Consider the following 72,089-nt stretch of genomic DNA (forward strand, 5'->3'; position numbering starts at 1 on the left):
AGAGGGTGAAAAAGAAACGACATGTAGTTCGCCCACTAGCAGTGCTTCCGGCGGGGAACGGCAATTATGCTCCCCGTCCGCGTGTTTTAGCTATAAGTTTGAGAAGAGGATTTTGAGTGGCGATCGACTAAACTGTTGAACGAATAATAAAAAATTAACAGAGACTTTTGGTCTTCATCTGGAAGTGAGAGGTGGGTGCGACGTCTTTAGGATGCAGTTTTTTCTTGTTTTTGATCTGCTAAGGCCAGGACAACGCCCTTTGAACTTCAACTTAAAACCGAAGGAAGGAATTATGTTACCGTAGACTAACGAAATACTGCGCCAGCCCTTATCTTAAATACCTAGCTTTCCCTTGTTGAGGACCTTGTTGTTGTCCCTTGTTTTTGTCTACGTTTTCCCTTGTTGAGGTGAGATTCTATTCCGACAGCCGTGCGGCGCAAGTTCTTCTGCTGCTTTCCAGTGGGAAAAATTTTCTTCCATGGAAACCAGTTGCAGGTGTTCTCCTCTGTTGAAATTGCTGAAGCGTCGCTTAAGGATGCTGAGTCTTCTAACTTTCAGTCGGAGTATCTGGAAGTGGAGTTTCAGAGCCCTCTTCAAGTTGTCTACGTTACAGATAAGTTTTTTCCTGTGTTTTCATTTTTTCCTATGAACTTTAAAGAAATTCCAGAAGTTTCTTTAGGACTTCATATTGAAGCTCCAACTCCAATTCAATTCTAAATGCCTGAAAATTCGCTCCCTTTCGATTTCTTTCTTTACAGAGACTAAAATGGAAAATCTTAATAAGTTAATTATGGTATAAAAATATAGTTTATTTTTGTGAAATTATCCTAAGTACAGATGTTGAATTTCAGAGGTGTACCTGAAGAAAGTAATGTATTTTTGACCATTCTAGAATTTACTGATGTAATTCTGGTTAAAGTTAAATTAAATAATTCATAAAGGGAATTCTGAGATTAAATTCATTAATTAAAAAAATGAAATTTGTAAATCCTTAATTTAAATGTGTAAATGATATAAATTGATTAGTTCACATGTGTAACTGAAATAAGGACTTGGCCAGTACTAATTACCAATGATGTGAAATGTAATTAAAAATTTTGATTAATCTGAATAAACTTGTATTTTAATTTGGAAACCTACTGTTTGTTTTCTTTATATCTATTGTTTTCCTTTATATTTTGTATTTACCTCTTGTTATCCGATCCTCTCACGGCACGGTCCCGGATGCATAAAAAACACAAAGCAAAGTCATTTTTCCCACCCAAGGACGATGACTAAAAATGTTGAAATTAACTAGCCCTTAAGAGTTTATTTTCTACTTCGTAGTTATTTAGTTACGGTTTCACCTGTCTGTTCCTGGTCGGTATTGTCCTTTAGATAACGATATAGAAACAGAGCACCGTGAACATGACATGCTCCATGTATTTCTCTTGGGATTTTCTTTATTTAAAACCAGGATGGTACACTAACTTCTGTAACATATTCGGCTAGTAGATTCAAGTCGATTCGGCGGTTGCTACATAAAGGAGAAAAATCCTGATGACTGTAGTGAGCCATCTTAAGTGGATTTTCTCATAATTCCTGTCTGCTAGGTCTGAAGGGCAGCCATCCAAGGATACTGCATTAGAAATATCAAGGATGTATTTTTGGTCAGTACTGAGGTCTTTTTTGTCAATTTCGGATAGATCAATGGGAATAAGAACATAGCCTGTCACGAGAAGATTTTTCACATGTTTTCAGGGATTTTCCTATTATTCCAGAAAACTGTTGTGGCCTGGATGTACTTCCATAAATCTTCCGAAAAAAACGGTGAAGAGGCAGATCATTGGTGTGCAACAAGCATATGAACCAATGCAGTTATGACAAACAAAGATCTCAAGACATCTAATTATTGCATTTTCTTCCCAGTGTTGACGCTCGTTTTATCAGACCCAACAGCAACCAGTTTGGAAAGTTCAATTCGTGTGTAATAATATTGGTGATTCTTTGTGTAATATGTGCGCTGAACTCCAAATCCGAAGTTACGTTTTCTGTATAAACAGACCCCGATTCTGACAAGAGAACATTCTGCTCTTCCCAAGCTGTAGTCCCGTAGAAAGAATTTTTCTTCTTCTCATATACTATAGCTTTGTCCTTCCTTTCGCATTGCCCTGTTTTGGAGGCTAAGGGACATTGAGAAACAGTTGCTTTGAGACGTTTTGTTTCTTGACTAACGTAATCGTCGTTATCATTTTCAGGCATATCTTCAGAACCAGACACTAAAACGGCGTTCCCTTCTGAGAGTGCAATCGTCATAGACAAACGCGCATTATCTTTATATGCCCTTGCTTTAGATTCTTGATTTTCCCTTCTTTGTTGCCTTTCTCTAAGTTGCAATTTTCAGCTTTCAGAAACGTCGATCGTCCCAATGGCCATGTTTCTTTCATGACGTTGTTCTATTAAGAAATTTTGCTCTATGCTTCGAATATTCACGGAACATTTACATAGCTCATAATTCAAAGATTTTCATGCAGAAATATTAAACAATGAAATGTTTCCATGATCAAAGAAATCTGTCTGAATTTTATCAGTCCCCTTCGAAGATTTTTGTGTTCTTTTTGCATTTTTGTTCTTTTCATTGCAATTTCTTATAAGAAGAATAATTTCTCTGACTTACCTGAGGGACAAAGCTACTCGTCCAAATTCTGAAATATCACAGGAAGCAATTTCGGTAATGTCCTTGACTGTAGTTCTTCTTGTTCCCTTTCCACAATAACTTATTTCTGACACAAAGGAAATGCTACATTACATCAGCATATGTATTTAAAATTACCTCTTTAATTCCAGAAACATTAATTTTAAGTTGACGTCATCTTAGTTTAAAATGAAAAATGACCGATAAAGCAGGATTGACAAAGCACACCGAAAACCAGCTAATTAACAATAAAAAGTCGTTGAAAGATCATAGAAGTAACGTTGTTTACTCCAAGCTAGAAACAATTGTCAGATTAGAACCCGTTCAGTCATCTAGTAACATATATAGCATTAAATTTGATATTTTAGAGTGGGAATCAATTTCTCGTGCTAATAATGGAGTGTTTGACAAATCAATCCATGAAAAAGCATAAAACCATTAAACAACTCAGTACAGATATTCACTTGAGGTGGGGATCCTCAGGATGGCAATATTTTGGGCTGAAATTTGAACAAAATTTGTTCTAGACCGTTTGGAACCATATAATGTCTCAGGCAAAATGAATTTTTTTTTTTTAATTTTGTCTCTTCCACCCTACCACACATGCAGATCCTTCATTATTTAATTTTTTAATGTCTTTAAAAATAAAGGAGGGCGACAATATTTGGTGGCAACAGTTTGAAAAGCGATACGCCGTTTATACTGAACCAACGCAAAATCCCATTTTGAGACCATAAAAAGTTTGATAACATTATCCGTAGAGGGCCTTGCCACCACTTAACGTCTTTCATCAAATTTGAAACTATTTTCCTTAAGTGAGTTTATATGCTGGGCTGTTCGTTCACAACATTACCATTAATCGAGCATTAAATCCAGAAGTAAGTGATGATTCCGCTTCGTTATTTATACACACAAATTTATTTACATATAATACAAAGATTTTACAAGCATTATTATTAGGCACACGTCTTCATTATTATTAGACTTAACACCTTCGATCTCCATGAAAGTAAATTTATAGAAAAACAGAGAAAGGACGTTCGGATCGCCATCTAACGGCGGCAGCTATCAATTCATAACAGTACGGCAGTCAGAGTCAGTAGCCACTTTCCAGTGCGGGTGGTATATATAATAGGCATATATAATATTTTATGATTTTTATATATTTTTCATAACACATTAGCAGTTATAAAACATTTAAATAACCTTTTGTTGCTTTCAAGCAGGGCATTGTACATCCATGCAAAATTTTCACATATTTTTATGTGAAACGTCTTAATTATATTTTTATAATTAAGTTCATTATTTTATGAAAGTACTTAATTATGTCTTTATAAACTTAGCTTAATATACTTCGTTTATTACATATTTTAAAAGAATTTCTTCACATTTGTTAAATATGAAATTTGCACGAGACTTTTTAATGTTAAATACAACTTGTAGTAATATAAAATTGTGTACTACTGTAATTGAGTACTGACTATTACCTAAGTCCAGATTATTAAAATTAATCACTAGGTCGGCATGCATAATTTAGGAAGAAATCCCGATCAGCTTTTATAGTAATAAAAGCGCTGTGTATCCGCACCCGGGATCTGCCGCTGGAAATGTTTTTGTTAGAAATCAGGTTCCCTGCTATTTTCATGAAAAATCCTTATTCCATATATTAAAACATAAAATATCTAATCAGCATAGCAACTATTCAAATAACACAAAACTCGCATAATCATTCAAACTGCATTCTTATTTATTAATTTTGTTCTACTTCATGACAAAACATATTTCTTAAAAGCTACCTCCCCGAGGGAATAAATAAAAATAACATTTAAGAAAGGTAATTAAAATCATACATCTCTTTTACCTCCTTTTCTACCTTTTCTTATTGATTGAATTAAGACCTTATACATTACTAAATTCCCGATGTTCATTACATTAATACTTGTACTAAAAAAAAAAAAAAAAAAAAAAAAATCTAACAAAATTCTATTTTGAACGAACACAAATTAAAGAAAAAATAAGATTCCCTATAATGATAAGAGAAACAGGGCACCTGGAGTCCTTCGAGTAATCAAGCAATTAGTAATGAAAAAATTCTTAAGGAGATATAAAAGAACGAAAACATTTAGCTGTATTGTACTGGAATGCTCCGACGTTCCATCTTTTTGCTGCGGTCACTAATGGTGTCACTCTCAGTGGTTCCGTCGAAAACGGCAAAGGGCCTGTCGTAGGGTGCTTTTCTCCTTCTAGTGTTTATCGGTGATCGGTGAGTAGTCATGTGGAAGCACCTCCCGTGGACACATCCACTACGTCGGTCATCCACCCCCTTCTCACGTGACTTCGTCGAGTCGACATTCACAAATCAAGTATCAATGCATGCCCTTAGATTGGCAGGGTGTAGGCGGAAAATATCGTCGCAGGCTTGAATATCACGGGCAAGAATGTAAGAAATCCTTTATTTGACTCTACAGCCAGATAGTGCTTTCAAAGGTGACAGCCGCAAACGCATAAAAAATCCAAATCCCAGAGAGCGAACACTCCAATTTTCTCTCCTAAATACCGACAAGCATTGTTTTCCAGACTTGGCAAAATTCGCCCCTCAAAAGCTTCCAAAATCCAATCTTTGTTTTCCAAAACCGGTCAAGTCTCTACTACGCAAGTCCGCTACCCATGAAACTTCGCCAATTCTATCGGAACTGTCTCTCCAAAATCCTAACCTTTTCCCGACCTTCCCATTAACCTTCCTGTTTACAAGTATACTTTAGTCCTTCGGCTATACTCCGAACAAAAACCTAGCTTCTAAACCCCGCTATCTAATTCTAGACCTATCTACTTAATTCAGGAGACGACGTAGAAAACTCCGCGAAGCTAGGATCTGTACCTAGGCAGTCTCGGTCACGGAGGTATAAAATTTATGAACTTGGTGGTTCTGAAGGCCCTGGGAAAGGTCACTTTGTAGGGTTTATATTTATTTTAACTAACATTTATTTTAAGTTTAAACTATCTTTCCTGTCAAGCCTTACTTTCCCCTGGAACTGCCAATGCCAGAGTATGTAAATTTAATAGTACGCGCAAGGATTCAAATTATCAGCGGAAGTATTCTGAGCTAAATAGAAAGTAAACGGGTTCGAAGTGTGCTTTCTTACTTCACGAGCACGGAGGTAGTTAGTCAGAAATTGAAGAACCACGCGTTTCGGCCTGTGTGCTTGCCTCGGCCAAATTGTTAATCTTTCAACGTGGTATTCAGAGTTTGCTGAATTATCAGCGGTATTGTAAAACGCGGTGGGGTTAGTTACGTTTAGAGAGCCTCGTAGTTAGTCTCTTGTTATTATTTCTTTTCAGGTTCTTATTTTTATTTTACCGCCGGGTCGGCGTAAATTGTGAGCGTCAAGAGCACGCATTTGTAATTTCTAAAGTTGAATAAAAAGGGACTTAAATCCTTCTCAAGACCCTGTCTAATATCCAGTTTCAGCTGTCACCACTTTGTTGCGTGCAGGTTGGTGGCGCGCAACTGTACATTGGCGCCCGAGCACTTGTCGAACTGAAATGGCCGAAAATCGGATGGAAGCCGCGGGACAACAACAAGAAATGGCAAGCCAATTGGAAGGATTTGGATACCTGGTCCAGACGTTGAGAGCGTCAATCAAGCCAAACGTCAATTTCGACGGAAAAATTCGGTGGCAATATTTCTAGAAAGCCTAGACAATCCCTTTCAGCTCTACCGTGTGCCTGAAAGACAAAAAGTTGCCATCGCCACATCAGCACTAAGAGGACAGGCCGCGCTATAGTGGAAGAATATAGGCAAATTTTTATAAGGGGAATTTGGAGGCCAGACATATACATTTGAAAATTTAAAAAAATCGTTAATAAAGGCCTAATAATAAATCGTTAATAAAATCGTTAATAATAGTGAAAGATTGAGCAAGGCTAGAAGCCGAACTATATAGTTTCTATCAACGGGATATAGAAGAGTTGACGGACTTTATTCTGCGAAAAATTAAGCTGACGGATATGCTGTATGGGAAGAAACCCGACGCGGAGATTATTGAAATAATCTTACCAAGATTGTTACCTGCTGTTCAAGATTACTTTGAAATTAGAAACCCAAGCACATTGCAGGAGCTCTTCGAATTGGCGGTTAAGTTTCAAAATCGAAGAATATCGGAAAAAGCTAGAAGGGCATCGTATTCTCAAAGTACCCGAAGACAATCTTCAAATGAGCATACCAGAAATGCAAACCGCTCTTATGGGGGAAAGAGCTATCAAGCTAACTCATCGAACCTCGAAGGTCAAGCCCCAGAAATGAAATTCGAAAACAAACGTCCGCGTAACCAGAAGGCAGAAGTTGAAAGGAAAGCTTTAAACGAGTAGAGGGGCCTGTGAAAGCGAGGGTCCAGACCACGGAAGTTTTAAACAAACCCTCAAAAAGACATTTAAATACGGTCATCGTAAAGAACTCACATCTACAAATTATACAAGTCCTGGTTGGCGATGTACCAGTAGAAGCCCTCATCGATACAGGAGCAGAAGGTAATTTTATGAGTGAGACATTTTTCAAAAAGATTTTTTATAGGTTACGATTATTTAAAAACAAAAGCACAGAAATTATAGCGGCGCAAGGAAAAACCTGTCAATGCATGGGGCAATTATCGTTAACCAAACAGGTAAAAGCCTCAAAGCAATGATTTTTGTAGTAAAACATCTGCAAAATCCTCTTATTTTAGGTATGGAGTTTTTAAGGGCCGCGAGGGCCAAATTGAATTTTCAGGACAGTTCTATTGTGCTGGAGATGGACCAGAGGGTGGTGGAACCTGTGAAACAACCGCAAGTTGACCTTAGCCATTTGAATGACCATGAAAGTCAAGCCATCCAGCAAGTATTGAGTAATTTTTCAAACTTGTTTTCAGAAAGGCCTGGTAGCTGTCAAATAGTTACGCATCAGATACAGTTAAATGCCGAAAAAACTTCTAGGACTAAACCGTATCGTTATGATAAACAAAAAGACGTAATCATCGAAGAAGATATTCAGGAAATGTTAAAGAACAAAATAATAACGCCCATAAATAGTGAGTACGCGAGTCCAGTCGTAATATGTAAGAAAAAGAACGAGTTTCCTCCTTCGGATAAAAGGGCTTGGAGGTTTGCTATCGATTACAGAAAACTGAATAGTATTACTAAATTCCCAGTTTACCCTTTGCCGGTTATAGAGGAAATTATTAGAAACATTAAATCTACTAGATACATGACTACTTTTGACTTAACGTCTGGCTACTATCAAATAACTATGAAACCCGAAGACATACATAAAACCGCGTTCATAACAAACTCGGGCACTTATGCATTTTTACGCATGCCCTTTGGGTTGTGTGGGGCCCCATCAACATTCCAGAGAGCTATGGACATTGCTCTAAAGCCTCTCCCAGGAAAATCGACTTTAATCTATCTAGATGATATAATTATAACGAGTAGTACGTTGGAACAACATATTAAAGATCTAGAAGAAGTGTTTAAATTATTAAAAGAGATCGGTCTTACATTTAACGCCTCAAAATGCAAGTTCGCAACTAAAGAACTTAAATACCTGGGTTATAAAATTTCGCAAAAGGGTATAGAAACGCAAGATTCAAAAATAAAAGCAATCAAGAATTTCCCACCGCCCAACACCGCCAAGGAACTTTCTTCTTTCCTTGGGTTATGTTCTTACTATCGGTCATTCATAAAAGATTTCGCTAATATTGTTGAACCACTGTTAGTAATTAAAAGAAAGAAAAGTAAATTTACGTGGACAGCGGAAGCAAATACCGCATTTGAAAGATTAAAAGAAGCGTTCATCAATGCCCCTGTTTTGAAATTCCCGGAGAGAGACGAAAACCTGGAAATTGCAGCAGATGCGTCGGACTATGCGGTGGGTGCGGTTCTTATGCAAAATAGCCATCTTTTGGCATTTTTTAGTAAAACGTTGAATCACACACAAAGGAATTATACAGCTACAGAGATAGAAACATTAGACGTATTAATGGCTGTACACAAATTTCGAGTTTATTTCGGCAAAGCGCCAGTAACAGTCTCTTCGGATCATGCGGCTGTTGGTAGACTTTACTCGGGGAAAACCCTAATGCCCAGGTTAATAAGATGGGCTTTAAAACTCCAAGAATATAATCTAACAATAAAATATAAACCGGGTAAGGAAAACAATGTAGCTGACGCACTTTCTCGTATAAAACTGGACGATGAAGGAAATGAACTTAAATGCGCTGTGTTGACTTCAAAAATTTTAGATTCTAGAGATACGATTATCACTGAACTGAAAGCTGATCCTGAATTTGGAAATATCTATGCATATTTGAAAGACCCCGAAAGCTTTGAGCACACAGATATCGATGCGATAAGAAATAGAGCAGAAAACTATGAAATAATAGATAATTTATTATTTTATACGAAAACAACAAACGAAAATATTGAGTACAAACCAGTCATCCCAGCCTCGCTTCGATTAAGCATTTTGAAAGAATTACACGACGCGAAAACAGCGGGTCATTTAGGGGTCAGAAAGACTTTAAAAAGGGTACGCGAGGCGGTATATTTCCCGCAATTATACAAAATATTACCTGCGTATGTCAGGTCCTGCAATCAATGTCAGTTAAAAAATGATATTAATTACAGCTCGGCCGGGTACTTAAATAGCATTCGCGCTACATTTCCGAATGAAATTTTAGGCATAGATCTTCTTGGTCCCTGCCCCCAGAGCGAGTTAAATAAAAATCGTTTTCTTTTAGTAATAGTAGATCATTTTTTAAAATGGACAGAAATTGTTCCACTTAAACCAGTACCTCCTATAAACGAAGCCAAGCCTCTAGGGTTGCTTGAACGGTCTGACGTCATCTAAGTCGTCATTCCTACCATCTTCCTCGCGGCAAAGAATGAAAGAATATACTTCGGTGTCGTAGCGTAGTGAACTGACTGTTGTTTGAAAGTGTAGTGTGCTCTAATAGAACATTTTTCATTTAAATTACTTTATTTATTTTTTATTATGCCACATAAATGCTGTGTTGCAACATGCAAAGGAAATTATAAGAATGGCCCGAAGGTGGCTGTATTTAGTTTTCCTACGGAAGAACAACTGAGAAAACAATGGATTTGGAACTGCAAACGAAAAGATGGATTCAAGCCTACGAAACATTCAAAGGTAAGCATGCATTTCATTTTTAAATTAGAAAATTCCTGAAAGATTAATGTCATTGAAAGAAACATGACTTGAAAATGCGAAAACAAAAAATTCTCAATGCAAGGGAAATAATTTACTAAAGTCCCATTGCATTCAACCATAGAAAATAAAACGAAGTTTTAATTACTTTCTATACAAGCATATTTATTTACTAGGCAGAAATTTCTCTTATCCCATTATGAATGAGTATTATTAATGAATTCTTTCAGTAATTTATATTTTCGGCGTCGGGATCTTTATAACACGCACATTGATTTGGGATTGATTAATCTTTCAGGAATTTATGTTATACAGAGCTTATACTGAATTTTAAAGTGATTATAAAACGGACCCTTTTCTCAATAACTAGTCAATAGAAAATCCACCAACCTTATAAAGTTCATATTATAACTTTAAGTAGATAAATATAAAATGCTTCAAGTCGTAATTTTAAAGCCGTTAATTTAAAGTTGTTTTAGATATAAGTATTTACCTGTTTGGGTATACTATTTCGTTTGATTTAGATAAGTCTCGTTCCACCTATTTTATTTTTATTTTTTTTCTTTTTAAAACTGAATGTATGCAATGCCCCTTTATTATATGCTAGGAGCATTTGAGAATGCATTTTGCTCGTAACTCATGTGAACAGGAAATTAATGCTAATTATGCAATGTTCTAAACTTTATTAATTCTAAAATCCTTAAAAAAATTATGAAATATATGTAAAAGAAAACAATCGTATAAATGGACTAGTTTTGACAGTAATTATTTTAATTTCTGGAATAAGTTACAAGGTGTTTAAATTAAACTGTCTTGTTCAAATAATATTGCCTAAGATTGTAAGCTTACTAGTTTTCACTACATGTTAGCATAAATCCTAATTAGCCTATTAAATTGTTTCATGCACACACACATCTATAAAAGTACGAGTTTCTTATGCCAATAACACCTACCTTGTTACAGTTGTTCACTTGCTACTGGCAGTAAGTTCTTGTGGGCTTGAAATTTACATTAATTTCTTATCTAAAAACACTTATATAAGGGGTTTTGTTTATTTATACTTGTTGCAGTGGAATATGAAAATGTTTCATTGTATTAATAAGTTATATAACTTTTAAAATTTTTGAAAAAAGTTAAGAAAATTATATGGAAAATAAGCAATCTAGTGAGCCTTCCACAGTAATATAATGTCAAACACGATTGATGAATGTGAATATTTCACTCCAAAATTACATAAGAATAGCCTAAAATATTTAATTACTGCAAATAAACTGTTAAATATACAAATTCTTGTTTTTTTCTTTGTGTATCATATTTTAGCACTTATACATGTTTTCAATAATTCAAGAAAAATGAATTTTTTTAATGACTAATGATGTTTTATGCTCTTAAATATAAACATTCATAGGCACACAAGTAAATTTGTACTTCTGGTTGTGAAATATCATATGTAAAAATCATTTATCATTATATTTAGTCATATATCATTTGTAAAAATGTTTAGAAAAAGAGCCAGTAACTTTATATTTGAATGGTACGAATGAATGTGGTTAATCTTATTCTTAACCATCAACTGATGGTTAATCTTATTCTTTTTATAACTGTATTATCACCATTTTGAATGTAATTCCATAACCAAGTGTTGTTTTCAAATAACTGAAGAAAGAAATATTTAGGATGTAGCAATTATATATACATGAGCAATTGTATGTTACCTGAGGATGTATCAATTAAATATTACTTATGTTATATGCATTTGACATATGACAACAAACATGTGCTAATTATTTGCACTTTTCAAAACTTTATGACAGCATCCATGGCTCTTTTTAGCCCAAAAGAGTTAATAGTTTTGTTTTAAGATTTTGCATTATTCACTCTAAATGACTGCATCACTTTTTTTGCGTTGTGCACTTTAAATGGCTATATCTCTTCAAATTGTTACCATCCAAACATTATCGCCCTGTATTATTTTTAAAGAAATTAAATGATGAACGTTTTCCACAACGGTAACCCTTCCCTTAAGCCGATAGCTCTTGAGTGCTTTGTCATGATTAAATAAAAATACAATAAAACCCTTATTAGACTGTGCATGTATTTAAAGGATGGCGAATGCTTACGATTTTATAATTGTTAAGCTTTTGATGCATGTTTATTTATTTGTTCTTTTTCATATTAAAAGGTGTGTGAACTTCTTCAAGCAAGAGGATGTTCTGAGGCAAACTGAATTCTTTGATGAGAAAACTGGAAAGAAGATCATTATACCATTGTCATATCCTCGTTTAAAGAATGGTGCAATTCCAAGTCTGTTTCCTGATGGTCCGAGTCATCTTAGTTCCAGTGTTTCATCAAGGGAATCACCAGAGCATAAAAGACTCAAAAGAGAACAAGATGCACTCGAAAAAGCCTTAGCCTGTAGCTTAGCTGAAAAGGAAGAGTATGAACGAAAACAAATGTTTTATAATTTAGATGAACTAAAAATTTGTTTTAATACTGTGAATTTACCAGATAACTGGATAGTTATACACAGGCCTATAAATACTATGATTCTTAATATTTCTAATGACAATCATCCAAGAATTCTAAAATCATTATTTATTGATTGTAATTTGAATATATCTGTAGCAATTAGAAATATACCTATTAAATCACTGAAGCAATATGTAATCCCATCAAAAATTAACAACCTTAAAGATCTTTTAAGTATTTTAGAGAAATTAGACCTATTTGCCTCAAATGATTCATCTGAAGACAGTACTCAAAATTATTTACCAATTGTAAATGAATTAATGACAATTTTAAAAGAGAAAATTCCACATAAAAACAATGAAATAAATAAATAAATGAAATAAATAAAATCCTTTTTATAGGTTTTGCATCCTAATTGTGTTGCTTTCCTTTAATAAAAATCTGAATTATTTTGAAAATTTTAAATCTTACTTTACATCTTAACAATCAGGCTATATTTATTTTCATTTCTAATAGGAAAATACATAAAACTTGTTATTCTTTCAATGCTAAGAATTGAGAACATTTGATCTATTTAGATGTTTTAAAAGTTCCTACTGATTACCCTGATAAAAATTCCAGTAAGTACATATATAAACTTCATATTTATCATTTGCTAAAAAATTCTCAAATAAGTTACAATGAAATGCTTTCAGGAACAAAAATTTACAAGTTACAAAAAAAATTATATGCACATAATTAGACAAAAGGGATGTTACAAATAAGAATAAGAAACAATAAGAATGAAACATAAGAATTTTGAATTCCTAGCAAGTGTCAAGTTTGTTGAATTTTTACAATTTTTCTTCTTTTTATTATTGGGGAAGATGCAGTTATGTATTCTCAAATAATGATCTAATTTAAAATGCCTAAATATATGAAATGTTTTGCTACCGTATTTTAACACTACCAATGAATAAATATTGATAGATGCTAAAAAATAGTATTTTTCAAATCATTCTCCAGGTTTCTCATCTGTTAAGAAATTCAGTCCCACACTGAAGTGAAAAAAAAGCGGAAAATGACTAAACAATTATGTGTAAATTTGTATTTACGAGAAACAGAAAATGCCGTTAAAAATTGATTAAAATTAATTTAAGGATTTTTAGTGTTAATCAACTGTAAACTTGCTTAATTATGCATTATCCTCTTTGTTAAGGAAGAAAATATTTAATAAAATATATATTCTTCAGAAAGCAAACCAGCATCAGCCAGATATTCAATATATATTTATTACTACTAATCTGAAGTATGTTGAATTAATTTCTTTACTATACTGTTATTATTTTAAGCGTAAAAATATATAAGGAAAGTAAGGTTAGGTATTTGAAATTAGAAAATGCAGTCGATGAAATCAAATCGGAATATATATATTTGCACACACACATATATATATATATATAAACCAAACGATATAGTAAGCCTTATGCAAGGAAATAAAAACTACTTTTCATTTTCTCTCCTCTTAAACGAATAACAGCGATAAGTGGTTTCATGTGGCAACCATGCTTTCTGTATATAAGGACGACTTTAGTGACGTAGTGTGCGGCGTGCCGTGGCTTCGTTTATAGGAGGTACTGCTTAAACGCGCGTCAGCCAAAACAGTCGCAGATGCATTCTTACACAGATACATTTTAAAATACGGTGCCCCGATAAAAGTCATTAGCGATAACGGAAAACAATTCATTAGTCAAATATTTGAAAACATATGCAATGGACTTGTCATACGCCATATCAAAATGGTTCCGTATAGACCACGGGCAAACATAGCAGAAAGAGTGAATAAAAATATAGTAAAAATAATTCGCAGTTACGTGAGCACACATCACAAGCGCTAGGATGGCTACATAAATGAATTAGCTTATGCTTTAAGAACGGCAAATCACGATGCTACGGGAAAAACCCCAGCAGAATTATTTTTAGGCCGAAAGATAATTACGCCTTTAGATAAATTATTCTTTGTGCAACAAAGAGAGCAAAAATTTAAACAGAAAGATGTGCAAAAAGTTATTGACAAAAATTATTAAGTTGACAAAAGTTATTAAGAAATAAGAAAAAAGTGTATTATGATAGAAAACGCCGGGAAGCAGATTTTAAAGTTGGGGATAAAGTATTGAAGCGGAAATTTTCTTTATCAAGTGCCCCAGACAATTTTACTGCAAAGTTAGCTCCAAAATTTGAAGTCCCCTATGTAATTCAGGAAATCAAAGGAGTCGTATTGTACCTTAAGTACGAGAGAGAGGAAATCTGCTGAGCAAGTCCCGACCAGGTGAAAATATACTATAATCAAAATGATTTTGAAATCCTTAAAAGTTTCTTGCAGGACTCAAGCGTAAAAGAAGTAGAAGGTCCCGAAATAACGTCACCCGTTCCACCACCCAAGAAGCAGAGAACTGAAGAGAGACCTAGCCCTTCTACAACCCAGGCGACGGTACCGAAAAGAAAAAACGAAAACTTTCAGACTCTAGCATTTAAGAAAAACAAGAATGCAAAGCCACCGCGTAAAGAAACCTTGGTAAAGAGGAAAACACCACCTACAACGTATCGCAGTAGAAATTATACATCAAGGAGAACGCTCCCAGGGCCAGAGAGTCAGGTGCAAACAAGGCCGCCGTTCCGGAAAATAAAAAGACAGCAGGAGGAACAAAAAGACCAGCAACAACAGAAGAAATTCAAGAATGACTCCAGACCGGAGGACGCCAAGACCAGCCGTGCAGGGAAAAAACGAAAAAGACAGCAACCCGACGACTACTACGCCAAGAGGCCAGCATGCAGAGGACGCAAAAGAAAAACTAATGTGGACGACACTCTGAGGTCAGTGAGGAAAAGATTGGTCCATGAAACATATAACGTGGGAACAGTTCTGCCTAAAAGAATGACGGAGTTCCAATCATCGAAAACTCAAAGATAAGTTAACATCTTCTATAAAATTTTTTCTTTTGTTCCGAAATGTTATGCGTAAATACGAAATTCTATGTTTTGAAGAAAAGTCAATGTATCTCGGTTGAGACTTAGTTTTGTTTTACTTTATTTAGCTAAGGCAAAAGTATTATTTTCTTTAAGTACAAAATCTAAGAACAAGCAGTTTCTGTTGGTCGAAAGACTAATTCTGTTATGGTAAAGCCAAAATTTGGCCGAAGATAAAAATAACTTCGTATTCTTGTATTAATAAAAAACTTTAGTTTCAGTGCTGCCAGCTTGGCGAAGAATGAGTAAAGTAAAAATTTATTTTTCTCTTATTCATTTTATGGTAAATTGTAAAAAATCACATGTATTAGAATTTTGTAAATGTACGTAAATACTTGAAAGTTATGTAAAAGTAGAATTTAGTCTAGAAGCATAAAATTTTAGATGGTAAAAGTAAATGCTCAAAAGCAATGAATTTAAAATTAAGTATTAAACTGTAGCTAAAATCATGCTTTAGAGCGAAAGCCTGCATGTCTAAAGATGAATGAGGGGGAGTTAGAATGAATGTGTTTTGTAGGGTTCTCCACCTACACTTGAATTTTAAGAATGTTAAAGTAGCTCATCGAGTTGTAGAATGTCGAGTAAGGTGTGTCTATTTGGTCGTTGAATTCTAACAAATCATGGTCAGGGTGGAGAGCAAGGGTAAAGTTAAATTAATGTTTGAATACTTGAACGAATGTGAAGTAAGCAGTAACTAAGGAAAATAAATCGTTTAAAAACAAAAATGTATTCAGTGTCAAGAAAGTGTAAATTATAATGTATTTAGAAAGATACTGATACTTATTCCTTCCAGATGCTGGAAGGAAAAGAACAAGATTGATTGCTGAAGTCCAGGAAACGTTCCTGTAAGAAGAGAGATTTAAATAAGTATTTACAGAAATTTAGTATACCTTTTGTGACATAAGATTTTTTTTTATGTAAACGAGGCTCTTAAAAGTTATTTCAGAATTGTAGAAACTTTGCAACAGGTCGTTTGTAGGACCTGCTTCCAAGTTTTCCAAATTCTGGCAGCGGCAAATGTAGGGTTTATATTTATTTTAACTAACATTTATTTTAAGTTTAAACTATCTTTCCTGTCAAGCCTTACTTTCCCCTGGAACTGCCAATGCCAGCGTATGTAAATTTTAGTAGAACGCGCAAGGATTCAAATTATCAGCGGAAGTATTCTGAGTTAAATAGAAAGGAAACGAGTTCGAAGTGTGCTTTCTTACTTCACGAGCGCGGAGGTAGTTAGTCAGAAATTGAAGAACCACGCGTTTCGGCCTGTGTGCTTGCCTCGGCCAAATTGTTAATCTTTCAACGTGGTATTCAGAGTTTGCTGAATTATCAGCGGTATTGTAAAACGCGGTGGGGTTAGTTACGTTTAGAGAGCCTCGTAGTTAGTCTCTTGTTATTATTTCTTTTCAGGTTCTTATTTTTATTTTACCGCCGGGTCGGAGTAGTTTGTGAGCGTCAAGAGGACGCATTTGTAATTTCTAAAGTTGAATAAAAAGGGACTTAAATCCTTCTCAAGACTCTGTCTTATATCCAGTTTCAGCAGTCATCACTTGTTGCGTGCAGGTTGGAGGCGCGCAACTGTACAACTTATTGGCCGGCCTCGGGGTCTGGTATATTCTGAGCGGTGGGGAGCCGTAGCCGGTGACTTGTTCACCCGGTTTGTTGGGTAACGGCCCACTGCAACGGGCTCTCTCATGCTACTGACAGCAGCAACTGACGGGCAGTGCTGTCTAGTGTCTTATCCAGGTGGTGCGCTGCTCCCCTGGAAGGGTAATAGTGGAGGTTGAACCTCCACGAAGTGCCCAAAGGGGCAGTAGACCCGTAGTGTGCTTAGTGCACGGGTCGGGGCAGCAAAGAACTTACCTAGCTTCTAGAATCCTGTGGAACATTCCCTGAGTACAGGAAAAAGAAAACGAAATGGCGCAAAAGAAACGAATATCAGGCGGCCCTGTTTCTATACATTAAATCATTAAATAAAACTAACATTTCACAATTAATCCATTACAGTTCTCTAAATTTTTCCCTTTCACTTTATATTAGAAAATTTTACATAAATTTTCCTTGAGGCACTGTATCCCAAAAACTGCATCCCAATTCACAAACTGTATCCCAATATTATTAAGAATTAAGCGAAAATAAAAGAAAAATTAATCTCCTTATAATAAAAATATACGAATAAATGCTTCTTTCTAGAGAAAAAAAATTAAACTTAATATCTAATTAATTCAGGAGAATACAGAAATTATTTAATTTGTAAAATCCCGAATTTTTCTACACAACTCATTATTCACATATATCGTAATGTTGTCACATATAGCGCACATATATATCACAATATATAGTCACATATATCGCAATGGAAAGTTGACATCGCAATTCAAAAGAAGAAGGGAGGGTGCCAAAGGTTCCAGTTCAAGTTAAAAATGTTTTGGTTTGCAATTATTTTGATTGAACAAGATATATATGCATTAAGTGTTACGTAACATAAAAAGATTTCGAATTTGTGAGAACACATGAACTTAGGGAAGAGCGTAAAATGTAGAATCGTTCATTTTAAGGTCACCAATTATTTCATAGAGCAGCCATCATATTTTGTTATATCTTACATATATGCATATATTGTGGGTTATTTATGAAACTCAAATTTAAGATAAATATGAATGTAAAATTCATTCTTAATGAAATTTTGAATTTTAATATATCAGTTTACCAGTTCACACATTTTATGAATAGCATTTAAGAGACATTTTACAGATAAAATAATGTGAATGAAATACAAAATGTTTATCTTAATGAAAAGTATTATTATCCTGCACTTTAAAAGAAATCGGGTAGTTGCATGAACCCAACACGTATCTCTTTCAGAGTTAACTTTTTCTATTAAAAGCATAAAAAATGATGATGAAAATGAAGATGTTCTTAACAGAATATCAAAGCATATCGTAATTTTAAATTATTAGGTTATTAAACTCCCCTGAAAGCACAGCTTCAGGTAATAAATTATTTAGCCTTTCTTCATTTATTTCACTCTGTGTAGTGTTGCATGTAATCTTACTAAATGAAATATCGATTAAATGAAACCTTCCAGATTTTAATTTATTTTCTTCTATTAATCAAATACTACTTCCTAACTCGAGTTGAAATTAATCACATTTAGTCAATTAAACAACCTACGTTAATATCCGAAGACAAAACATGCTTTCTTTCAGTTCCCTGCTGCCGAAGAAAACGCAGTTGCGGACATGTAGATCATTTACGAGATACTGATAAATTGAACCTCTTAATGTTTCATTTCGATTGTGATAAGTTCTGTTTCAGAAGTCTTTGAAGATCCTTTTGTATGCATCTTTGACACTGATGTTCATCTAATGAGAATACTTTCCGTTTCTTTAATTACACTTTAGATGTGGAACTAGATATTCATTAGCAGCGCTGAGAATTACTTGAGTTTTGTATGCAAATAAGAATACAGTGAATGTAATTTTAAAATGTATTGATTGATTTGAGTTAACACAGCATTTAGCAAAGGCGTTTTAATAACATGTTCACTGTACGAAACTTTTGAGACTGTTAGTCGCATTTTAAATAAAGTAGGTTTGTCGATGTTGCATTTTTACTAAAACCACAGTGGATGTTTTCAAGTTATGTGGAATGAATTTTGATTGATTTCGAAGATTTTTAATGATATTAAATGCCTAATAGTCGAAATTCAGAACTGAAGCTTAATGCGATTCTAAGCTAATTCAATTAATTGATTGTATGAATTACCCTTTGGATCAAATGACGTCTTTTATCTCTCCGATTAATTTTTACAAAATTCAGAATTTGGGTTTTTTGTTAAAAACGTATTGCTTATTTCCTTGTAGTATTTCAAATTTGATATTTTGAACCTTCTTATATTTCTATTTTCTGTTTGAAATTAAATTTTATTATTCGTGAAGAAGAAACTTTACATTTATTTCATATTTCGTATATTTTAGTTATAACGTCTCGTATGTTTTGCTATCATAAACTGAGCTCGAGGTCATAAGGCTGTTTAAATAATTATCCCTAAGTCTTAAGGCAGCACAAAGTCGCGAAAAGAGGGCAAAGAACACTTTATTAATTCAGATAATATTTACATATGGCACCAACTCGTGCTTACAAAAGCCAGCACTTTCGGCTTAACTCACAAAGTTAATGAATAACTTAAAATTAACTGAAAGTTGAGTTTAATCCAACGGCTTCACAGGTTAATTATCTCTCGCGCTGGCTCTGACTCGAAATTCGGCGTAAAGAAGCCTAATGGAAAGACTCCACAGAAATCTAACCGTTAGAGAATCGCTAGCGCTCAACTCCATAGAAATGAAATCGCTAGAGAAAGCAAGATAGCAACTGGTCTGCCTGAAGACAGGCAGAGCACGCTTGGATTTCACCTTCCAAAACATTACGTTAAATACTAACTTCTTTCTACCTCATTTGAATACACGCGCGCTAGATTATTTACATTCTGGCAAGAAAGTGTGAGTTGAAAGCAAGAGCGATAGGAAAGATTGTTTCAGGATAAAATAACTGTTTAGTAAATTAAATAAATCCTCGCGGGTTCTTTATGACTTCGTTAAAGAACCAACTATCAAAGAATTCAGAAAAATTTTCTTTCTACAATACCAAGAACTTGATCCCTTTCAAAAGGTAACAAACTTTTCAGCAGCTGAGGCTTTCTCAGACATCTGGAAGTAAAACACCTTAGCACAAAAGATCGAAAAACTTGATATAGCATTATGGAAGCTGTTTGTCAGATTGAGAAGACTCTCTTCGGTAAAGAGAACGAGATACCATTGATAGATATTGCTACAAGTAGGGGGGACACCTGATATTTGCCAACAAATGATCCAAGTTTTGTCCCTGCCTACTAACTTTCCCGAATACCCTAGCTTGGAACAGAAGATGCCCGCTTCACGCTACACCGCGGGCCCTACCACTGCCAGCAGTGCATTAGGGGCACGTCCGCATGTCCCGAGTGCATCGTTTGTACGTTTATATCTACGGAAAGTTACAATATGCATGGTGGTACATGAATATTACTTCTGGCGATACAACTGATTTTACGTGGCAGTTACAAATTTGTTGCATATTGTTAAATCATATGGATTACGATAATTTTCACATGTTTGTTTGATTCAGTATTTTGTGAATTAAAATTATACAGTTCTTTCAGTCAGCTTACATTTCTTGTAAGGAATTCCTTTTACATATTGCATATTATTACATAGAATTCGTATTTGCATTCCTTTTATTGCAATCACATAGTTCGCAAATTTCCATATTATAAAAGTTATACCATATTAATTATATTTAACACATCACTGTTATGAATATACATGCTGTAGTACAGTTACATTAATTTAAATTTTAATTTTATTTGATGATTGGACAAGTACTTAATTATTACATACAATGTCCTGTGGACTATTTGCGCTATCGTACTTTACGCTAATTATAGTATAACTAGTTTTAAGAGAAACTGAGAAGGATTGTGTTACATGGGGGCACATAACTTTTTTTTTTTTTTTTTTTTTTTTTTTTTTTTTGTCTGCTAAGAACTAGATTATTTTTTGTATTTTTATTCGAAGGTGCTTATTTGCTGTTTCACATCTTAAAAACGGATCCAAGTTCTGTGTTGGTTTTGTAAGATGTAGTTCCTCTGTTATGGGACGATAAAAAATGTAGTGCTCTGGATCACCCCTATATTCACATACACATGTATCACTTTCAGAAATGTTTCTTTCATAGAAATATATGGAGTAGGGAGCATGTCTAGTATTATATCAATTTTTATAAAGGTTAATGCTATTGTTCTTTTCTTTGATGCTTGGTATAAATCTAGAGGCTCTTCTGCCTTGTTGTGTGTTTTGCCACCAGTGTTCCCATCTTTTAATCATTATCTCATTTAATGACTTTTTAATTTCGAATTTAGTTTGAATAGAGTTTTGATTGCTTTCTGCTTCTTTAGCATATTTGTCGGCTTCCTCATTCCCTAAGGTCTCTGCATGTGCTTTAAGCCATTCAATAATAATTTTTGCTTTGGTGTTTCTTGAGTTAATTAATTGTCTGATAGCGGATGATTTGTGAGCCTTGTTTGTTATTGCATGTATGCTTGATAAGGAATCTGTTTTGATTTTCACTTTAGGCAAGTTATTACTGATGCTATAGGGTTTTGGATGGCCAGTGCCTTCTGCTTGAAAAACTGCGTTATTGTCATTTAGATTATATTTGATATTTATTGGCTGTTGGTGCATTTGATGTATTATTATGGCACATACAACACCTTCTTCATTTTTAGAGCCATCTGTAAATATTTCCGTACTGAATATTTCTTCGGTGTTGTTGTGGATGAATCTAAGACGAATATTTGGCTCTATAGCGGAATGAATTTTGTAAGCGTGTTTTAGTTGCTAATAGTTCTTGGCATCGAATTAGATGTCTTCTATTGTGGAATCTTTCTCTTTAGTTGGACAACTCTATCTGTGGTTGCAGTTTTTTCCGCTGTATGGAAAAGGTGAGAAAATTTTTGTAAGCGCAGGGCTACATTGAAAGTTGTTCTATAGCTCCTTGAAAATCGTAAGTAGAAATGTTCTTTGAATTGCCTGAAAATTTTTTATTTTCTTTTTATTTAGAGGGAAAGTCCAATTTGCGTAACCGTAAAGAACAATTCTTTTAATTACTGTATTGAATATAATTTTATTCAAATGCGGGCTCAACGTCCAGTTGAACCCATGCATTCTTTTGAAGTTTTTGGCAATAGTTGCGGTTTTGTCTTGAATATGTTGTAAATGAGATACACAATTTAATTTGTGGTCGATAATGATTCCAAGAAATTGTATCTGTTTGACTACTTTGACCCTTTCTCCACTGATGGTGAATTTTTTAGTTTTTGTAATAGATTGTCCTGATTTACTGAAGACTATTGCGTGAGATTTTTCTGTCGAAAGTGAAAGTTTTTGCTTCTGGCAAAGTTTGTTGAAGACGTCGAGGCTTTCATTGACATTTTTTATCATAATTTCCCTTGTTCTTCCGTTGATGACAAACGCCACGTCATGCAAACACAGTGGCTTTGGTATGGTAGGGCCATTCATGGATGTGATCTTGTTAAATACTAAATTCCAAAGATCAGCACTTAGGCATGATCCTTGTGGGCAGCTGTGTTGTTGTGCCTTTTTACTAATCTATTATTATGTTGGATTATGTTTTTCATATTACTGAAGAAATCTTCAAGGATACTGTAGATATTTTGGGGGCATTCGATATTTCTGAGTGCCTGTTTGACTGCAAGCCGCCAGAAGTCGTTTGTAGAGTTCTCCACTTTGTAAAGGCGAAGTTGCTGTTGAACATGAATAATCTTAAGAACTGATAAACGAATAATCGCTTGACATCGTGTGACAAGAAACAACAAGATGAAAGTGTAAATAACCTTTTATTATTCAGATTAACAAACAAATAACAAAATTCCGTCTTGGAGTGTACAATAAAAGTTCTTGGACTTTTATTGTACACTCCAAGGTTCTTGGTTCGACACTTGGACTTGAGCTTAAGAAGCTAAGAAGTACTAAACTAAAACTAATCTAAACTAAAAAGATATAGCCGAAGCTATCAAGATTCTAACCGAGTTGGCCCTTTAACGCGAATTGACGGCGAAGTTATCAAGGGCCTAAGTATGGCCGAGCGTAATAATAGCTTACGAGTAGCTTAAAAAGGCGGACGCGTGCAGACAGAATACCTGATAACTCTATCGTTAAGACCGAAGAACTTTGCGGTTTAAATACCGCTCCTCCTCATTATGTTGCATTCAGACGTAATTCCAAAACTACGTTCTGGCCGGAAGTAGTAAGTTGAAATTAAGAATTTCACAGGAAAGAAATTTAATTCAAAATTTAACTGTTAATAAAATTAATATAATTCTGGATATGGTGCCTTACAAGTTAACTACTTCACCGTTTGCCCTGATAGAGTATCGTCAGTTTGAAATGTTTATTTAACCGTCAGCGACGGCAGACTATCGTCGAGGTTAAATTTGGCATGAACCGTGACCCCTGAGAGAGATTCGACGCTTCTTATTTTTCCTACCCCTCAGTACCAGTCGAAAAGGAAAAGAAGTGATTGATGGCTTAATTGACCAGACTCACTCCACAGATTGTACCTGAAAAACAAACGACGGGGGATCGCTTTTTCCGAGGGAATAATCCCCCTTAACACAGATTTCGAGAGATGCACAACAATTCACACACCTTCCCATTAACTGACAAACAAGTCTGAAGGTTTTAAATGCTATCCTTTCAAATCCGAACGTGGCCTTTTTTTAACTTAGTATAAATAAAATATTTTCTGTTTTAATTTTGATTCCTTGAAGAATTTTTTTTTAACTTTTTGAATGTAGAGAAATGAATTCACTTTGAAAACGTACCACTTTTTCATGTTATATAGCTGTTTTTTAGTTGAAGTGATTGTATTCGCTTTTATTTTATTTTATTACTGTGAGAAGTAAAGGAAGTTTATAAGCGCGAAAATTTTTGGGGTTCATATTTCATCGGAAATATCCATTTTGCCCGTTCCCAAATCCATTTTCACAATCCTTTTCCAACTGTGCGTACGGACAGAATAAAGAAGTCATTTTTTCTTAAATGGGTAGTTAAACAGTAAAATAGATTCAAAATAGATTTTTTTTTCCTGACATCTGTATGGTACGTACATACGTATGTATGTATCTCGCATAACTCCAAAACGATTAGTCCTATAACAATGAAATTTTGTATGTTGGGCAGCTATAACATCTAGTTGTGCACTTCTCTTTTTTATTGCAATCGGCAGTACCAAATATATATATATATATATATATATATATATATATATATACTGCCCCTTACCAGCTTAAATGTTTTTACACGGCTTTTATTTTATTTTCTCAATCTTTGGTGGTAGTCATGTATATCCAATTATGAAAGTATTATAAATGATGAAAATATGCATGTTTTGACAATGTCAAATTAAAAGAAAAAAAAATTATTTGGATAAATATTGAAATCTATCTTTCAATGTGTTCTTCAGGTTCCCATGCCTATTTAGGCTAGTTCTGTACTCGTTATGAAAAAAAAAAAAAAAAAAAGTTACAAGAAGCTTGACATCTGCACGACAAAAATTTCCCGGGATATTCAGTGCTATTTTTCGTCTCATTTTCAACTTGCATTAGGGATCGGTTAATTAGAATAATTCGAGAAAATAAGTTTAAATGAAACGCAGAAAAAATATGTATGATGTAAATAAGTCGTCTTGTGGTGTTTCACATCAGTTTTTTTTATTCTTCTTTTTGTTCATTCCCCAAAGTATTTCGGTTTAGTTTAGATGTATACGGCAAAGCATTCGAGGGCTATCTGCATAAGAGGAGGGATGCCTTCGTAGAGGCCTTTTTAAGGAAAACTGGCTCGTATACATGTTACAAATCGGAAAACAACGAAAGCGCCCATGCAGCCAGCCTCTCCGCAGGGATTCGAACCCCAGACCAAACTACCAGTTTTCAGCGAGTTTACCGCTCAGTTGCTGGTGGGCTCACAAAAATAAACGAGATGTTTTCATTTTTTAGTCAATAGTTTAACTTATTTTTGGAAAGAATAAATCTTAATTTATTCTTCTTTGGTTATTATTTCAGAAAAAAAAAAAAAAAAAAAAAATAGTTGGAAAACTTGTAGGGAGGGAACTAAAATGATTACGTCTTGTATCCATAATAATAAAAAAAAATTCCTTTTGATCCTTTCTAAATCCATTTTATAATCCGTTTTGGAAAAAAGTGCCCTTTACTTTGCCAGCATGTACAGATGTCACGAAAAAAAAAAAAAAAAAAAAAAAAAAAAAGTCGTCTAAATGCATTCGGGAATGTTTAAAATGCATGTTTCAGTTCAAATATGATACCTGAAATTTTTCACGATTGCAATATTTCGTACAAGAAAGTTAAAAAAAAAATTATCAAAAATTTACTGCTTAATTTTATTATGAATAACATTGAATTTTCAGTCCATTATTCAAAGCATTGTCATTTCTCCAGGCATCTGTTACAAGAACAACTGAAAATTTACTATCTTCTTACTCTTTGACACAGGCACTATACATAATTAAAACATTCTTTGCTGTAGAAAAATTACAATAAGCTAAAAAACTGTAAGTTAAATAATTGCAATTTTAAATACGAATTTTAAACATCTAAGCTACCGAAGTTCCCCCCCCCCCACATACGCACATAAAGAAAAATAAATAGACACACACACAAAAAAAAAAAATAAATAAAATCTGAAAAATTCAGATTTTAATGATCGCCCAAAAGGGCAATTTTTTTTTATTTTCAAATTTTTTATTTTTCATTTTTCATTTTCATTTTTCATTTTTTATTTTCATTTCTTATTTTCATTAGAATTCCCGATGCAGTGTTAACTTTTGCCATATATTTTTCTACTGTATTCAGTCTTTCTTTATTTCATAACATTAATATTTAGTTTTCTTAGTAAGATGGCTTTCTTAGTAAGATATTTTTTTCTTTTATTACTAAATTTTATATGTTAAATTTTTTTAAATAATTTTTTCGAATTGTGTTGCAACTGTTTTCAAATCGTTGAGTTTGCTAGTCGGAAATGAATTAGAGTTTTACGAAATATGAAAAAAGATAATAATAAAATAAAAAAACAAATTCGAAATTCAAAATTCGTGCTTTCGGGTGCACATGTTCGCGTGAAGGATTACTTTATTCAAAATTTCATAGCTCTGTGTAGCATCGTTTTTTCACAATCTATGCAGATTTTTCATTATTTAATTTCTTTAAATATAATGCAGGGAGATAGCATATTTTGTGGCAACAATTTGAAAAATGATACAGACAGAAAAATGACACAACGCAAATTTTCAATGGCGATGGTAAAACTGAGACTAATAGTCCTTTTGGGCTAAAAAAAAAAATCTGAAAGTTTTAAGATTTTAACGGTCAACTAACGGATTTGATAGCGTATCTTAACACTCTCACTGAGTCCTTAGTCTCTATTGCACTCATTCCTGCTAACCCATTTTTATTTGTATTCTTAGCTTTAATATTAAGTATCGCTTTCATCGCGCATACAGTTCAACAGCAAAATCACAACTTTTTTAAAAGCAGCCTATTTTTTGAATTCCCGATGCAGTTTTAAATGCTGCAATATATTTTTCTATTTTATTCAGTCTTTTCTCATTTCATAATACCAATCCTCAGTTTTCTTAATAAGATGGCTTAGAGAACTTTTCTTTTTTGTTTCTTTTTATTACTAAGTTTTCGTATGTGAATTTTATTTATTAAATATAAACTTTCGCTACATAAAATTCTATTCAGCAGCAAAATGACAAAATATTTGATAATGAAAGAGAAATATCTTATTTTTTTCCGAATGGCAACAGTCTCGCGAGTCGGAGATAAAAAATGTTTTATTTGGAATAGTGTTGCCACTGCTCGCTTTCCAATCTTTGAGACTGTTAACTAATAATTAATTAAAGTATTACAAAATATGAAAAAATAATAAAACAAATTCGAAATTAAAATTTGTGCTTTCAGGTGCACATGTTCGCATGAAAATTACATTATTCAAAATTTGACGGTTGTATCTACCATATTTTTTTCACAATACATGCAGATTCTTCATTATTTAATTTCTTTAAAAATAATGCAAGGCGATAACATACTTGGTGGGAACAATTTAAAAATGATTCAGACATTTAAAGTGACAGGACGAAAAATCCCGATATGAGATTAATAGCGCTTTTGGGCTAATAATTAAATGTAGGAAAATATATGAGAAGTAATTCGAGCGTGTTTTATTACAGAGCATTAAGAAAAATAGTAGTAAAACATTATTTATAGCTATTTCAAATAAGCAAATATACTGATTTTTGCTTTAATTAACAAAGCTTTTATTTCACAATCAAAAATGGCATTTGCATTTGAATAACTTTCAATCGATTTTACTCTTCTTACTAATTATCAGATGCAAATCGAAATTAGTAAAGTCCTAAAATGCATAGCATTAGATGAGACGGATGCGAGTTTTTAACACGTTTTATCATCACATCATTACCCCGAATACACACACACACACACACACACATATATATATATATATATATATATATATATTTATATTTATATATATATATATATATTATATAAGATATTAAGATATTTTATTTATTTTTATGTAAGATTTTTAATTTAGGAATATTTCGTACGAATACAGTTTTATTATTTATAAAATGATGTATGATATATTACACTTTAAAATTATTCCTATATTTAAAATAATTATAAAAACAGATTTCCAGGGACGACATAGCTTGGTCTTAAATGGTAGTGTTGTCAAAGCTGATAATATCTCCTCTACGAAGTACCAGTGTGTTCGATGGTCGCCTTTATGGGGTTGTCACTGACGTCCTTGAGTGTGACAAGTACGGGGTTCAGGTTCATTTCAATAGAATTTCTCAATAGACCTCACAGGTAGTGGAAGGGGGAAGGAAATATTTCTCTCGTTAACTGAGCTAAATTTCAGACACAAAATGTTTACCTTTGGAAGAGAAAAATGGTACAAAATATAGAAGTTTTGCTCGCCGGTGAAGTGGTTAAATGCTGTCCTTAAGTCGAGGCAAAGAATCGAAGAATGTAAGTTATCGGCTTTGTTTTCTGGATTTCCTCTATTGTCTCATCTACAGCTTGTATTGTAAATCTGTTTGGCGACAAGCCGTACTAATTGTTGTTATTGCTCTTGCTTTTATGGATATGGTGCCTTAATCTTCCATCTATGGCCTTTCAAAAATCTTTTCCAGTGCTGGAAGGAAATTTATAGGACGGTACGCCTCTGTACTTTCAGGATCTTTTTAAAGGACGTCTGGAAAAACTCTTAATTGTAGGCTCTTGTTAAATAGGCCCTTTATTATGCAGGGACATTTTTTTGTTTACAAGCTGATGCACTATGTTACGTAAGCCATCGGGTCCTGCCGCTTTCCTTTTTGGTAGTTTATAACGGAATTCATCTCCTTTTCTGTGTATAGCGGGTCGTTTTTCGTGTTTGGAAGGCTGGTACCATTCTTTATTTTCTTTTGTTCTGGCGTATCCTCTTCTGAGTTATCTTTTAAAAGTACTGCATCTAGTATGTCACTGAGTATTTAAACTGTTGCGTCCTCATTATTGGGGAAGTTTTGGATTGATGGGTGAGGAAGTTTTATTTGAAACAGTTTGAGCATTTTCTTGGCGCAAATTTTGTGAATGGTATCGTGCGGATCACTATTTTGAGTACAGATTTTTCGCCAGCAATTCATTTTACTTTCCATTATTAGTTTCTTATAGCTCGCCTTTTAGTGAATTTAGCGAATTTGAGGTACGCTGTTGTTTTTCCTTCCAATGTTTGTGCACTTTTTATTTTTCTTTGGAGCACTTTTCTTGCACTTTTCATTCTTTCATTTTTGTTTTGCTTAAGTTCTGAGGTCCACCATTTAACACTTCGCTCTTGGATCTTTCTTCTTTAGTTCTGAAGGAATTATCACAGCATTCTTTTATTGTAGCAGTTAACAGGCCGGCTACTACGTTGACTCCTATTCCTATGCTAGCTTCGGTGATTTTTTTGGTGTATGGGGTCCAATTTTTCTCAGAAACGTTTGGCTTGTGATTTTAGAAATTCTGTATCTTTTCATTTTAATATAGTAAATGTTTTGTTGTTCTATTGTAAAGGATATTATTTTGTGATCCGAGACCGTTGTCTCATGACGCACTTCCTAGTTGTTGATGCTATTAGAGAGATGGTATGAAGAAAGTGTAAGATAGGTCCATCCTTTGCCTGAAACTGTCTCTAAGGTTGTAGAGACCAATGCATTGTTATGAAGAACTAGATTCATTGCAGCGATCCAATCCACTAATAGGTTCCCTCGTGAATCATTCTTAGATTATCCCCATTTCGTGCTGTGTGAATTAAAATCGTCTCCTATTATATGGATGGATTTCTTGAATTTGTTAATGAATTGCTCTAGAAGATTTAAATGATTGTTTATTTTTACTTTGTGTGATGAGTAGAAAGACGTGATAATAAATTGCTGTTGCTGGTTAAGACTGAGATTGAGACTGTTGTCTTTGCTGGAGTTTAAGAGGAATTGGCTGAGTGTACAGGCTATGGCTGCTTTGAAAGATAGTCTCTTTTGTAGCAAATTAAAAGATATTCCAGTTGTTCGGCAAACATAATAGGGCACCCTATGCAATAAGGTTTTTACATAAGGACTAAGTCTATGTTATTTTCGGAAACAAATTGGGTGAGGATTGTCGTTGCAGATTTGGCCCTTTTCAGGCTTATCTGGATAATGCTAATGTTGCTTAGCTCTTTATTTTTGGTATTGACGTTCAGTTGTTATTTTCTACTCACTTTCATCATATTTTGTCCTATTTCTTAATTTGGATATTGAATATTGATAAACGTGGCATTTAGGGAAATAAGCAGGATGGTTGTTGTCGAAATGTGTTCTGTTTATTTTATTGCTTATTGTACAATTGATACCTCTTGTTATCTCTTTCGTATATGACGCTGAGCGATGTTTGTGTCCAAAATGTGAGCAGTAATTACTAAATTTACACTGTTCTATAGAGTGGCCGAATTCTTGGCAATTAAAAAAGCGTTTAATACCTAGATACTCTTTGATATATATAGATTGCAAGCCTGCTGTAATGTTTGGCTTGCATTGCAGTTCTGAATGTTGGTAAGAAACACTCTAAATCCCAACAAATACATCCCTATCTTCAGTCTTTCAGCTTGAGTACTGGATGCAGGTCTTCCTCGCTCCTGTTGAGATGAAAGGCAAGCAATTTTTATACCTCTTCCGAGAAAAAGGAATCTGCGATTGGGTTAATAATTATTTTGGTGGTGCGCCTTTGGGAATTTTGGTTATAGTGATGTCTTTTGTAGTTTCATTATTGTTAAGGGCACTGGATATGCGTTCGATGTCTTCTTTCGATTCGCTTATTACCGCTATCTAACTATTTTTATTTTTGTTATTCGCTTGATTTTTTACTTTAAGGTTCTGCAGTGGGATTAGTCTACTCAGGGTCTCTGTTATTTCAGCTGTTTTGTCATCTTTTGGGAATATTAGCATTTTTGGAGGATTCTTGTCGTTCAAACTGGATGTCTTTGAGATTCTGTTTTGTGGGAGTGGCTGCGCTGGTATGCCAGCTCAGCAAAGCTTGCTTTGCGGCTTTGTGTAAGAGAGTTTAAAGATGGGATCGTGCGTTCTGCTTCTGGCTGTCGTACATCTAGTTGTGTTACATAGCATTGCAAGCATGCTGACTTTTCAGCTGTAATTAGGGACTGGGGTCTGGGATTTCTGAGAATGATGAGGTTACCTTCTGTTCATTAGTGCACATTCTTTTAATTTGTTGAGGTACTGAAAGAGAGGGTCAAATATGTGCTTTGGTACCACGTTTCTATTTGCCTTTTTTGATTTCAGGATTTCGATGCATTTGTTAAAATTTCAAGCAGCATCTTCAGGGCCTATGACAGTTCTTATTATAGTAAGTATTGAACAGTAAAGGGAAGCGGGGATATGTGGGAGTGAGTACTTAGGCAAACATATGAAGTTAATGAATTCATAAAACACTAAAAAGAAATGTCAGATACAAATAATTGAAATAACTGAAGAGGGGAGGGAGATACTCTAATGAAGAATACACTGGGTGAAAATGATATAACAAATACTGAAATATGTTTCCAAACCTTTAAAATCAACACATATAAATCACATTTAAATTATACAATACACAGAAAAAATTACTTTATATATTTGATTTTACTGATATTTAATGTATCAGTCGCAAGTTTCAATTCTTTAAATACGATCTGAAATATGTAAATGGTCTTTAGTAGAAATAAAGTACAATGGAAACTCGAGATACGAATACCTCTATATACTAGAAATTCGAGATACGAGGAAAGTATGAGCGAATAACTACGAGCATTGACTCAAGTAACCAGCAACGCTGTTGGCATGCATGGTACATTTCCCGATCCGGCTCGACTCAGGGAATACCCTCGTCAGATCATTCAGTGTTCTTTGATCTACGTGTTTAGGCGCTTGTGAATGGTTTTTTTACATTTAACGTGAAAATAATTATTTAATGATGCCTCTCAAGAAGATTGCTGCTTCAGATTGGGCTGCAAAGAAAACGAAGGAAGCCATGGCCGTTGAAATTAAGAAAGAAATCATAGATAGGCGTGGTGTAAGAGTGATGGAATTGGTAAAGACTTATGGCAGTACTTTCGACATCGACGATCTACACTATTCTGAAGAAGAAGGAAGAAATTAAGAAACTTTGTGTGGGCAAAAGAGTTACCGTTATTTCCAAGCACCGTCTGCTAAGGCTAAGAATCTGTTCCTGGACCTTCTCCGAAAAACACCAGGTACGTCGACTGAATGATGGCAATGATATTTGGGGGGGGTGGAACGGATTAACTAGATTTCCATTATTTTCAATGGGGAAGTATGTTTCTAGATGCGAGAAATTCGCTATACGAGCCCAATGCTGGAACGAATTAAACTCGTACTTCGAGATTCCACTGTAGAGGAAACTAGAAAAGAAGAAACCAAAATGAATTAGTGTTCTAAGAGCAATAGGAAGAAAGTTACGGGGAAAAGAATATTTTTATATTAATTTGATATTAAAAAGCGAGGGGGTGCTTATAATTCCAAAACTATAATACAAGTAGGATTCTAAGAGGGGAGAATGCGTAAATGAAGAAAAATTAGGTTACATAAGGATTTGACAATTAGGAAGACAGGAAATTGAGAAATGAAAACGAAATTAAACTTAATTAAACGTATATAAAAGTAAAACAACTTTGGGACTATTCAGGGTAGGAGGAGGACAGTTTTAAATTATTAAAAGGGAGGCAGAGGGCTATCAGATATCACATTTTGAAGAGTCTAGAATAATATGAAAAAAAAATTGGGGACTAGGAGTACAAGTGTTTAAAATGAAGCTATAAGCCTCTAGTACTAATCACACGGGTTTACTGTTTTGCACTGTCAGGAATTAAAAAATTTGTTCAACTCTACCAGAATATAATATACAAGTAATGAACTATGATAATTAACAATAGTATCAGTAATTAAAAATAACCAATAAATACAATAAAGAATACAAGTTAATTGAGGACTGCAGTTAACAAAACATAGTGCAGAACATCGGAACTAAGTAATTAAACATAAATAAATGATACTTCACCGTGCGATAAGATACAATAAGCACTATAAGAATACTTCAAAATGCGTTATTACGTATTTATTTAAAACAGTTGTGAGAACACAGAATTCTCACAATGAAAAGTATGGCATCATCGATTCTTGTATCGTTATCGCGCGCTACCACGTGCGTCGCAGTGTATAAAAACTGGAAGGACTGGTTTGTCTTCCTCTTTCTTCTTCTGCCTGACATCGTGATAACGAGTGTGTGGGACATCGGGACACACTCAGCTCTCGCCATCGTTCCTGCATATTCTCACGTGGAATGTCGTCGTATTATGCATAGAAAGAAGCAGAGTTAAGAGATGTAATATCCAGAGGAAAATGCTTGCTTTGAGACTCACTAAGTCCTGCTGCCGTGAATAACATAAAAAAACGCTCAAGCAGATTATCAATAGGTGTTCGACTCCAAGATGTGCTTGACCAGCGATGGGTCACCACGTGATGATAAGTGTGTTAAAAAAATGTGAATGTGAAAAAAGAAGAGTTTGCACGTGTGTAATAAGACTGCGCGACAATACGAAAATGAATATGAGAAAATTTCGACTGCAGATATGAGGCAGAATTGCAATTTATATACGAATAGTGACGTTTCGGCATTCACCGACCATTCCATTTTAATTTATCACGTTGTGTTTATCTAAGTTATGATATTTTATATGTGTGCGATAAATGTTCCATATTTAATCCAGAAAATGTGTTTGATAAAATAAATGTGAGATTAGAAAAGGAGCGTTACCGACTCATGCATGCCTTATTGGGTAAGTCATTTTATTCTTATTAGTAAAGACCATGCAATGTACTAACCACTAAATTTTAGTTTAATTATTTGCGCGGAATTAATTTTTATTTGATACTCTTAGTATCGTTACATTTAAGCGGTCACGCCAAACGCACCACAACAGTGTACAAGCAGAAATTAAAGAATACATAAAAACAGCTATTAATCAGAAATCAGACGTATAAGCAATAGTTTAGATTATTATTTGCTGGGAATATCTATTGATAAAGAAAGACAAGAGTAAATTTGCAAATGGCAAAGTTGTTGTTTACAGTTATGGTGGACGTCAGCAAAGTTGAAGAGGAGAATTGTTTTAAAAAGATAGCAGGAACTATGTTACTTGTAGAAGGAATAAAGACAGAAAAAATAGCATAAGAAATTGGAAAATACGTTAAAAGCCTACCTAGGCAGTCATGGTCCAATGGTATTCCAAAGTAATCCAAGATATGAATTAAGTACACTTTCACAGTAATTTCTCGACTTCGAAAAATTATGTAGGTTCCCTATGGCATTATTTTGAACAAACATTAGATGTACTAGGATGATCACGTGGTGGCCGGCTGCAGGCTTGCCGTCGATGGGTCGGCAGAGAGGTGGACACGAGTGACGTACTTCGCAGAACGTGGTCAACACAGACAAACACATAATTTCCACAATTTTGGAGCGAGATAAAGAAATCAGGTATTTTCGTGTAGTACACACCGTTACGCACACGTACATATAAAAATTTCCGTTGGCACTGCTGTTTTTCTGCGGAATTAGTTGAATCTTAAACGAGCGCGGTAAAACACGTTTTCACTGGTCTAAGAATTTCTTTTCTGAGATGGCACTGATAACACATCCATGCTTTGTGCTCTCCACACCACTGTAAATAGTGCCTCCGATGGGCTGCTGTTAACTATATGCAGTTTTCAGGATGGCGGGTGAAAAGGTCACTTTTACGAAATCGTCTGTCCGTGGTGAACCGGAACGCCCACCGTCTGATTGTCTTGCGCAACTGCTGGGCAATGCTCTCCGCTGTCTGGTTTCGTTCTCTTTTTGCATTAAAGTTGATATATCGATTTGCAAACATCATTAACGTTAACAATCCTACCATTCCCTCATTGCAGTATAACGTTAACAACCAGCGCAACAGAAGGAGGTCAGGTGCCTTATTAAGAAACTATCACTAATTAGTAATTATAAAAATATCATTAAATTTAATTTAAAATATATATATATATATATATATATAATAAAATTTTTTATACATAAATAACTATAACTTAAATAAATACGATTAAATGATCTCTAAATAATGCTTAAAGCAATCATCCCTCCACAGACAAATTGAAAGATAGAAATAAATTTTTATTTTAGCCCAAATTATTTCTAAGTCCAGCAGGCTTTCCTCATTTTTTAACCCCCTTCCCCATTACTTTTTGTCCTTCCCTTCAAAATTTAGTATGGACTGAAATGAGCCTTTGCCCCTCCCCCCTAGCACACGTGACTAACGCACCCCAATCAACGTTCTTCTCCTGATTTACTTCGATGCTTTCCTGACTTCAACTCATTCAGCCTTCTGCCGCCACCACTGCTGCCTGCGAGCTCCTTTGATCGACGCTCTCCGATGGTAACCATCCTTAATCAACGTTCCCGTTGCCATATTGCCTATCCTGCTTCCCAGACTCGAACTGAATCACAAGATCAACTACAACATTCGTGAACAGGAACTTATGCCTCACTTCAATTGCTAATCCTTGTTTTATTCACGTTCAGCAAAAGTTCGGAAACAGACCCTTGCATTCGATTGGGATGAGGGTTTTCTAACCCAGGAGCCCACTAACACCTGAACTTCGTTCACGCATATATCGGTCATCATTCACAGTTGTTTTCCTTGACAATCGCTATCAACCTTTCTTACAGCTGTACCTGTTGCTTCGAAGGCTTTCCAAGTTCGCAAAGCAACACTTTTATCATTTCTAAACCTTTGGACTACAAATGTCAAACTACGAGCTTTCTCAAGCTTACCAGTCATTCTAACACGAGTAAAGTCATCCTGATATTTTCTTGTAGCCATACCGCACGTACAGTTTCACTTTCACTTGCAGAAGAATGGCTGGATATGCGCCTCACTTTCATTTTTTCAAATTGCTTTGCACTTGCATCCTTTGACTCCTGACGTTTTCCTTGCCGTTTCGTGCCTCTGACCACATGTACTGATATTTGCATATGCATCACATTTCCATTGAGTTCGCTTTTCATTGCACTGATGGCAAAAAGCATTTTTCAACAATTTCATAGTTGAATGTTGAAACAGAAATTTGTTACTTTGGTTTTGGACAGCAATGTATTTAACATCTTCTTGATAGCTTCATTTAGCTGAGCTATTTCCAATTTAGAATTGCAAACTAAAGTTTGGACAAAGTATTCCCATGTTTATGAGATTTTACTTCTCCTCTTAAGGTTCTTTTGCTCCTTCTTGAGACTTTTGCTCCTTCTTCTAGATGGAGATGCTGAGAAAGAGTAAAAAATTGTAAAGACCTATGCAATATCACTATCATCTGAAATATCTTTATTAGAGACACTAGTCGTTTCTTTAGGTCAGATAATAAAGTCAAATACCTTTTTCTGATCATTTCTGTAGTCAATTTTAGAAATAAAATCATCGAAAACTTGCGCTTTGATGCCTTGTAGGGTTTATATTTATTTTAACTAACATTTATTTTAAGCTATCTTTCCTGTCAAGCCTTTACTTTCCCCTAGAATTTCCAATGCCAGAGTAGGTAAATTGTAGTAGAACGCGCAGCCTATTCAAATTTTAGCAGAAGTAAGTTGAGTTTAAATAGAAGGGAAACGAGTTTGTATGTGTACTTCTTGAATCGCGAGCGTGAAGGTCGCTAGGTAGAAATTTAAGAACCGCGCGTTTCGGCCTGTGTGCCTATTTCGGCAGTTCGTTGAATATCATGTGTTACAAGTTGACAGTTATCATGTGTTACAAGTAACTTCAGAACCAGGCCGTTCTGAAAACAAGTTTGAAAAAACACTCGCCACTTGCTGGATGGCTTGACTTTCATGGTGACTCAAATGGTGCAAGTCTACCTGCGGTTGTTTCGCAGGCTCCACCACCCTCCGATCCATTTCCAGCATGATCGAATTCTCCTGAAAATTTAGCTTGACTTTCGCGGCCTTTAAAAACTCCATGCCTAAGATTACTGGACTCTGCAAATTTTTCACCACAAAAATTAATAATTTAAAGGCTTTCATCTTTTATCTGTATTTTTAATTATAATTTCCCGATACATTGACAGGTTTTTCCATGCGCTGCTATGATTTCTGTGTTTTTATTTTTAAATAACTGTAACCTATTAAAATTCTTCTTGAAAAATGTATCACTCATAAAATTACCTTCTGCCCCTGTATCAATGAGGGCTTCTACTGGTACATCGCCAACCAGGACTTGTATAATTGATAATTGGGAATTCTTTACCACGACCGTGTTTAAGTATCTTCTTGAGGGTTTTTTCGAAACTTCAAGGGTCTGGACGTTCGCTTTTACACGCCTCTCTGCTCGTTTAAAGCTTTCCTTTCAACTTCAGTCTTTTGGGCACGCGGACGGTTTTTTTCAAATTTCGTTTTTGCGCCTTGACCTTTGAGCTTCGATGAGTTGGCTTGATAGCTCTTTCCCCCATAAGAGCGATTTGTGTTTCCGGTCTGTTGATTTGAGAATTGCCTGCGGAGACTTTGAGATAACGATGCCCCTCTAGATTTTTCCGCTATTCTTCGGTTTTGGAACTTGACCGCCAACTCGAAGAGTTCCTGCAAGGTGCTTGGATTTCGGATTTCGAAGTAATCTTGGACAGAAGGTAGCAATCTTGGTAAGATTATTTCAATTATCTCCGTGTCAGATTTCTTTCCATACAGCATATCCGTCAGCTTAACTTTTCGCAGAATAAAGTCCGTCAACTCTTCCATATTACGTTGATAAAAACTATGCAGCTCAGCTTCTAGCTTTTCTCGGTCTTTAACTATGAGGAGGGCTTTTAATAATGATATTTTAAAATTTTCAAAGGTATATGTTTGGCCTCCGAATTCTCCTAATAAAAATTTCCCTATACTCTTCCACCATAGTGAGGCCTGTCCTCTTAGTGCAGACGTGGCAATGGCAACTTTTTGTCTTTCAGGCACAGGGTATAATTTTTTTTTATTAAAAGAAACATAACAATTTCTCCATGTACCACATAGTATCACATGGGGCTTACAGAAGTAAGTATGAAACACAATACAAAATAAACAGAACAGAAAACTTAAATAAAATTAAGGATGATTACAAAGTTTTACAATGAATTGACAAAAAGTTTTAAAAGCACATCTCTCGGAAATAAATTGGTAAAACTCTGGAGACCAGTTATTATTAGAATTTTTCAGTTCCAGTTTCAAAATTTTTCTTTCGCTCTCATATTTAGGACTTAGAAGAAGCACATGTTCAACATTCTCTTCGCCGCCGAGGTCACAGTCACAGACAGACTCAGGACTCAACTTAAATCTGTTCAAATAACTTTTAAAATTCCCATGTCCAGTAAGAAACTGGGTTAATTTGTAATTTGTGAAGAAATGATGACATGACAATCTCATTTTAATAGAAAGGAAAAATCTCCTAGTTAAACTCCCTTTATTTGAATTAATGAATTCGTGATTCCACGACTCCACAATGCTTTCATTCATGAGCTTCTTGTAAAAGGAATTAGGGATATTGACAAAAGTGTCAATTTCCCGCTTAGTTGCAGTCTTAGCAAGGAAATCGGCTCGATCGTTCCCAACAACACCTGTATGAGCACGAACAAATGAAAATAAAACCGAAATATTTTTATCCTTTAGATTTTTCAGTTCTTTTTGAATCTCGATAATGATATTATTAGAAGAAGAAATACATTTTAAGATATCCAAGGCTGAAAGGGAATCAGTACAAATGAGATAGTCCAAAACAGCACTGTATTGTTTAGAGACCCATTTGACGGCGAAGTTTAAGCACAATAGTTCAGCTATGAAAACGGTACACTAATCTCTGATTCTGAATTGAAAGTGCTCAAATTCAAGACCATTTTTGAAGACAACAAATGCGAGACCAACCTTGCCATCAATTTTGCTGCCATCAGTATAGCAAGTTACAGGCGAATCATCTACGATTTTACTGCTAAACTGAATACAATTAACAGCATTTCTTTCTGAAGGATGAGGGAGATCAGATAGAGGTAAAATACAATCATACTGAGGTATAATTGGAAGTATCAGGGTATAATTGGAAGTGATTTTCGAGGCCTTCTAAAAATATCGCCACCGAGTTTTTTTCCGTCGAAAATGACGTTTGGCTTGATAGATGCTCTCATCGTTTGGACCAGGTATCCAAATCCTTCTAACTGGCTCGCCATTTCTTGCTATTGGAGTTGTACAGGAGCTTCCATCCAGTTATCGGCCATCTAAGTTCGTAAGATGTTTGGGCGCCAATATAGTGTTGCAAGGCCCCAACTTGTCAGCAACAGTGGTAGTGACTGCTATGAACTGTAAATTACACAAATTCCTAAGAAGGGTTTAAATCCCTTTTTATTCCACTTTAGAAATAACAGCTGCGTTCACTTGACGCTCACAAACTACGCCGACCCGGCGGTTTAACAAAACAGAAATGTGAAACTAAAAATAAATGACAGGATGAATAAATAACGAGATCACTACCTACGAGGCTCTAAAATCGTAACTAACTTAACAGCGTTCTAAGATACAGCTGAGATTCAGCAAGCTTACTGATTAAGCAGTTGAAGATTCAACGAACTGCCGAAATAGGCACACAGGCCGAAACGCGTGGTTCTTAAATTTCTACCTAGCGACCTTCACGCTCGCGATTCAAGAAGTACACATACAAACTCGTTTCCCTTCTATTTAAACTCAACTTACTTCTGCTAAAATTTGAACAGACTGCGCGTTCTACTACAATTTACATACTCTGGCATTGGCAATTCTAGGGGAAAGTAAAGGCTTGACAGGAAAGATAGCTTAAAATAAATGTTAGTTAAAATAAATATAAACCCTACAGCCTGAATGTGTTTTCTGAGTTGAGCATTTTATCTTCTCTAATTATCAGCTTTCTGTTGCCACTTACTCTCTTCTACCAGTGTGCTAGCAATGATAGCATGTTGCTTCAGGATTTTTAAATCGAAGTTTCAAAATCAGTTACATATTTTAATTCTTGCTCTAGGGAACAGTCTTTTAGCCAATTGCATAATATAATTAAAAATGTCGCAAAATCATTATCTGTACTTTCCAACTAAGTAGCCTGAATACAGAAACTGATGTTCTAATTCACTCTCAAATTCATTCCTTTTCGTATTTTGAAATTCAATTTCTATTGTTTTCCTTATAACAGTCCGTGTTCTTTTGCTTGAAATAAATATCAGATCATCACGCGAAGGACCCGAAACAAGGTCATCAATAAATATTCTGGTAACACAATAACTGTATCTGGTATTTCGGACACAATAACTGTATCTGGATTGGTAGTGGGATCATTGTATTTCAGAAAAGTAGGTTTATCAGAAGGATGAAAAATAACCACCAGGTTGCTTGAATTATGTATGTCTTCAATAACTATGCCTGCGGGGTTGATGTCATTATATCTCTATTTAATGTGCTGACAACTAAGTCCCCAAAAGAGAAACATTTCTTTGGAAAATAATTAAATTCAAAATTCGTATTGTATGGAGTATTCTAGAAGTTTGTAGCACTTCATCCAGAAACTAATAAACCAAGCTATAGATTTTAAAGCCAAAGTCCAATTTATTTGCAATTAACTTTATCATCTGATCGCCAGTACTATTTTGTAAATCACTAGTTACAGAAAAATTTGAAGTTAAATTTTGTTTCGCATCCTGCTTCTAATAAAAAAAAATCATCACACTAAAGAAAATACTCACAAGGTCTTGTGCCAAATTTTCACTTTGAAGAAAAGTTCGAACTTAAAGAACTCACATAAATTAAGCTTATAATGAATGCATAATCTTTGGACGTAAAAGGTGAACACCAAAATGGACAAAAAGTATTTACTTAATTGAAATGGAGAAAAGAAATAACATCCAACTGATAATTATTTTAAAATTTCGTTAATTGTCCAGACATTTTAAGGGATGGTAAGCTCTTGATTTATTTGGCAATTATTTACATAAAGTTGAATTATAGAAGTTTATTCGAAATTAAAACAATAGATATCGAGATCTTTAAAAAGGTGTCAGGAATCCAATTTTAAAATTTCATTTCAATTTAATATTTTAATTTTGTGAATTTGTATAAAAAACTAAAAATTTGCAGTAACTTAAAATTATTAGGCTAATATTATAACAGGCTAATATTAGACAGGAAATGAGAAATTATTTTACACAACAGAAAACTTTCAAACGTTCTCTGCGTTATGCTGCATACAGTATTATTTTCAATACGCATAATTTTCTTTGTACTAATCAAATATACAAAATGCTTTCTTTATCAGAACGATTCACAAACTAAGCCATACTGATTCTGTAAACATCCGTCTCAATTAGTATCCACAGAATGCCGCTTACAGGCTTCCCAGTGTAATTCAACCACTTAAGCCTATTATAATGCAGGCTTATTTCGAAGCTCTTCCAAGATCTTTGAATCTTTACAAAATCCTTTGTAACTTCTAATTCCTGAGCTCGTCTAATCTAAAAGCTCCCGCCCGAATAAGAATCCCTTAATTAGTGAAGTAATCTATGGAAATTTGCCGCGAAATCTAAAGGAATTTGCATATTCTTTGAAGTTTTCAGAAAACGAATCGCGCATTTAAATTTAGGACATAAGAATGGGGAAGGAGGCAGAATAAAAAATAAACGAATCATTCGCACAGTTGAAATAATTTAAATTTAAATTAAATGTTATTCGATTATTCAATCTAATTTACAGATGCATCTATTGGTTAGTACTCATTACTGGACGAAGATTACATATACTGAAATTAAATGTTAAGTTAAAAAGTTTCCATTGTTAAAATGTACAGTCAATTATTTCGATTATCTAACTTGGGAAAGAAATTTTGTTTTGCTAGCACCTTCCTCTACCAATTTTTTTCATTCAAGTGGGGATTTATTATGAAAAGACATAATTGTAAGAATTAGTCTTCTATATTAATTTCTAGCTCATATGAACACTTAAAGAAGCAAGAAATTGAAATAAAAAGCATTTGATTTAACAATTTTTTAAAAAATAACAAAGAAAAATCTGAATTGTTTTTAAATTTTATATTACACCCAAAGGGACTTTTTTAACGTTTTGTATGTTATCTTTATTTATTAAATATCGTGTTCTTCGCACTTATTTCATAAAACTCAATTCAACAGCAATCTCGAGGCAAAAATTTCGCGAATGAAAACGTTGGTCGCAGAGGAAACAATGCGAGGCGAAAACGTCGCGGTGCAAAACATCGTGAGAGGGGAAAAACAAAGAGATAACATCGCAGTTCTAAAACATCGTGGTACAAAATATCATCGTCGAAAATAAAACGGTTCAAAAACTTTGCAGTTCAAATACATCGTCGTCGTAAATATCGTGGTAAAAAATAAAGCACTTACAAATCCTCGCAAGATGATAACATCGCACACATGCGCTTTTCAGGTTTTAAAAATTGTAAATGCATATAGATAAAGATTTGGAAGCTCAAAAATTTTAACGATACTTTAAGAATAAACGGAAACAAAACAAGATAAATTTTCACCAAAATAATATTAGATTAACAAACGTGAAAGAAAGTAATTTCATAATTAACTAAGCAATTTTTATAGAGGTAACCTCATGCAGTTATTTATTTTCCTTTGTATAAACATTTTAAGCTGTATTTTTTATGAAAAATTATGAACAAAATTTTATAAAAAAGATCAATTTTTAATGACCTTTGTCAATTAATGTGAGAATAGTAACTTCTCACCTCACGCAGTTTGTCATCGCTGTATTAATCTTAATCGCGGAACTGCACGTGTGTATATAAGCACCGGTCAGACTTTCTTCCCTTCTTCGCCCGTGTCCCACCTACTCTCGCTTGGCAATCAGCGAGACCATCTGGCTGATGGAGTTTCATCGTTCCTGCATATTCGCACATGGATTATCGTCGTACTTTTTGCACAAAAGGAAGCAGATTGCAATATATTTAGAAGAAAATGCTTAGTTTAAAAAATCCATCTGTTCTGATAACGTTCTAAAACATGTCAAGTAGATTATCAAAGTGTGTGCTCTGCAAGAAAGTCCATAAAATTATTTGTCAGCGATGTGTCACCACGTGGTATTCTATGCGCTAAATTAAAAGTAAAGTAAAAAAAAGAGCTTTCACGTGTGTAATAATAATGCGTTCACAGCACGTAATTAATATGAGAAAATTTCGATTGCATATATGTGTGATGCGAGTGGATTGTGATTTGTTAGCTAATGGACACGTTTTCGGCATTAGTCTACTGTTCCATTTTTAGGTTCTTACGTTTTGTGTTCTAAGTTATTGTGTTCTGATATTTTATGTGCTATCTGATCACTATTATATATTTAATCCAGAAAATGTGTTTTTGATAAAATAAATGTGAGATAAGAAAAAGAAATTTATCTCCGAAAGTCTCATGCATGTGGGTTATTGGGTAAGCGAAATATTTAATTATTCTTGTTACTAGGGTTTAATTCGCAATGTACTACCACTAAGAATTCAAGCCAGTAAATATTGGGCACATGTAAATTGATTAAGGATTTCTAGATATATTTAGTTAGATTGTCACATTACTACACCTCCTAGTAGTGCACCCCATTACAATTAACTACACAAATTTAAAACTGTATTAAGTGCTATAAGTTGCATTAATTTTCTAATCATTTTCACTTTTTAAATGCTTAAGTTTCCTTCTTGCTTTTTTTTTGGTAGTTCATTCTAAAATATGAAATCTAAAAGTAAAAGCATCCATCTTCTTTCTTGCGCTCCCAAATTATTATGCAAAAATGCATTTACAACTTTTGAAACATGAAAAACGCATGTGTACGATGTTATCGTCATGCGATGATTTGTAGGTACTTTATTTTTTACCACGATATTTTCGATGACAATGTTTTTAAACTGCGAAGTTGAACAGCTTTGTTTTCGCTGACGATATTTCGTACCACAATGTTTCACCTTTGCTTTATTTTCTCCCCCGATGTTTTTTACCACAACATTTTTACCACGTTATTTCCTCCTCGACGTTTTCGTCCGCGATTTTTTTTTGCTGCGATGTTTTTGTCGGACACCATTCATGTATCATTCTAAAATTTAATTTTCAAATGTTATTCAAATTGAAGTTGCTTGTATTTACCTAAGAACCTAAATACACGAGCCCATGCTTACAAATCAGCCAACCGTTTGTGGTAAAGTAACAGTAAATTCAAATTTGAAGCTAAGACCAGTAGCCAAAGGCTGCACAACTGATTTAACATAAAAATGGCTCAAACTTCTTACTAGCTTCTCATCGACAATCATAATGCATAGACGAATTACGTAACTTTAACTGAGCTACCAGAAATCTAAGAATATCGCCCCGAGAGGCAGAAGCATAATCTGTCTTACAATTCAAAAATATCACGTTATATGCTCTAGAACTAATTTACGTTTTGTTAGGGAAACGGAAGACAGAAGTGATAGTGCATATCTAAATTATAAAATAATTGGTTATTTAACGTAATAGCAACCTTATAATTTTCAATGTAAGTGTATAAAACTTAAATTTTGGATGATATTAATTAAATTTAGAAGAATAAATGAACTTAGAAAAAGATCTGTCCATAAAATTATTTAGGAAAAAAAGCTCCAAAAAACGAAGTATTTTACCTCAAAAATACTTGTTTAACTTAAAGCATTTTTATGATTCAACAAAATGCTGGTCATGAATTTCAATGGATAAACAGAAAATTTTCACAAACGAGAAAAATTTAAACTTCCGAATGAAGCGATATTTCAAGAATAACCGCCCAAATACAATTTCTATGAGAATTATAGAATATGTTTTCCAAAAAGGATTCGCAAATATATCTAAACATATTTCACTTGATGAATAATTCGCTGTGGTTCTGTCTTCCTATTCTTCTTTTGGCAAACAATTTCAGCATATTATTATAGATGTTTGTTTGGGCCCATGTGTGCATGTTTACCTCTGCGTGAATATGAGCTTTGTGGCACTTGAATGAGAGAGTGTGTGTAAAGGTACTATAAATATGAGGCTTAAAATAGCGAACTACTGAAAGCCCTTATTCATCTTCCTCAGTTATGCCATTGCCAATTTTAAGTATGCATCGAAAATGACTTGCTTGCTTGGATGCAAACAGCTTTTGAGCATTTAGAAGAGTTCATCCTCGCGACTGCTAATGTTTCTAAAGGCATTGTTTTAAAATGAGTATAATGATTAATACTAGCGCCTTGTTCAAAGCCTACACGTGTAAATACGATTTAATTCTTCAAAATAAAAATGTTCTTATTTGAAACTAGCCACTGTAATTTACAATAGAAGTTATGAAACTTATTTTAATAGAAACTTCAATTTTTAATTTAAAAAATAGATAAGAGTTGTATCTGATACGACGCAATACCAAACATAAATTCAAAATAGATTTTATCTTAACTTTACTGCAGTGGCGCCCGAACTAAAAGGGTGTTGGATGAGGTTTCTCCACGCCCAGGATTTGACGATTGGGTCCCCTAAAAACCCCAGTTTCCCTTTAAAAATGGAAGTATATAAGGTATTTCTCCAACTTTCCTAGCGTATCCTAGCGTGCGGTGTAGTGGTTCTGCACGCTGGGCCGGTATTCCAGAGGTCCGTGGTTCGATTTCCGGCGAAGGCATTTGCTAATTTTTCATCTCTCCGGCTTTTCCAAAAATACTAATGTCTCTACAATGGCAAAGCACACTAGGAATATCCGCCTAAGGAAAAGGATGCCTTCGCAGAAGACTTTCTAAGGGAAACTGGCTCGTATACACATTAAACTTGGGTAAAACTGTTAAAAAACCCTTGCAGACAGCCCGTTCGTTTGGTTTGAAACTGAAGTCGGGACTACCAGTGTCCATCTATTTTACCGCTTGGATGCTAGTGGGTACTGCATACCGGAAGTGTTTTTAATAACTATATAAGGTGTTTCTCCCACCTTTAAGAATACAATGTCTTCATAGTGTAGTGGTCAGTACGCTCGATGCGAATTCGAGAGGCCCGTGGTTCGAGTCCCAACGAAGTCGTTGCTCATTTTTCCCATCTCCTGTTTTAAAAATAATCTAATGATTTTACAGTAGCGCCCGAACTAAAAGGGGGTGAATAATGATTCTCCACCCCCAGGATTTGGCAATTGGATCCCCTAATCCCCAGTCGCTCTTTAAAAGGGGGAGTATATAAGGTATTTTTCCCGCCTTCCTAACATGCCTTCGTTGTGTAGTAGTCAGCACGCTCGGCGCGTATTCGAGTGAGCCGTGATTCGAATTCCGGCGAAGGCGTTGCTCATTTTTCATCTCTCCTACTTCGAAATAACCTAATGTCTCTACAACTAAATAACTGATAACTTTTAATGGGAATGCTAATGCTTCTTTTTTTGAAACTTACCGTTGACAAATATATGATAATATTAGTTATTACGTAGAATACTTCTTTGTCAGCTATATGTAGAATTTTAATAACTTCAAAAAAATGAATTTGTCTTATGCATGTGTACAGTATTTAATTATCATTAACTTGTTTTATGAAATATAAAGCGCATTGCATCAAAAACTCATATTAATAGAATGGATAATATTCTCTTACTTTAAAATGAAATATATTTTCTTCAGGAAACTTTGTTTGAAGAATACTTTACAAAATTTGTTTTCACAGTGACCAACTATCAAAAGTAACAAAAAAAAATGGTTTCAGTAGATAACCTACACGAACCTCGCATTTGTTATTTTATATCCTAAGGCATGAACAGTCTCTATTTCAGTCACATTTTCTGCCATTGAACTAAAAATGGATGCCGAAGTATGTGTCATTTCTCCTGTCCAGCGTATTTTGGAATCTTTGAAAATCTAATATTTCTTCTCGATAAAATCCTGTTTCCCGAGTTTGTATGCTGCAACACGAGCAAATCAGAAAACACGTCAACTAATTCTTAAAATCGCCTAAAATTTAAATAAGAAACATCTTTGATGAGAATATTAAAGGGCAATATAATTTAGTACTGCTGTCGTTTATTATGTACAAATATCTCTTCTCTCTCTTCTAAACACCTTTTCTTTTGCAGAATAAGAAATAGAAATTAATGTATTGTATTACCATATTTAGTCTCTTATTTTACCCCTCGCCTTTTTCACTCCCTAGTATTTCCCCCCTTAACTTTTCAGTACTAAGTTCTGAAATGTTTATAAACTGTCACATATTTTCCCCTTCTTTAAGACGTTCACAAAGCTAAGTCCCAGTTTCCGGTTTATTCAATGATGGAAAAGCACGTGAGGGCTATCTGCCTAAGAGGAGAGATGCTTTCGTGGAAGACTTTCTAACAGAAAAAATTGGCTCGTATACACGTTAGACATGGGGAAAACCGTGAAAACGCACATGCAGCCAGCGCGTTCGACTGGAATCGAACCCAGGTCGAATTGCTAGCGTTCAGCGACTTTACCGCTGGTGGGATAAAAGCTAAGTCCCCTAAATTTTAAAATGAGCTCATCCATGTAGTGGTTGTTTTCGTCTTACTCAATGACTTGCTCGAGGATTTATGGTACATAAGCTCTGATTGGTGAAGCATTTATAGCGAAGAGCTTTAAGAATACAAGGATATTCAGCAATTTGATGGTTCTAAAAATCATAGCACCCCGCAAAAAGGGCTTAACAGAGTGGAAGATGAAGACAATAGTAAAGGTGAAGGCAACTTCACACACAATTCCAGCAGAACTGATTGATATATGGTCTATGGACAACAACAAGAGTGCGCGAGATTCAAGACACAGGAAAGCAGAAATGAAGATATCTTATTAGATATTATAATGTTAATATTATTGCGTTTTCTTACTGGAATGTTGATTTATTTTATTGCAATATTTACCGGTAATTTTTCCATGAATGCTTTTCATTTGTTAAGTTCTTACTGTAACCGCGTTTTACGGAAATTAAATTATCCGCATAATTTTCCGCTGTCAGGTTTCGTATGATTGAGCAAAGAAGGGGGGAATACGCTTATAAGAGCGGTATTTCGCATCCCCAGCATAACCACTGAAACTCTAATATTGTTTCTGTTATCCACCTATGCATGCTGTAATATAAGGCAGGTATGAAAATACTCTAGCTAATAATTCTTAAAATTGCTTCAAAATAAAAAATATTGTTCATGAGAATAGTGAAGCGAAGTGCTGTTGCGTGCGTACGGGTTCATAATAGATTGAACGCACAAGTCTGATAATAGCTTAATAAAATTTATTTTTATCAAAAGAAATATTTAAGAACTTTGGAATTTTCCACAGAAATATTCACACAAGTGTTCACAGTATCACACAGTGTAATCAGTAGTTACACTTCAAACTACTAAGAACGTTAAACATAAAGCAATGCAAAGCACATCTAGAGAGAAGGCTTACTCAGGTACTCTCAATTCACGCGCAAATAACAATACGCAATAGCAGTAACTAGGCACCTCAGAGCAAATGCTCTCTCTTTGGCCTTAAACAGTTTTCAATCGACGGCCGTAACTTTCTGCTTCTCGAAATTATTGGAGAGCAATATGAGGGTGGAATTATGGTTACAGCTAATATAGTGATCGATTACATTTATTCAATTTCAATACATATTACGTCAATTTTTGGAAACAAATTAAGTCACTAAAATCATTGTCAGCTTTGCGATATCTCGCCAAATTACCAAGATACGCACTTGCTCAATGTTAACTACACTTGCCCCTGTACTCTTATATTTTCGGCATAGCAACTCTTTAGACTTTTCATGTTACAAAAGATGGCTAATCTTTAGAATATGGTAACAGGTAGTTTGGCGACATTTTGATAAGGCGATAAAGGTTACTAGCTAAGACTTTAGCAATAATCTGAGAAGTGCACAGTTTGAATCACAGACTATTTTGTCTCAGAGAAATGAGAGATTATGAGACATGTAATGTGACATTTTCCAGAAAATTCCGATCGTGATTTTAGCTAATAAGCAGTTAGAAACAATTTCGCTGCTAAAGTGCAGAATCGCCCACTTATTTGTTTGGCGCTTTTTACAAGAGTAAGAAGAATTGGATTTCTGTCAATTTTCTTTGACTTTTTAAGTGAAAATAGGTCAATGTGTACATAGATAAAGTCAAGAGTGTGCGTAATGCCATTTTGGTGCAATTCTGGGATGTTTTTTTAGGTGAAAATAGGTCGACGTGTACATGGATACCATGTATGTGCAATTCTTAAAAACGCGGCAAGCAGTTTGCGATTCTGCACTTTCTCCCAATTTTCTAATCTTCGTCTTGATTAAGCATTTTTGTTCCATAAAAGTTCTAGTATAAGCGTAATTCTGCTAGCAGATTGTTGGAAAAAATGTTGAGTAAAAAAAAAAAAAAAAAAAAAAAAAAAAGCCTTTACTTCGTGAAAACACAATGGCGTCCAAAACAAAACTAGCATATGGAGTTGCTGTAGCAGGGTGAACAAAACTAGCATATGGAGTTGCTGTAGCAGGGTGAACAAAACTAGCATAGCAGGTTGCTGTAGCAGGGTTGGTCGCCAAACTTTAGCCAAAAATCGCCAAGTTATCATAATGTAAATATTCACCCAAAAGATATACAATAATTTTACTTATAATGGTAAAAGTATATTTACGGGTACCCCTAACTTACGGGTTTTTTGGCGGTACATGGATACCGAATTTGTACAATTCTTTGACTTGTTATTTTAGCTTGTGTAGCGGCGCCGCTACACAAAGCCAAAATAACAAGACAAAGGATTGCACAAATTCGGCATCCATGTAGACATCGACCTATTTTCATTAAAAAACATATTATATTAAAAAACATTCCAGAATTGCACAAAAATGGCATTGCGCACTCCCTTGACTTTATCCATGTACACATCGACCTATTTTCACTTAAGAAAACATCAGAGAATTGGAGAATCGAGACTTTGACTCCCTTTACTTTGTCCATGTACACATCGAACTATAGTCACTTAAAAAGTCAAAGGAGCAGCCAACAAAAAAATATATAATCTCAATAAACTACATTTTAAATCAAACAATGAAATAACATAAAAAAAAGGGAATTCATTTTTGCACTGCGCAAAGGAAATATCCGCTTACCTTATTTACGAATTAAGGCGTCTTCAGTCAAGCAAAATTCCTTAACAGCTTCCAAAAACTTCCTAAAATTATCTGAACTAGAATCTGAATACAGGCGTCGCCACATAAATTCACAAAATAAGAGTCAAAAATATCCTGCGTAGTAACATTCGACCGTACGCATTTCCAACGTTCGACCATACGCATTTCCTTCCTACAAACAGGACACCGAATAATGGCTACTTAGTAAACCTTCATTTACGCATCAGTCAAGAAGTAATGCTCTTTTCCCCTTTCTAACCAAATCGTACAGAAACTTCAAATTAATCTTACTGCATTCAGCCATTTTACCAGCTAAACCACAAAACAAGCAATGTACTTCCTAACCAACACATACACACACAACAAGCCCTTACGAATTTACCGCAATCACATGCAACCGATTTCGTCATAATAGGGTTTCCATAATATTCAACTAGGCAGGCTACCATAAATGAAATAACTTGGCGATAAATGAAACAACTTCGCGATAATACAAGGGGTACCCTTCTCTCTACTCTAACCCCTATAATTCTACTAAAATTACCTATTTAAGTACAAAATTCGAAACAGTATAATTTAGAACTACTATAGAAGTAACTGATTTCATTTAAATGACAAATAAATGTATTTTTGATCAAATTCTTTAAATACGCAGATTTTTGTCTCTTGATTTTATATCAAAACTAACGAAATAAATAAGCGAAAGCCTTGAATATTCCCTTCCCTTAAATCAAAACTCATCAGGTGACCTTCGGAAAATTATCAAAATAATTCCACTTTTCGGATTAATTCGCTGAATGCTTGAAATTCTCTCTTCTCTACCTTTTAATACAGAAATCCAATCCATTGTGTGAAATGTGTATTCAAATAGCGCCTTTCGTTCGCTCTTAACATGCAAACCGTCTGTTTGATTCCCAAGACACAACAAACTCCTAAAACACAACTAAAAAGAAATACAAGATTAAACGAGTCCTTGAGTAAATACATTTGCACGTTTTCGTAAACGAATTTCCCGCTTGCATCCGTTTTGCAATTAAGAGTTCCATCAGTAAGATGAATTGATTCCGTTGAGCTCTCTGACTCATGCGCTGATGCTTGGTGATAATGAATGGTCTCCATATCTACGCTGTATGCCTACCATTAAGAGTTGGTTGGAACTCTGACAACAAGGGGAGTAGAAGTCAGAAAGTACTCTTGTTGTTTTTGACTCGATTGATGATTCCAGAAATGCGAAAATAGTTTTTGAAATTGCTTTAGATGCAAAATATGTATTATTAACAATTCAAAGGGGTTCTTTTCTTACAAGCCTTTCATCATTTTATATATATCATTGCGAGAAAATGAATTTAATATTACAGTCTGAAGTCTCTTGTTCAAAATAACGAAATCTGGTATAATCTAAAACAGGATGGTTTTTTTGCCCCGGGAATCAAGAAATGGTAAAACTTAAGCCTCATGGGAAGTATGATCTGAATTTATTATGCGATGAATTTTCATTTCATTGTATATTTTCTGATCTTACACTATTGCTATCAGCAATCAGAAATAAGTTCTAATCAACTGAGCAATTCAATTTATTCACTTGAATATGTGAATCTCGAATAATCTTACATAAGGAGGAGACGACGAAAAAGGCAACAAAAATTAATTTTATTAATTACTTAGTTTTTCTGATATAAAAGTTTTCATTCATTTATCATTTAAAAAAGTCTCCAATAATCTTACATAAAGAGGAGATTACGAAAAAGCAACAGCAATTAATTTTATTAACCGAAAGGGCATTAGCCCAGGGGGGTTATTAATTGCGTTTTGGCTTTTTGCGTTAGTTCACTATAAATTACGGTTCACTTTTCAAATGGTTGCCACCAAATATTATCGCCCTGTCTTATATTTAAAGAAATTAAATAATTAAGAATCTTCATAAACGTATACATGTTTCTCGCACTGTGATAAATCAACGTTACCTAGAGCCATCCAATTTTGAATAACGTAATCTTCCACTGAATATGGGCATCTGGAAGCCCTAATTTTGAGTTTAAAATTTGTTTTATCATCGATTTCCTATTTTGCAACACTTAACGAATTTTTGATTAACAAACTCAACGATTTCAGAGCGAGCAGTGGCAATTCTATATGGGAAAAAAAACATTTTATCTCTAGCAAGGAAATTCTAAAGATATGCACATTTTAAAATTATTTTGCGATATTGCTGTTGAATTGAATTTTAGGTTTCAAGGGCAAAGAACATGATATTTAATAAATAAAGGCAGCACACAAAACGTTACAAAAAGCCCCTTTGGGTGTAATATAAAATCTGAAAACTTCCAGATTTTATTTTTTTTCATCAATTATTTACTTTTCTGATATAAAAGCTTCCATTTTTTTCCCAATAAAACGACTGAAATTTTAAACTTCATTTATTTATATTTTTTCTGCGTTATTAAAATTTGATGATAAACAAAAAAGCAGTGTTTTTAAGTACTACGATTTATTGATCACGGAAAATTAAATATTAATATACGTTAGCCCAAATTTAGGCTAAATTATTCCAATTTCAAGGGTTTAGTTATACAGATAAAATATTTCATAATCTTTAATGAGTTGAAACTAATTAATTTTTATAAAATGAATATATAGTAAGAATAGCTTGGGGAAAAAACTATTAAACTTAGTATATCACTTTTTCTGAAACAGCCTTTAGGTTGAATTACAAACTATAAGTTGAATGCTCTTAGGAGCTTGCACAGAAACTTCAAAATTGAAATATCAATTTTACAGTTAATGCAGTGTTCAATTTTACTTACGAAAGATGATTTTTGAAATAAACTAGTATAATTTGTATGTATTTTGCGCACTTATTCCTGATTTTACAGTAGCTGAGAAAAAGTTATCAGATGTTTGGTCTGATTACGGCAAAGCTTCGAAGGCTATCTGCCTAAGAGGAAAGATGCCTTCATGGAGGACGTTCGAAGGCCAACTGCCTCGTATATACGTTACACATGGAGAAACCACGAAAACACCAATTGCAGTCAGCCCGTTTGCGGGATTCGAACCTCGCATGTACTTACCAGTGCTGAGCGACTTTACCGCTCGTCCGCTGGTGGTCCTAGCTATCAGATGAATAAATAATCATTAAATTATAACTAAATGGTCAAAAATTTTAAAATATAATTCTCGACCATTGCTAAATAAGACTAAGCTCACTAGTTCAGCAAACTAGTAGTAGAGTAGATTTAAATGTTTATGCCGGGAATGCCTAATGAGCCATTTCATCGCAAACTCTTCAGTTCCATATATTAGCGTATCATGACTAAATGTGTAGCTGAAAGCGTGCTCTGATATAGCATGTCCGAAATTCGTTTTTTCAATTATAATCAAAATTTACCTTTGCTTGGAATTACTGATTTCATGGTAGACTTTTTAAGATAAAATAATTAAAAGCAGTATTAAATGCAATTCATGCTATAGCTATGAGCGCGGGTGTCAACGTTTTAACGTATTTATCATCTTAGCTGTCGCTAGTTAGGTGGGTTGAATAGAAAACTATTTCTTGTTTTGGAGACATCAACTCCTTTTCAGCGAAATACTCTTTAAAGGCTGGATTTTTTTTTTTTTTTTTTTTTTTCAAAAATTATCTTTTGAGCATTTCTAACTACTTTTCCATACTAAACTCAATTTAACTTTTAAAAGTTAACGAAATGAATTTTTGGTATTACTTAATACGATTTGACCGGTATTTCTTTTAAATATTCGATTCAAAAATCGCATTAGAAATTGTGAATTATTTATTAGTTCTTTTATTTTACATTCAAATACGCCATACAAATCCCTTAAAAGGATTTTTAAATAAATACTATATTGAAATTTGAGTAAGGGAAAAAATATGCACATACGACGAAAACCCAAATGGAAATTTCAAAGAAACATACATTGCAATAAAATGGAGATTCGTAAAATAAACTTTTGATTTAACTTTAAATGCACTTTTTCTATCAGCAAAAAGGGTTTATTTTCCTTGGAATATTTAAAACCATAAAATCGCTCTAGACGTTTATTCTGTTAACAAATATCTTTACATTAAAATTTCTGTTAACTGCTTTATTTACCACGTGTTTTTCTTTTAACGTGAATTATTGTTGAAAGCTTTAATTTTCAAATCTCCTTGGCTTTTAATTTTTTGAAACTAATATAAGTAATACGATGTGTATTTGCAAATGAAAAATAATATTTCTGTAACAAAAGTTCAATTAATATAGTTAAAATCCTTGTAGGGGTTATTTTAAGTATTTACAATTCCCTGACAGAGTAAAATAATGTTTAGTAACGTGTAACATGTAAATGAGAGAAAAATACTATTTAAAGGAAGGTTTCGCTTACTTCAGCAGAAGCGCTTAGAAGTCCTTAGTGGCGAGTGTTTTGCGGCAGGCTACTTCGTTGTTTAAAGCTAACTATGCTCCGCCGTATTGAACCTGTCTGCTGATATTCGCCGGTTAATTTAATTAAAGGCCAACTACGTTAGATAATTTTGTGCAGCTTCAGAATATTTTTTTTTTCTTATCTTGAGTAAAACAGCCCGAGTGGAGGCTTTTCTGTAAGCCCGAGAAAGAGGCCATCTATGTTCTTACTTTAGATAATAAAGGGTGAGTTTGACCCTTCTATGGACTTTTCATTTACACATTTGGACTCAGCAATAAGTTGCTTAATAATTCAACAAGGTTTCTACTTACTTAAGCATCGAGAAAGTAGTTAGAAACATTACGGCCGAAATTAACTTGCTCAAAATGGCTTGTTCCGATGAATCATTTTCTTCTCTACTTAGCATAAATCTAACTAACTAACTTTCAACAGACTTGAGTTAAATCTTAAGATTTATTAAACTAGGATTTGCACCTACAGCATAACTTAACAAATCTTAGCCATCCTTAGAGGCACATTTACATCAGTTTGCGTTTGTGAGCGTACAAAACTTCAGCACTTGAAGGTTAAAGAAAACTCTAATTATAAATAAGAACACTAAATTAATCTCAAGTTAGCCACTCTTGGGTGCGGTTTAGGAGATATGATAGTCTGTCTCATTTTTAAAACTGCTGTCGAAAACGTGGTTATGGTGAACAGTGTTCGTTATTGTCCCGTTATCACATCTTTTTGTGTCATGCTGTGTATGAAATAAATATCATAATATATAACTTCAGTAAGATGTGACTGCCTGCCTCATATCCAGTGAGACATTAAACTTTCTCTACAAAAACTTCTCTGGCTGCGTGATCTTACCTTGTGGCTGCGATCAGGAATAGAGGAAGGTTTTGTGACGTCACACTTTGCGATTTCTTTTTATGGGGCTATGTCAAGTTAAACATTTATGTGAACAAACCACAAACAATTCCCAACCAAAGAAATAAATTCACTGTATAGTGGAGAAGTGAACAGAGATGTCTCTGAATGTGTCATCGTGAACTTTACTAAAAGGGCAACTGCCTTCGAGAAAATGAAGGTGAACATGTGTCAGAGTTTTCCTTTCCCAGCAGTATATCGGAGAATGCATAGAAGAATATAAACAAAAGTTATGATTTTTTATGCAGCTGCGACTGATGTATTGCATTTCTACACCCTGTGCAGTTTATTAAGCACCTCGTGAAATGAAGGAGCGAAGTAGAGCCAGCAATAATTTTGGCTTCCAAAAGCTGAGATTTATGGCCCTTGTTCCAACCACAAAAAGCTATTAAGAACATAACTACCACTTTTTGTTTAATATACCATATGCACAAAATATTTTTAGCGCTACTTCGCTCTTCATTCTCTGTGGAGCAATCTTGTCAATGATGCAACTTTCAGTCCATTCCTGGTGAAGCCATGTAAAGATCTATTCCGATCCCCTTCTCTTGTTCCGACCAAATACTATAACTTCAACATCAAGCACAAACTTCTTCAACTCTCACAATCGTAACAAAAAGTATTTTGATGTTAGATTAAATTCCCAAGAAATTACAGTCAGAGATAATTATTTTTATATTTGTTCTAATTATTATGTTGAATTTCTTTTTATTTTTGATTTTGCTTTTGTTAAATTGTACATTTTTTTTTTTTCAAAAAATTGTTACTACAACACCCGCCATAAAAGAATTGATTAAATTTCAGTGTTTCAAAATATTTCTCTGTATCTCATCTATTTGTATAAGTGATGTTCATATAACCGTTTAATTTTTCCCTTCACAACAATAATTATCATATTAAATGAAATTTCTAACCCATTTTTATGTAAATGAAATTGTAAGGCAAATGATTTTATAGTATTGATGATTAATATTGTAGAGACTAAGTATTTTTGAAGCAAGAGTACATGAAGAATGAGCAATACACTCGCGGGCATTCAAACTTTTACCTCTCGAATACGTGCCGAGTGGGCTACCGTTACACCATGAAAGCATGCAGAAAGGAGGGAGAAAATACCTTATATACTGCCCGTTGTTTTAAAGGACGACTGAGGATTAAGGGACCCAATCGCCAAATCCTTGTGGTGAGAAATCATCATACACCATCTTTTAATTCGGGCGCCGCTGTTGAGACAGTAGGCGTTTTTGAAGCAGGACTGCATGAAAAATGAGCAGTGCCTTTGCCGGGACTTGAACCTGGACCTCTCGAATACGCGCCGAGTGTGCTACTGTTACACCACGAAGCCATGTAGAAAGAAGGGAAAAAATATCTTATAAAATAAAACTTCTAAGCATTCTGAGCCTTCCTAAGGTAAGCCAGCCTAAGATGTTCTGATATTCACTCCTGATTTATGATAGCTTTAATTTACCAGTGATTCATTAAGATGTTCCTTATAAGTTTCCTAATTTATTTATCCTAATAACTTTAGAAGCTCATGTACTAGCTTTTATTTATCCTAAATATTTTAACTTTTTTTAACTTATTTATCTATTACTGAAAGAAAACATTACTAGATGAAAATAACCAATAATAGAAGTGTTTTCTATCTCAAAAGTAATTTCTTTTGAAATTTAGCCAAGGAGATAATGTTGATAATTTATTCGTATATTTTCTCATTTTATCAGAGTAAAATGAAAACGAAACTATTTTGATTAAATAATAATAAGCAGAGAAATAAAAATATGTTATTCAGAAATATTACCTCAATACATTTTCCAATTTAAAACCATACTAAAACAAAAATTACTAAGAATTTCCTTAAACAATTTGACTATAAGTCTGCAAAAAATAAAACAAAGTAATAAATGAATTGCTTATTAAATTCAATGCTCCAGTAAAAGAATCATTCTAAGTTGATATTTCATTAGTTAAGCAAAGAAAAAATAAAATAGAAATGCATTTACTGTAACCTAGAATTTCCGGGCATGCTAATAATTTTTATTATTACTTGACTTATAGTAATGAAATTATTTTGCATTTCACAAATATTATTACAAAGGTGCTTTTTAACGTAAATATTTTTCTACGTAGTATGTTTAGTTAGACTACATAATATGCTGAAATTAATTAAACAATAAGTATAAAGTAAATATAATTACAGATAACTATTAATTTCCGAAATATTTCTGAAGTAAATGTTAACAATCTTAAAAAACGAAATTATTCGTTATAATTTATTAGGCTCCTCAGAATCCTCTTTGATATTTTAACTTTATATTGCGTTTCCTTAATAAATATATATTGTTGTCATAGTACAAGTGTTTCATTATGTGATCTATGTAATCTTTCTGTCTTAAATACTCCTTTAAGATAAAAATTAACATTTTGCGCCTCTAATATTTTACTAAAACCTAATTTTTCAACCCGTCCCAACAAAGATACGAAAATGATTACTTAACATTCTTAACTTTCTTGCTGTTAAATTGTCTGTTTACCTACAGAACTTAAAGCCAAAAGTTGAGTTTGATTTCAAGCATTCGATGTCAGCTGTTAAGAATTTATAAACTGAATAGAGATGTAGAGATATTAGGTTATTTTTAAAATAGGAGTGACGAAAGATGAGCAACCGCTTTCGCCGGGAATCGAACCACGGACATCTGGAATACCGGCACAGCTGGCAGAACCACTTCATCACGAAGGCGGCACGCCAAGAAGATAAGAGAAATACCTTATATACCTCCCCTTTTAAAGGGTGACTGGGGTTTCGCCAAATCCTGGATGAGGAGAATCATCATTTACACCCTTTTAGTTCGGGCGCCACTGTAGAGACATTACGTATTTTTGGAAGCAGGCAAGATGAAAAATACCAACCGCCTTCTCTGGGAATCGAGCCACGGACCTCTGGAACACTGGCCCAACTTTCAGAACCATTACACCACGAAGGCACGCGAAGAAGGTAGGAGAAATACCTTATAGAGTAATAGCCTTTGTTTGCACAATATAACTGGCATCTAGCAGTTTCTTCTATAGAAATATCTAAGTGTTTTTAATCATATTCTTTTTAAACTGTATTTTATAATGAACTAAGTCACGTTTTAGATTTTAAAGATAGCATTTCAAGACAATTTTATGTTTTTCAAAAACGCAGTAAAATATAACTAGGGAATTAAAGAGCATTCCAAGCGTTAACATCTACGAAGGTATATTAAAAAAACTTTATGAATATTCTAAGAAACATTTGGAAATTTTCAGTACATTAAAAAAGCATTAATAAAGTGTTTTCCTTCAAATCTCAATCTTATTAGATTGTTCTCCCTTTTCTAGACTTTTCTAGACACAGCGAAACTACACTGAACGAGCCAAAACATTCTGACCATCCCCACATTTTTCAATGAACACTTCTGTAAGATATGGAGCGCACGTGATTAAATGGCGATGGTATTTGCCTGCTGCTGGAGAGGATAAGAAATCATTCTTGCACTTACTTTTTGGGAGTAATTTTTGCATTACTGCGAGACTGTATCATAAATATGCAAGGCTGCTGATCTAAGCCAATTTGATAGAGGGCAGATTGTAATGGCCCAAAAACTCGTAACGAGTATCTCCGAAACTGCATGAGTGGTAGGTTTTTCACGATCTGTCGTTGTTAGCATTTATGCAAAGTGGATAAATGACACTGAAACTAGCACTAAAAACCACGTTGTTGGGATAGCCACGAGTTGTCAAAGAAAAAGGACGCCGGAGATTGTTCCGCTTGGTACAGCAAAACTGGAGCCAGACAGTATCAGGTATCAGTAGCGGGCGCAGCCCGACCCGCCTAACCAAACAAGTTGGTCTTATGATCATGACAGGCCATGCCCATTTCAACAAATGAAAAAATGAAACATAAAATATCTAAACGAGAATAATCATACAGACAGTGGCTTAGCTGACAGCCCAACATAATGCAGATCCAAGTGCAAGTGTTTCGAAATACACAGTTCAGCGAACTCTGTTGGATATGGGCCTGCGCAGCAGATGTCCCACTCGTGTGCCGTTATTGAAAAAGCATTTTTGTCAACTACACCTACAATGGGCCCGAGAACATCAGGACTGGACGAGGGCTAAGTGGAAGACTGTTGTCTGGTCGTATGTATCAGGATTTCTCATTCATCATGTCGATGGTCGTGTCAAGATACACTGTCTTCCAGGCGAACAGTTGTTCCCTCCTGTACAACAGCTTATACACAAGCTGCTGGGGAACGTTCCCATGGGCGTCTTTGGGACCGTTAGCTGTGGTAGAAGATACCATGAGAGCTGCGGACTACCTGAACATAATTGCGGATGAGTTGAACTCTTACCTGCCGTATCTATTCCCAACTGGACATGGAATCTCTCAGCTGGACAACGCCCCATGTCACAAGGCTTAAATTGCCTTGGACTGGTTCAAAGGAGCGTAAGATTGAATTACAGTTAATGTCTGCTCACCGAACTCGTCGGATCTTAACCTAATAGAGCCCATTTGGGATGTTATGGAGCTGATGCTCAGAGCTAAAACACAACCATGTCGGAATATTTCGACTTTGCATGACCGCTGCTTATATATTTGCTACAATTTGTCTCCTGTCATTTACCAAGAAATTGTACCATCCATACCAAGGCGAGTTGTAATTGTTTTGCAGGCCAACGGTCGTGCAGCGCTTTTTTGAGTAGGTGGTCATAATGTTTTGGCTCTTCACTATATTGCTAAAATAAATACATTGCTTGTAAGCTAAACATTATTTGTAAATAATTAATAAAGTTTTATTGTTTAATTCATACTTTAAGTTATATTTGGGTAAGAGTTTCAAATATAGTAAAATTCTCCTTAAAGGGGAATTTGCCCAGAAGGGCTATTAATTTCGTTTTGGCATTTTACGTTGATTCACTATAAACGGCGAATCACTTTTTAAGTTGTTGCCACCAAATATTAGACCCCTGCATTATATTTAAAGAAATTAAATAATTAAGAACCTGCATAAATTTTGCCGCCCAACAAAGTTTAAATAACGTAAGTCTCCACCCTAATATGGGCATCTGGAAGCCCAAATTTGGAATTTGTTTAATTACCTTTTCATATTTTTAAAGCGTTTATGAGTTTTTGATTAACAAACTCAACGATTTCAATGCCAACAATGGCAACATTGTATGAAAAAAAATTAATCTCCAACGCGCGAGACCGTGTATCATAAATTCTAAAGATATACTCTTTTCAATATTTTGTGATATTGCTGTTGAGTTGAATTTGAATTTTATGGTTTAATTACGAAGAACATAGTATTTAATAAATAAAAATAACATAAACACAAAACGGTAAAAAACGTCCCTTCGGGCGTAATATAAAATCTGGAAGCTTTCAAATTTTTTTATTTAATATTTTAACTTATATTTGCGTAATAGTTTGAAATAATGGTCAATATTTACGTTAATAGTTTGAAATAATGGTCAAAGTGTTACGTCAGTCCATTTTAATTTCTTATACACTAGCCTGGACGGATAATAATGTTTTAAAGCTGTAGTCTGTTCATTTCTTCGGAACTAAGAAGCTGATAGACTCGAATCACTTGTACTCTTTTTATTTCTCATATTATTTACAAACATTACTACAGACTGACCTAATGGATGAATTTTAATGTGCAGTCTTTATTGCAGGTACTTTCAGTATAACAGCGATAGGTTTTGGAAATGTAAATTCGCATCACTTTAGATGAACAGGTAAACAGAAAATAGAAAAATGCCTTCAACCACTCGTTTCAGTTGTGATTAGCTCATAAATCTCCTTCGCGTGAAAATGACTCAAATATTCTTAATTACATTCGTATAAATGACTTTCTGATGGATTAATAGAGAGAATTTCACGGTTCTACATCTTAATTTCCATTCTCAGTATAAGAATATAGAGCGTTCAGAATTCTTTTCTTTTTTTTTCTTTCAGAAGCATGAAACTGAGACACCATGTGACATTCCTTCTGAGTCTCGAATTTCGGATTGTCCAAAAAACCAGCCACACGTGTTACCAGTTACAACATGAGAGCAAAAAATCATTATAAGCAGAGCCTGGTTTATCCTAGGGTCAAAGAAGTTTCTGCCTCCGGCTTCTACTTTGGTGAGGGCCATGAAATCCTTCAAAATATATAAAATATGTAATTTTTTTAATTTTAAGAATTGAAATTTAAAGTAGGAATAAAATTTTTAATTCGTATTTAATTTTTTTATTCGTCAAAAATACTTTGCTGGCCACCCAAATTGCAACACCAAGAAAGACAAGAGATATCACAACAAAATTTGTTTAGTAGATAACATGTTAACCAAGTATCAAATGATTAAATTTATAGACTTCTGTGAAGTGTAGTTCCTCCCAGAATCAGTAGCCAGAATAGCCGCCATTGTTGGAGGTCACCGCTGCCACACGCCTCGGCATTGATTCAAAGAGACTTTGGATGTGTTCCTGGGGTACAGCAGACCAAGCAGCTTCCACACGTTGCCAAAGTTGATCTGGTGTAGCAGCTTGGGATGTAATCTGAGTCAATCGTTCAGCAACCATGGACCACATGTTTTCTATCGGCGAAAGATCTGAAGAGCGAGCCGGCACGGGAAGCAAATCTATCTGACGATTGACGAAGAATCCTTGGACAATGCGTGTCACGTGTGATCGCGCGTTATCCTGTTGAAATATTGCTGTGGGCAAGCCCTGAAGGTAACCAAGGACAACTGGAACACCTCGGAGATGTAGCGCTGGCTGTCTAAAGTATCGGCAATGCGTACTAGAGGAGTGCGAGAGTGATATCCTATACCGCCCCATACCATAATACCCGGCGCAGGACCAGCGTGGCGGTTCAAAACGCAGCTGTTCAGCATCCTCTCTACACGGTGTCTCCAAACTCGAATCCGACAATCGTAGTGTTGCAGACAGAAGCGTGACTCGTCAGTAAAGACAATTTCATTGTATTCTATCGTCCCCATCCTTCTTTCTTCGCACCATTGGCGGCGGAGACATCTGTGGTTCTGCGTCAAGGGTAGATGAAGCAATGGACGTTTTGTGTGCAGACCATGCTGTAAACGGCGTAGAATGGTACGCGCAGACACTCGATGATGCGTTACAGACTAAATGTGTTGTGCTATGGTTTGTGATGTTATAAGGTATTTCTCCCACTTCCCTAGCGTGCCTTCGTGGTGTAACGGTAGCACGCTGGGCCGGTATTTCAGAGGTCCGTGGTTCGATTCCCGGCGAAGGGGGTTGCATATTTTTCATCTTTTCTGCTTCCAATTAACCTAATGACTCTACGATGTGACTGAGTGATCCGTCACTGCCATGCGCACAATGTTCCTGTCGTCACATGAAGTGGTGCATTGAGGTGGATGCGATCGAACACGTCGGTCTGTCGTACCCTCTTGCATCCAATGGTCATATATCCGCATTACAGTTGTTTGGTTTCTTCCAACACGACTACCGATTTCCCTGAAAGATAATTCACACTCTCGGTAAGCCACTACCCTTCCTCTGTCGAACTTGGATACTTGATCAAACATCAAACGATGATCGCTGTTTGAGGCATAATTGATTTTTTTTTTTTTTTTTGAAAAAACCACAAGGAAAACACAATTGCCGAACTTGGAAATCGTTGAAAACTCTAAGCCTTAATAGCGCTTTGAAGTGGCGCCATAGGCGCGCGTGATGTGGGTCTGCGCTTAAATTCTAATCATTTGCATATCTCACCACCGCTAATGCATGTTGTAAATTTCATGTTATTTGCATGCTTTCTTCAGAGTGTTGCATTTACGATGGGCAGCTGTATATATTTCAGGATGCCTCTTGGCAAAAATTGGTGATTGGCCAGCAAGGCACAATTTCAAGATGGCTGCTACACAAAACCAAAATAACAAGTCAAAGAATTGCACAAACTCGGTTTCCATGTACACAACGACCTATTTTCACTTCAAAATATCAGAGAATTGCACAAACTCAGCACTGCGCGCTCCCTTTGTCCATTAACACAACGATCTATTTTCATTCAGAAAAAAAATCAGGAGAATGATGATGTCATATAATGTTAAAACAAAGTTACTCATCACTAAAATTGAACAAAATTTATAGCCAATCGAAGTTCAATAAATTGCGTTTTAAATCACTCAATGAAATGACAAAAAAAAAAGGAAATAATACATGTTATCACATATACGCACTACAAAAAAGAAATGTTGACTTACCATATTTAGAAATTTCTGTGTTTTCAGTCTGTGGCACATAAAATTTCTTAACAGCATCCAAAAACACCTGAACTAGAATATGCATACTGCCATCACCACATAGATTCACAAAAATATGAGTAAAAAAATATTCGCAGTAGAGCCAGACTGTCGGCAGCCTTTCTTGCATGAACCTTTCTTGCGACAAACCCATTCAAAGCCATCTGAACGATCTTTACGATCGACCATACGTTTTTCCTTCGTACAAATAGAATACTTAAAATAACTACTACGTAAATCTTCATTTACACACCAGTCAATTAATGCTTTTTTTCTCCAAATCATACAGAAACTTCACATTAAACTCATCACGTACAGCCATTTTACGATCTAAAGCACAAAATACGCAACATGCTTCTTAACTTACATCCAACGCAGAAATAAGCTCTTACAAATATTTTCCCATCAAATCAAATTCATCGCAATCACACAACCAATTACATCATAATAGGGCTACCGGAAGTTGGCTTAATTGTAACTAGAAACTGAATACTAACAAATGTTGTACTTAAAAAATATATAAAAGAAAGTTCTCTTCGTGAAATCCCAAGTTTACAAGAAAAGTTTCAGAAGAAAAAAAATAAAGAAATGATTTCCAGTTTTAAAATATTCATTTTAAAATTATTTTAAATTTATGTTCCATTTCTGATTTAATAAAAAAATAGGTGAGTTTAAAACCTTCTTAAGACATTGTAGTTCTGTCCAGAATAGCGATAATTACTAAAAGTCTGCTAGGAGCTTGATGGTAGTTTATGCTACCATAACAAGCCAAACTTTATAGAGGAATCAACCAAATTAAATAAGAGACGCAAAAGATTTTTACAAATTGAATTTAGAATTACATACGCGTATAAATACTGTTTTGTCATCTGAACACGTTTCGTTATAAAAAGGTATAACAACTACGTATTTTCCTTCTTTCGAGAAGAGTATTCAGTCTTAAAGTACGCAATTCAAAAACTTTCCTTTTTTCTCTTTCTTTCTCTTTCTCTTTGCAACTGCTCATCAATCTTCTATTTACTTTTAAAACTGGAAATCATTTCTTTATTTTTTTTCTTCTGAAACTTTTCTTGTAAGCTTGGGATTTCACGAAGAGAAGTTTCTTTTATATATTTTTTAAGTACAACATTTGTTAGTATTCAGTTTCTAGTTTTTATCTTTGTTTTATCTGTGCTCTTCTGCTTTATCAAAGCTTTACTATAACTAGTATTTAGGTGCTGCTCCTGAAAATAAGAGAAATAAACTAAGTTAATCCCCAAATGAGCAGAAATTTTCAATAATTTAATCCATTTTGATTAAAATATCTTTCATAATGATTTGCTATTAGTTTTCTTTCAGAATGCTTCAGCACTTTAATTTCCTTTTTTTAAACTGGAAGAATTTTTCTCCCAACTTTATTTGTTATCTTTAATGTCCTTTTCCTTTCAAGTCTATTAAGTCTTTAGAAATGTAACTGTAATACAGAGAGATAAAATTTTTTCAAAAACAGAAGTTCTTTTAACACGACATTATTTGCTTTTGGCGATACAATCTCAGTCATTAATAAGTTATTTCGAAACTGAAATTTAAGGACATTGTGCTTGAAATTTCAATTTTTAAATCATGGCTTTAATACCTTAAAACCTGATTAATGTAACTCAATGTGTATATCAACAAACTTCAGTTATAAACTAAATATTTGTAACTAGGTCTGACTGTATGGGAGCATCTAAATTTATTATACCTGTTTTAATGTTCATAACTAATTACATAATGTAAAAATCGGGTAACCAGTTATAATATTTTAGAGATGAAATCCTTATGCTGACACTTTTCAGTAGTAATGTTTATATACTGCAGTGCCTGTGATAGTTCCATGATAATAACTCGAGAGTCCATCTGCTAGCTTTTATTTTACTTTGAAAGTTGTCCTTTGTTGTCCATACTGCTGTAACTGTAGCATTATGTATTCTGAAAATTTCATCTTCTTAAAATTGTTTGCTGTTTAATTACTTTTTCAAATATTTAGTTAATAATTTTACTATTGCTACGTTTTATATTTCAATAAAGGAACTTTTAATATCTAGTGTATCTCTCATAGCAGATACTTCTAGTATGAGATAAATCTACAGTAAAAAGGGGGGAACAGTATTCGATTTCAAACATTTCTCTGGTTTTTAAATGCCGGTCTACACGAGATGTTAAATTTGGTTTGAGACGCATTAAGATTTCCTCATAAACTTGTTTTATGATAGTAGTTTGTCTACCCAGGCCGAATTTTGCTCTAAGTTGGTATGAGTTAGAGATAAATCAAAGAAATTAAATACATGAAGTTATTTACATCCGGTAGATGATCTCCATCAATCTCAAAACAAACATAATAATTTCAAAGTTTTCAGTGATATAAAAGCTGTGTCTGAAAAGTTCGGTGAATGCTCCCTATGTTAAAAACGGTTACAAATAAAAACATTGCGGACGAAAACGTCACGGAGAAAACAACGCAAGGCGAAAAGGTCGTGGTACAAAACATCGTAAGAAAAGAAAGCAAAGAGAAATCATCGCAGTTCTAAAATATCGTGGTAGAAAATATGGCAGTTTAAAAACATCGTCGTCGAAAATATCGTGGTAAAAAATAAATAACCTACAAATCATCGCGGGACGATCATCGCGGGATCATGAGTTTTTCAACTCCCATACTTGCATATTATGTAACTGACTTTCATCATAATTGACAAATCGACACCCAAAAAACTGATTGCACGCTATACTTGAAAATGTTAACGTCACTTTAAGCATAAATGGAAACAAAACAAAATATATTTTTCACTAAAACAATATCAGAGTAACAAATGTGAAAGAAAATATATTTATAATTAACTAAGCAATTTTATTGAGATAACCTCATGCAGTTATTTATCTTCTTTTTTCTAAGCATTTTTAGACTACATTCTTCATAAAAAATTATAAAACTTTATAAAAATAGTTCATTTATTAATGACCTTTGTTAATTAACTATGCAAATTTAAAATTCTATTAAGTTCCATAACTTGCATTAATTTTCTACTCATTTTCAATTTTTAAATGCTTAAGTTTCCTTCTTATTTTTTCAACCAAATTTATTAGTTCATTCAAAAATATGAAATATAAAATTTTAACCTTTTAAATTCTGAAAATTACTTTATTACTTTGTAGAGTTGCGCGCCTTCAACTTGCACGCAACCAAGAGGTGACTGTTGAAACTGGAAAAATGACAGAGTCTTGCTAAGGGTTTAAGTCCCTTTTTATTCAACTTAAGAAGTTACAATTGCGTGCTCTTGACGCTCACAAACTACGCCGACTCGGCGGTAAAATAAAAATAAGAACCTGAAAAGAAACTAATAACAAGACTCTAACTACGAGGCTCTCTAAAAGTAACTAACCTCACCGCGTTTTACAATACCGCTGCTAATTCAGCAAACTTTGAATATCACGTTGAACAATTCACAATTCTCCGAGGCAAGCACACAGGCCGAAACGCGGGGTTCTTCAATTTCTGGATAACTACCTCCGCGCTCGTGAAGTAAGAACAGCACACTTCGAACTCGTTTCCTTTCTATTTAACTCAGAATACTTCCGCTGATAATTTGAATCCTTGCGCGTTCTACTAAAATTTACATACTCTGGCATTGGCAGTTCCAGGGGAAAGTAAGGCTTGACAGGAAAGATAGTTTCAACTTAAAATAAATGTTAGTTAAAATAAATATAAACCCTACATTTGCCGCTGCCAGAATTTGGTAAACTTGGAAGCAGGTCCTAGAAAGGACCTGTTGAAAAGTTTCCACAATTCTGAACTAAATTTTAAGAGCCTCGTTTACAAAAAAAATCTGTTATATCACAAAAGGTAGAATAAATTTCTGTAAATACTTATTTAATTCTCTCTTCTTACAGCAACGTTTCCTGGACTTCAGCAATCAATCTGTTCTCTTCCTTCCAGCATCTGGAAGGAATAAGTAACAGTATCTTTCTAAATACATTATAATTTACATTTTCTTGCCACTGAATAAGTTTTTGTTTTTGAACGATTTATTTTCCTTAGTTACTGCTTAATTCACATTCATTCAAGTATTCAACCATGAATTTAACTTTACCCTGGCTCTCCACCATGTGTGGTGTCAAACGGGAATATTCGTGTTTTAGTATTGCAACACTTCCCCTAACCACAATGATTTGTTAGAATTCAACGACAAAATAGACACACCTTACTCGACATTCTACAACTCGATGAGCTACTTTAACATTCTTAAAAATTCAAGTGTAGGTGGAGAACCCTACAAAACACATTCATTCTAACTTCCCCCTCATTCATCTTTAAACATGCAGGCTTTCGCTCTAAAGCATGACTTTATCTACAGTTTAATACTTAAATTTTGAATTCATTGCTTTTGAGCATTTTACTTTTAGCATCTAAAATTTTATGCTTCTAGACTAAATTCTACTTTTACATAACATTCAAGTATTTACGTACATTTACAAAATTTTAATACATATGATTTTTACAATTTACCATAAAATGAATAAGAGAAAATAAATTTTTACTTTACTCATTCTTCGCCAAGCTGGCGGCACTGAAACTAAAATTCTTATTAATACAAGAATACGAAGTTATTTTTATCTTCGGCCAAATTTTGGCTTTAACATAACAGAATTAGTCTTTCGAATAACAGAAAATGATTGTTCTTAGCTTTTATACTTAAAGAAAATAATACTTTTGCCTTAGCTAAATAAAGTAAAACAAAACTAAGTCTCAACCGAGACAGATTGACTTTCGTCAAAACATAGAACTTAGTATTTATGCATAACATTTCGGAACAAAAGAGAAAAAAAAAATATAGAAGATTTTAACTTATCTTTGAGTTTTCGATGATTGAAACTCCGTCATTCTTTTCTGGCAATATTGTTCCCATGTTATAGGTTTCATGGATGTCAATCTTCTCCTTACTGACCTCCGAGTGTCGTCCACATTAGTTTTTCTTTTGCGTCCTCTGCATGCTGGCCTCTTGGCGGAGTAATCGTCGGGTTGTTGTCGTTTCCGTTTTTCCATTGGACGGCTGGTCTTGACTCTTGACGTCCTCCGGTCTGGAGTCCTTCTTGAATTTCTTCTGTTGTTCCTGGTATTTTCGTTCCTCCTGCTGCCGTTTCAGTTTCCGGAACGGCGGCCTTGCTTGCACCTGACTCTCTGGCCCTGGGAGCGTTCTCCTTGATGTATAATTTCTCCTGCGATACGTTGTAGGTGGTGTTTTCCTCTTTACCACGGTTTCTTTACGCGGTGCATCTGCATTCTTGTTTTTCTTAAATGCTGGAGTTTGAAAGTTTTTATTTTTTCTTTTTGGTACCGTCGTCCGGGTTGTAGAAGGGCTAGGTCTCTCTTCAGTTCTCTGCTTCTTGGGTGGTGGAACAGTTGTTGTCATTTCTGGACCTTCTACTTCGTTTAGGCTTGAGTCCTGCAAGAAACTTTTAAGGATTTCAAAATCATTTGGATTATAGTATTTTTTCACCTGGTCGGGACTTGCTTTACAGATTTCCCCTCTCTCGTTTTTAAGGTATAATACGACTCCTTTGATTTCCTGAATTACATAGGGGCCATCAAATTTTGGAGCTAACTTTGCCGTAAATTTGTCTAGGGCACTTGATAAAGAAAATTTCCGCTTCAATACTTTATCCCCAACTTTAAAATCTGCTTCCCGGCGTTTTCTATCATAATACACTTTTTGCTTATTTCTTGCCGTATCCGAGCTTTTAAGCGCCTGGTCAATAAGTTTTTGCACATCTTTCTGTTTAAATTTTTGCTCTCTTTGTTGCACAAAGAATAATTTATCTAAAGGCCTAATTAACTTTCGGCCTAAAAATAATTCTGCTGGGGTTTTTCCCGTAGCATCGTGATTTGCCGTTCTTAAAGCATAAGCTAATTCATTTATGTAGCCATCCCAGCGCTTGTGATGTGTGCTCACGTAACTGCGAATTATTTTTACTATATTTTTATTCACTCTTTCTGCTATGTTTGCCCGTGGTCTATACGGAACCATTTTGATATGGCGTATGACAAGTCCATTGCATATGTTTTCAAATATTTGACTAATCAATTGTTTTCCGTTATCGCTAATGCCTTTTATCGGGGCACCGTATTTTAAAATGTATCTGTGTAAGAATGCATCTGCGACTGTTTTGGCTGACGCGCGTTTAAGTGGAACAATTTCTGTCCATTTTAAAAAATGATCTACTATTACTAAAAGAAAACGATTTTTATTTAACTCGCTGTGGGGGCAGGGACCAAGAAGATCTATGCCTAAAATTTCATTCGGAAATGTAGCGCGAATGCTATTTAAGTACCCGGCCGAGCTGTAATTAATATCATTTATTAACTGACATTGATTGCAGGACCTGACATACGCAGGTACTATTTTGTATAATTGTGGGAAATATACCGCCTCGCGTACCCTTTTTAAAGTCTTTCTGACCCCTAAATGACCCGCTGTTTTCGCGTCGTGTAATTCCTTCAAAATGCTTAATCGAAGTGAGGCTGGGATGACTGGTTTGTACTCAAGATTTTCGTTTGTTGTTTTCGTATAAAATAATAAATTATCTATTATTTCATAGTTTTCTGCTCTATTTCTTATCGCATCGATATCTGTGTGCTCAAAGCTCTCGGGGTCTTTCAAATATGCATAGATATTTCCAAATTCAGGATCAGCTTTCAGTTCAGTGATAATCGTATCTCTAGAATCTAAAATTTTTGAAGTCAACACAGCGCATTTAAGTTCATTTCCTTCATCGTCCAGTTTTATACGAGAAAGTGCGTCAGCTACATTGTTTTCCTTACCCGGTTTATATTTTATTCTGAGATTATATTCTTGGAGTTTCAAAGCCCATCTTATTAACCTGGTCGTTAGGTTTTTCCCCGAGTAAAGTCTACCAGCCGCATGATCCGAAAAGACTGTTACTGGCGCTTTGCCGAAATAAACTCGAAATCTGTGTACAACCAATAATACGAATAATGTTTCTCTCTCTGTAGCTGTATAATTCCTTTGTGTCTGATTCAACGTTTTACTAAAAAATGCCAGAGGATGGCTATTTTGCATAAGAACCGCACCCACCGCATAGTCTGACGCATCTGCTGCAATTTCCAGGTTTTCGTCCCCCTGCGGGAATTTTAAAACAGGGGCATTGATGAGCGCTTCTTTTAATCTTTCAAATGCTGTATTTGCTTCCGCTGTCCAAGTAAATTTATCTCTCTTTCTTTTGATTACTAAGAGTGGTTCAACAATATTAGCGAAAACTTTTATGAAAGACCGATAGTAAGAACATAACCCAAGGAAAGAAGAAAGTTTCTTGGCGGTGTTGGGCGGTAGGAAATTCTTGATGACTTTTATTTTTGAATCTTGCGTTTCTATACCCTTTTGCGAAATTTTATAACCGAGATATTTAATTTCTTTAGTTGCGAACTTGCATTTTGAGGCGATAATTGTAAGACCGGCCTCTTTTAATAATTTAAAAACTTCTTCTAGATCATTAATGTGTTGTTCCAACGTACTACTCGTTATAATTATATCATCTAGATAGATTAAAGTTGATTTTCCTAGGACAGGCTTTAGAACAATGTCCATAGCTCTCTGGAATGTTGATGGGGCCCCACACAACCCAAAGGGCATGCGTAAAAATGCATAAGTTCCCGATTTTGTTATAAACGCGGTTTTATGTATGTCTTCGGGTCTCATAGCTATTTGATAGTAGCCAGACGTTAAGACCAAAGTAGACATGTATCTTGTCGATTTGATCTGTCTAATAATTTCCTCTATAACCGGTAAAGGGTAAACTGGGAATTTAGTAATACTATTTAGTTTTCTGTAATCGATAGCAAACCTCCAAGCCCTTTTATCCGAAGGAGGAAACTCGTTCTTTTTCCTACATAGTACGACTGGACTCGCGTACTCACTATTTATGGGCGTTATTATTTTATTCTTTAACATCTCCTGAATATGTTCTTCGATGATTACGTCTTTTTGTTTGTCATAGCGGTAAGGTTTAGTCCTACAAGGTTTTTCGGCATTTAATTGTATCTGATGCGTAACTATTTGGCAACTACCAGGCTTTTCTGAAAACAAGTCAGAAAAATTACTCAGAAATTACTAGTCAGAAAACAACGCAAGGCGAAAACGTTGTGCTACACTATGTGCTATTACTGTCACCTCCCGTCATTCCGCGCAAGAAGGCTGGTTCGTTTTCCTTGTGAAACAGTCACCATATCAGGAAAATAATCTTCATTCGCTCTGTAGTTTTATACACACATTTATTACACATAACGGTACACGATACACTATAAACAAATACACCTTTAGTTATCTCTTTCCAAACGGCATACTTGCCGGTCTCCTCGCAAGTCCCATTATTCATCCCACCATTTCTATACTATTTTCGCTTTACCTTCACAATTACTATACTACTTCACAATTACTATACATTATTTTCTAATTTTGCGAATTTCCCCTACAAAAGAAATTAGTTTAATGTATAAATAAGCTTCTAGTTATTAAAGTTTTCAGATAGAATGCTTAGCAGCATAGGCTGATCATCGTTCAGTTGTATGCTTTCTGCTGTTTAGTTTGCTGGCTAAAAGTTGATGCTAGCAGCAATTTTTTGTGAGCGCTTTGTTTTATATAA

The 72,089-nt window shown here is 34.5% G+C and overlaps 1 protein-coding gene across 1 annotated transcript; it reads left to right on the forward strand.

Annotated features, from left to right (window-relative positions):
- The first annotated feature begins 9,521 nt into the window (after positions 1 to 9,521).
- Positions 9,522 to 55,725, forward strand: LOC146998575 (uncharacterized). Its single transcript, XM_085810222.1, has 3 exons — positions 9,522 to 9,857; positions 12,058 to 12,652; positions 55,558 to 55,725. The coding sequence occupies exons 1-3, from the start codon at positions 9,829 to 9,831 to the stop codon at positions 55,723 to 55,725; spliced, it is 792 nt and encodes a 263-aa protein (XP_085666348.1). The 5' UTR covers positions 9,522 to 9,828.
- The last annotated feature ends 16,364 nt before the right edge of the window (positions 55,726 to 72,089 follow it).

This window comes from Stegodyphus dumicola, chromosome 2 (genome assembly GCF_044657685.1).
Source record: "Stegodyphus dumicola isolate Sdum_Otavi_A_Nest chromosome 2, ASM4465768v1".
Lineage (NCBI taxonomy): Eukaryota > Metazoa > Arthropoda > Arachnida > Araneae > Eresidae > Stegodyphus > Stegodyphus dumicola.

Coding starts and splice junctions, on each gene's coding strand:
- LOC146998575 (XM_085810222.1), top strand. CDS start 9,829: ATGGATTCAAGCCTACGAAACATTCAAAG. Junction 9,858..12,057: donor AGCCTACGAAACATTCAAAG/GTAAGCATGCAT, acceptor TCATATTAAAAG/GTGTGTGAACTTCTTCAAGC. Junction 12,653..55,557: donor CTCAAAATTATTTACCAATT/GTAAATGAATTA, acceptor AAATATTTTTAG/CGCTACTTCGCTCTTCATTC.